Source organism: Elephantulus edwardii, unplaced genomic scaffold (genome assembly GCF_000299155.1).
Source record: "Elephantulus edwardii isolate Elephantulus edwardi_28Jun2011 unplaced genomic scaffold, EleEdw1.0 scaffold00045, whole genome shotgun sequence".
Classification (NCBI taxonomy): domain Eukaryota; kingdom Metazoa; phylum Chordata; class Mammalia; order Macroscelidea; family Macroscelididae; genus Elephantulus; species Elephantulus edwardii.
This window is the reverse complement of record NW_006399795.1, coordinates 18553986-18623000: the sequence shown is the minus strand read 5'-3', so window position 1 is coordinate 18623000 and position 69015 is coordinate 18553986. Positions and strand designations below refer to the sequence as shown.

The following is a 69015-nucleotide window of genomic DNA, read 5'->3' as shown; positions in this document are numbered from 1 at the left end:
TGGGCTTCGAGACAGAGAACACGAGGCGAGATAGACTTGTAAAATCCTAGAATCTCTGATTACCTGTAAGGTACCTCTTGCTGTGTTGGCAGGGTCTTAGGAAGGAGGAGCCTGAAGGGCCAGTCAACCAGGAGGGATTGGTATCTTCCTGTCCAAGTTCAGCACCAGATGAAAGATTTCAGATCGAAGCCAAGAACCACGCGGAGGTAGAAACATTTCTCAGAGTTTATTGCACGCCGGGCTACTCAGCAAGGGGAGTAGCACTGGGGGTTGGGCTCAGGGGGTTTATATGAGGTCGTTGCGGTGGTTCATTGGGGCATAAAGTTTCTGGTCTTGGAAACCTGGTTCTGGGGAATGTCCTGACATAGGATTTCTGAGTTCTGGTTTCAGAAAAATGTCCTGACATAGGGTTTTCTAAGTTCTAGTTTTAGGTAATGTCCTGACAAAGGATTTTCTGATTTCAGAAAACGTCCTGACATAGGATTTTTTGAGTTGAGCTTCAACCACCATTTTTATTTTTAGCTTAACAGAAACTCTGAACTTTAATAAATGATAACACTTATAGAAAGGCTTCAGGCCTTTTGTTCATAGGTGGCTATGATCAACAACAACGTGTTTGAGCTGAACAATCAATAAGGATAACAGAAAAAAAACTTGGTACCATTGAATTGGGATGTTTGAGAAGAACGCGAAATATCCCATGGACTGCCGAAAGGATAAACATATGTCTTGGAGAAAGCGCAGCCAGAGTGCTCCGTGGAAGCAAGGGTTGTGAAGCTCCATCTCATATACTCTGGCCATTTTGCTAGAAGGAGGTATTTCTAGGGAAAAGACATCACGCCAGGAAAGGTGGAAGGTCAGTGAAAGAGAGGAAGACCCTCAACGGGGTGGATTGACATAGTGACTATAGCAATGAGTTCAAGTCTGTCAGAGATGATGAGGATGGCACAGGATAGGACAGGGTTCAGATCTGCTATTTGTAGGGTTGCTGTGAGTCGTACTCAACTGCATATAACAACAGCTGTGTTGTGCGGCATCAGGATCAGAGGAAGACACATCAACAACCTGCATCATGCAGATGACACAGCCTTGCTTGTCTAAAGTAAGAAGGACTTGAAGCGCTTGCTGCAGAAGATCAAGGACACATCTTTCAATATGGATTGCAGCTCAATACCAAGAAAACAAAAATCCTCACCATTGCGCCCATAGACAGTAATCATGACAGATGAAGAAAGGATTGAAGTTGTTAACTAATTCATCTTACTTGGATTAACAATTAACATCCGTGGCACCCACAGTCAGGAAATCAAAAGACAAGTTGCATTAGGTACTGTTGTCATGACAGGAGTCAGAATGATGGCTGCACAGTGCAGTGGACATGGGGGGAGGGATTGCATAGCAATGAAAGAGTTTTTATTTTACTTTTCAAGGAGAAAAGTGAATGGGGGGGAGGGAGTGGGCAGGGAGAAAAGTGCAACAATGAATGACTGGAAACCCTAAGTCTCTGTAAACTTTCATTAAAATTAATAAATATAAAAAAGACAAGTTGCCTTGGTAAAATCTGCTGTCGAGGATGTCTTTAGAGTGAAAAAGAGCAAAGATAAGTGCACCTGACCCAGGCCATGGTCTTCTCAATTGCTTTGCATTGGAAAAGGGGACAATGACTAAGGATGACAGATGAAGAACTGCTATCTTCGAGTTGCAGTGCTGGAGAAGAGTATTGAAGATTCTGGGGGCTGCCAAGAGAACAAACAGGTCTGTCCTGGAGAGGGTGAAATCATGATGCTCCTTGGAGGCAAGGATGGTGAAACTCCATCTCATATATGTGGACATCATGGTGTCAGGAGAGGCCAGTCCTTGAGGGTCAGCGCAAGAGGGAAAGACTCCTTGACAGGATGATTGACATAATGACCCCATGTGGCAATGGGGTCAGGTGTGTTGGAAATGGGAAAGATGGCTCAGGTTAAGTCAAGGTTCAGAACCATTGCTCACAGAGTCTCTATGAATTGAGTCAACTCAATAGGACATAACAACAACATTAAGAACTTTGTGCCCTGCAGAGTTCTAAGAGGTGACACCCAGAACTAACAGTTGGCTGGGGACATGGCAATTGACATGCAAAAATAAACAGTAAATATCTTGGAAAGTTCCACAAAGCAAATGAACCATGGACGGGAGGACTTTGGGGAAGGGATGCTGAGAATGGAAACCAAAAGTGAGAAAGGATGAGGAAAGATTATCCCAGGCAAGTGGATCAGTCCATAACAAAGCCTTGAAGTGTGAAGGACCTGGATGTTGTCAAAGTGACCACAAGCAAAAAAAAAAAAAAAATGAGAGAGGAGGGCTTTAAAGATCTATTGGGGCTGACTTGTGTCCCCTGCAAAAATGTCCAGCCAGGCGTATGCCCTTTCCTTCAAAGCCTGTAAATATGACCTGATTTTCCTCAACTCTGATTTGGGGAAAGGGTCATTGTTCAAAACTCAAGAAGGTCATTACCATCAACTGGGAACGAACTCACAGCTGACCCCTCTGTTGGGTTTCTGAGGTGGTAAATCTTACTGGAGGAGCACAGCCCTTAGCTTAGTTGCAGGACTCCATACAGAGCTCCCTAGGATTGCTGCAGACTAAGTGAAGGATCTTGAGAGGAAGATAACATTCTGGATGATTGTTGTTGCTGCTGTTAGGTGCCATCAAGTTGAGCACGACTCATTGTGACCCTATGAAGAACAGATCTGAACCCTGCTCTATCCTGTGCCATCCTCACTCTTCCTGACACACAAGAGCCCATTGCAGCAGTCACCATGTCAGTTCACCTCGTTGAGGGCTTCCTCTCCTTTGCTGACCCTCCACCCTTCCCAGCATTATTTCCTTCTCCAAGGAATAGCCCCTCCTAGCAACATGCCCAACGTATGTGAGTCAAAACCTCATCATTCTTACCTCCAAAGAACACTCTGACTGCACCCTCTCAAAGACACATCTGTTTGTTCTCTTGGCCATCCATGGGATGTTCAGTGCTCTTCTCTAACACCACAGCTCAAAGGCATCAGTTCTTCTTGTGTCATTCTTATTCATTGTCCAGCTATCAGATGCATAGCAAGTAATTGAAAGACCATGGCCTGAATCAGAGGTACCTTAATCCTCAAACTGACATCATCACTCCTCAATAATTCGGAAAGGTCCTTAACTGCAGACTTTCCCAGTGCAATGCATCTCCTTATTTCCTGACTGCTGGTACCAAGGGTGTTAATTATGGATCCAAGCAAGATGAAGCTGTTGACAGTTTTAATCTCCTCTCCATCCATCATGATGCTGCATATTGGTCCAGTGGTAAGAATTATAAGAATCTTTGTTTTCTTGACATTGAGATGCAATCCTTACTGAAGGCTGCATTCCTTGATCTTCTGCAACAAGTACTTCAAGTCCTCCTCACTTTTAGCAAGCAAGGTTGAGTCATTAGCATAATACAGGTTATTGATGAGTCTCCCTCCAATCCTGATGCCACACTGCTCTTCACCGAGTTCAGCTTCTCGGATATTGCTCAGTATACTGATTGAATAGGTATGGAGAGATAATGCAGCCCTGACACACTCCCTTCCCAATTCCAAACCATGCAGTGCTCCGCTGCTTTGTTTGCACAACAGCCTCCTAGTCCAGGTATAGGTTCCACATGAGCACAATTAAGTTCTCTGGGATTCTCATTCTTCTCAATGTCAGCCACAACTTGTTACGATCCACACAGTCAAATGCCTCTACATAGTCAGTAAAGCAGAAATATACATTCTTCTGGTATTCTTTACTTTCAGCCAGGACCCATCTGACATCAGCAATGATCTCCCTCATGCTACGGCCTCTTTTAAGTCCTGCTTGACTGGTAAGAGAGAGAGCTAGATAGAGACACATAGAAAGGAAAAGGCCATGTGACAACGCAGGCAGGGATTGGAGTGATGGGGCTACAAGCCAAGGAGTGTCACTGACCGCCATCAGCCACCAGAAGCTGGAAGCAAGGCATGGAATGGACTAGTCCTTGGAGCCAGAAAGAACTAGTTCTTGACACCTTGAATTTGAACTTCTGGTCTCAGAACTTAGAGAACAAAGTCCTCTTCTTTCCAACCCCCTGGTTTATGGAACTTTGTTACAGCAGCTGGAGAACACCGGGAGTCCAGAAATGCTTTCCTCTGCCAGCAAGGTAGAGCCACCTAAGCTTTGGAGAGAAGAGACGAGGGGAAGGCATTGCCGAGACCTGGAGCCTTCACTGTCTGCTGAGTGTCCTTGGACAAGTCGCTTTGCTGCTCTGAGCTTCAGCTTTTGCCCATGCACAGTGAGGCTGTACCAGCACTGCTGAGAGGATTACACTAGGGCCATGGGGACTGAGGGTGCCCTGGGCATAGTTAGACTTGCCCCCTAGAAGTTGATTCTAAATGGAGAATTCTGGGGCACTTGGGGTATCCAAGAGGTGTAGACTCGAGACAGAAGCCAGACGTCTTGCAGGGATGCCAAAGGGGGGACACTGTGGGAAATCACAATGGGTCTGACTAGGGACCTCAGAGACTGCACCATCAGATGATCCCCCTCTTAGGAATGGCATCCATCGGGGCCTAGGGCTGTTCCCTGCATATTTTTGTCCTGCTTCAGTCAGAACGTGGGCTCCCTCAGCCAGAGGAGGTAGAAACTGGATGTAGGAAGTCCAGCTGGAGTGAAATTCACGGGGCTGGCCTGGAGAGATACCCCTTATCTCCCTGTTGCTTTCTCCAGGCCTTGGATTTCTGGAAAATGCTTCCAATTTCCAAGAATGAGGGTCTGAAGTCAAGGCAGGGCTGTCGGTGTCAGGTTCCCCAGCTGTACCATGGGGAGATGCCTGCCAGCGCCCTCAGGGAGGAACTGGGAGGATTCCTGGGTGAAAGCTGGTCGCAACAGGACCCCTCATGATGACGAGGGCTCCTACTCCGGGGGGCCTCCAGTGGTGGTTTTGTGGGTTTGCGTGGAAGCGGGGAAGTGGGTTGAAATCCATGGTAGATGGAGATGGTGTGAAAGGCAGGCCGGCACTTGGGTTGAGGGTCTTGAGCCAAGGGCTGTTGTGTCTCTTTTCTGCCCAGAAGCCCCTAGGAGCTTGTCGGCTGGGACTATAACGCGTGACTCAGAAGGATGCAGAGGTTCCTAACAGAACTGAGCTCTGGTTGCCCACAGTCACCTGCTCTTTGGTGCCCCCTGCAGGGCTGTGTCCCTCTCGGTCTCGATTTCCTAAACCCTACGGGGCTTCCTGGGGTAAATTCCCAGATACCACACGTGCCCTGAAATCTGCATCCTGAGTCTATTTCCCAACAGAAACTCAAATGATGCTGGGCATGGATGGAAACCCTTGCTCTCACACAAGGCCACGCAGCGGGACCAGGTATCCTGTAGCCAGAATTCAAATCCAAATCATCAGACCTCCGTCCTTCATCGTCATGACTCGTCCTGGCGTTTCAAGAATAGAAAAACGGAATCTCCAAGAGGTTAATGGCTGCTGAAGGACTCGGGCTGTCTGAAGGACCCTCCGCCCATGCCTCTCGCCCCTGGCTCCCTGGATGGGAGCCAGAGAGGGAGAGATTTGCTCTTCCCCCAGGCCTACTCTGGAATCCCCCCTTGCGCCCGCCCCCTGCCAGCTGCTGCTCCCTTCTCGGTGTTGTTTGGGTTTTAACTTTTGTGTTGCATTTAGAAAATTACCCTTAATGACAACGTCTGAAAGGAAAGGCCTGGGAGCACAGACCCCGCTCCCAGCTGCGACCTGCCCCCTCGCCGGCTGCCCCCCCACCTCGCACCCCTGTCTCTCCAAGCGCTTGACTTGAAGGAGGAATGGGGGGCTGCTGCCACCTACCTCGGGAAGGAAAACCACCCTCCCTGCCCCCATCTCCTCCCGCACCCAGTGGTCTCAGGGAATAAATATGCAAGGGACCCCCACCCCTGTGCTGGGAGAGAGGGCGGATCCGCTGACTGATGATGACTCGTTTTATGATTGCAGCTAGAAATCCACCAAAGACTAGTGGGAGCCAGTAATGGGGGAGGGAGGAAGAAGAGTCCAGCGTGGACCCACCGGGGGAAGAGGAAGATCTGTTGTTATTGTTGTTGTGAGGTGCCCTGGAATAGACTTGGATTCTTCGTGCCCCGCAGCTTGGTCGAAGGAAACCCTGCCCAATCCTGCACCATCCTCACAGTTTCTGCTGTGCCCACACCCACTGTGGAAGACACTGTGTCATTCCTTCTCAGCAGAGGTATTATCGAGGAGCAAGAGCAGGCCAGACAAGGAGCCCGGGACAGAGCACTCCAGGCTGGAGGCCAGCACATGCCAAAAAGACAGGTCCCCAGGATGAGCTTGGGAGATGAACAGGAGGGGCTTAAAGGAGGGCTTTCAGCTCAGCCCATCTTCCAAAATGACTTCCTGCTCCAGAAGCACAGTCAGCTTACTCCTCAGCCTCCTCCTCATGGCCCCCCATCCCTGGGGGCTAGGGATTTGGAGGATGACTGTGGTGTGTGACTCGCCATTACTGGTCTGAGACCACCTCCTCACCTGGCCCACTGCTGCAGCTTCCAAAGGGCCATACTAGGCAGCAGGAGGCAGGGAGGGAGGTGGTAGATCTGGGATCCCAGCTTGATTCCTTTGTTCTCACTACCCTCTCCCTGGATCCTTTGCTTAAATTCTGACCCCTGCCCTGGCACAAGACCCAGGGCTTCTTCTCTACTGACGGTCCCAACTCTCGCTGCTCCCCATGGGTCCTCCTGGGAAAGCTTCTTAAAATCATGACACAGACCTTGCCTCTCTACTTAATCAAATTCAAACACCTACTTGCTTTGCTCCTCAATCAACACTCTTGGCACCAGCAGTCAAGAAATCAAAAGACAAATTACATTGGGGAAGTCTTCTGTCAGGGACTTCTCCAGAGAGAGGGCTGTGGAGCAATGATGTCAGTCAATGATGTCAGACGAAGGTGCACCTGATCCAGGCCATCAATTACATTCTAGGCATTAGAGAGCTGAACAATGACTTAAGATGACAGAAGAACTGATGCCTTTAATTTGTGGTGCTGGAGAAGAGTAGTGAACTGCCAAAACAACAAATAGGTCTGTCTTAGAGAGGGTAAAACCAAGTTTCCCCTTGGAGGCAAGGATTCTGAAGCTCTGTCTCACATGACCAGGAAGAACCAGGAGGATGTCATGCTTGGAAGGGTGGAGGGATAGAGCATGAAAGGAAGACCCCAGATGAAGTGGATTGACACAATAACTGGGCAGTGGGATTAGGTGTATAAGAAAGAGTCAGTGAGACTGGCTCAGGATAGGGCCGAGTTCAGAGCTGTTGTATATAGGGTCACTATGAGTCACAGGCAACTCAATGGCACATAACAACAACAGCGATGTACTACTACTTCCATGTTCTGGCCCTTCCAAGTTCCCCCATGCCAACATCTCCCTCCACAACCCTCTGCTCTGATCGCACCAGTCTCTCTCTTTTTCCTACCTCAGGGCCTTTGGACCTCTCTCGGCTTTTGGTTAAACATTCTGCAACTTCATTTTCAGACCCACATCCTAGTTATATATTTGAAAGAAGCTCTATTTATTGAGATATAACCCACATACCATACAATTTTCCCATTTAGAGTATGTAATTATTTATTAGGCCTTCACAGTAATGTGCAAATGATCACTACAGCTCAAGAATATGTTCATCTCAAAAAACACAAAACAAAACAAACCCTGTGCCCTTCAGCGAGCAACTCCATCCTCCACCGCTTTATCCCCAGTCACGGGCAACCACTAAATCCACTTCCTATTTCTGTGGATTTGCCAGTTCTGGATATTTTATGTCAATAGAATCATGCAATCTGTGGTCTTTTGTGTCTGACTTCCACTCAGCATGATGGTTTCCAAGTTCATCCATGGAGCAGCCGATATCCTGCCACATTCCTTTTTTTTACTTTTCTCTCATCCCTTTTTATAGTTGAACATTGCAATACTCCATTGTGTGGACGGACCATACTGTGTTTTCCCATGTCCCCTGATGGACAAGTGTGTTCTTTTGACCCTTAGGTTACTGTAAATACCTCTGCAGGAGTGGAGTTGCTGGGTCTTGTGGCAAAGGAATTGCCAGGTTATTTTCTACATTGCACCCTTTTGCATCCCCACCAGTGACCGGTCAGGATTCGGATTTCTCCACATCCTCTAGCACTTGCTGTTATCTGCCTTTTTTGATTCTAGCCATCCTCGTAGGCGTGAAGTGGTATCTCATTGTGGTTTTGATTTGCATTTTCCTGATGACTAATGAGCCTCCTTATTTTTCACATTTTCCCTTTTCTCCCCATCCTCCCCGTGGGGGGTGGTGCAGCACGACTCTTTTTCTGGGGCCTGATATCGCAAACCGAGCGCCCGAGCCTGGTGTGCGCGCGGCTCGGCTCCCCGCCGCCCCGTGGGGCCGGGCTCGCTCTTGCCGACTTTTCCGCTGGCGCCGGCGGTGTTTGGAGACCCGGCCCCGTTGCCATGGGAACGGCGCCTCTCGCTCCCGCCCGCCCGCCGCGCCTCCCCCACGTGCCCGCCGCCTTCGCTGCGCAGCCGTCCTCCACCCTCCCGGAGCCGGTAGGCCCCAACGTACGCGATCTGCTCACCTGGGACTACCGCCGCCTCCACCCCCGCCCCGTCTAGCAGAAACGACAACCTTGACGGGCTTTGATCTGTCCTCCACGAGAGTTAGCCACGTGCCCTGGTTGCACACAGCAGACACTCAATAGATGTTTGTGGGCTAGTCCCAGACTCGGAGGAAGGCCAAGGGCTTATCCAAGACACATAGCCAGGATGAGAGGAAGGGGGACCTACAAAGCTTTAAGGAGATAAATGGGGGTTTTAGGGAGGGTCCAGGGGGCATCTGTCACCCAAGTGCTGTGGCTCGCATTTTGCCACACCTTTTGTGCCCTGCTGGAGAAGCGAGAGTGGAAGCAGTCGTCACTAAGAGTAGGCAGCACTGCCCACTCGCGCTTCCCGGTGGCCAGGAGCCCGGGGTAGCCCCTCTCCCATCTGCATCTGCACCCTGTGCGGCGCCCCCTCCTCGCCCGCCTGGTTTAGCGCCCGAAGTAGAGGAAGCGGAGGAGGGGGCGGTGGCTGGACGGGAAGTGGGAAGGCCGCCCGGCGTCCGCCCCCAGCTGGGCCCCGCCAGCGGGGAGGAGGCGGGCTTGCACCGCCCGCCCTTCCCTTCCTCTGCAGCTCTCCAGAAGGCCGGGGTGGGGGGCGGCCTCTGCGGGGGATCCCTACTGGGAAACTGGCTGGGAGTGGGGAGGAGGCCCTCCTATCGAGACAAAAACCCACACGCGACCTGGGACACAGCATAGGTCTCCGCAAGCCACACCCTGTCCACGCGCGCACCCGCAGGCAGGCACGCACAGAGTCTGGGAAACTTGACCGTGAACTCGACCCTCATGACTGCGGAAGATAACACAACGTGGAGATTTCTGCGCGCGCGCGCGCGCGCCCATGCACAAGAAAACTTCAATGGCCACGTTCAGACAGAAACATGCCCACAAGTGACAACCAAGTCACCTCCTCCCGTTCTGCGCGCGACCACAGGTGTCCAGGCACCTCCTTTCCTGGAGGGTCCACCTTTTCAATGTATCCCACTTCTTTGAGCACCACCTGGAAGCTGACGCCCATCTGCACCCATGCAGGGCGCAATTAAAGGTGGGATGCCCCCACTTTACAGGTAGCAAAATTGAAACTGGGTGGTGTAGTCAGCAGAGTGACCCGGCCGCCTAGTGAGCAGCCTTCAAAGCACCCGCTTTTGTCAATAGGCGTGACCGGGCATGTGTGGATCTGTGTGCAGGGGTCTGGGTGTGCTGGAGGCAGGAACCTGTGGGCTTGGGGTGATAATCATGCATGTCCCGAGGCTTTGCGTGGGGGCCATGTGTCCCCAGTGAGCTATGTGCGTGGTCCCTATCCGTGTCAGGTAGGTCTGTGCACCTCACAGTGGTTGAGCAGTGGTTCGTGTGGCCATCCGGACTTCTGTGATGTATGTGACACTACTGTGTGTGTTTCTGAGTGTACAGTAATTGGGTGGCTGATCCTACTTGTAACTATTTGAAATGGGGGGAGTGGGGTTTAACTGCAATCACCTCCGTGTGATTGTGTTGCTAGGTGGTTGGCCCCACTAGTGTCCCTTATTGATGACTAAATGTGTGTCTCTAGTTGGCCGGTTTCACTCTTGCTCTGAGAGAGGGGGAGGGGGTGGCCTGGTGTGTTTCTTGGTGACAGTCCCTACTCATGCCTTTGCTGCTGTGATGTGTCCCTTTGTATGTTTGGCCCTGGGTGGCCAACCTGCTTATGTCCCCAGTGTGGTCTATGTCTGTGTGTAACTACGTCTTGGGGTAGCTGTCTCCACTCGTGTTTATTCGTGTAGCTGTGATTAAGCGTGGGTGTCTCTCTGATCCAGGGTGGTGTCGTCCCCACTCGTGCCCGTGCTGTTATGTAGTCGCTCACCTCTTCCCGCCTACCCTACCGAGGGCACCGCGCGTGCGCGCCCAGGCCGAGTCCTCGGCAGGCCCGCTCATTGCCATCGCCCCTTTAAGAGCGGCGCCCGCGGGCGGCGGGGGAGGTGGTGGCGGGCGGGGGCGCGCGCAAGCGGGCGGAGGGGGGGCGCGCGCTTCCCGGAACAGCCGGCGCTGAGGGAAGCTAGAGGAAAAAAAAAAAAAATAAAACCCGCGCACGGGCCGAAGCTGGCGCCGCCGCCGCTGCGAGCTCCCCCGCGCGGGAGATGCCCGCGTCGGGTGCGCGAGTCTGGGCTCTGTGAGACTCGGGGCGCGGGGTAGCCATGGCGACGGCGAGCGCGGTCCGCGGCGCCGCTTGACAGGTGTGGGCCCGGCGGGACGGCGCGGAGCAGAATGTACGCCAAGGGGGGCAAGGGCTCGGCCGTGCCCTCCGACAGCCAAGCCCGCGAGAAGTGAGTGGGTCACGGTGTACGGGACTTCCGTGGGCCCGGACGTCGGCGGCGGCGGGAGGGCGGGCGCGCGAGGCACGTGGGCGCGGGGCGGTGGGCGCGCGCAGAACGCGCGGGGCTGCGAGACGGGCGGACGCGCGCGAGACCCGAGGGGCGAGGAGTCGCAAGAGTTTAGTGGTCGAGAGGGACCCAAAGGGCGTAATATTTAGGGTGGCTTGAGAAATAAGGGGGCGCAAGGCTTGAGGGTACAGAAGACCTGAGGAGCGCAGATGGGGGAACACAGATCTCGGGTTGCGAGGAGGCTGGAGACTTGAGGGGGCGCGAAAGATGAGGTGCTTGAAAGACTCAAAGTGTTGCAACAATTAAAGGGACACCCAAGACCCGAGGGACTTGAGAGGTCACACGACTTCTAGGGGTGCCAGTCCCGAGGGACGCGAGATTTAAGGCGGCAGAAACGGTCTGAAGGGTATGAGAGTTGAGAGGGCCCGCAGTTTAGGGGGGTGCATGAGCCCCTTAGCTGGGGGTTGCAGAATGTGCGGGACCAGGTGGGCACCACCTCTTGCATCCTGATGGAGGGGTTTTCCCAGTGGGTGGGACTGGCGGATCTGGAAGCTCTGCGCCAGGAGAGGCCGGAGGAACACTGGCCACCTGTCCACCCTGCCCTCCTAGGGCAGCTGCGGGGGCAGGCTCAGTGGACCCCCAAGGCCTTGCAGAGTTTGGCGGCCTCTGCATCCAGGGGCTCGTTGTTGTCTGAGCCCTTTCGGGATGCGCAGGTTGCCGCAGTCTGGGTGCTTCCAGAGTCGGGGGAGGGGCGACGACCCTTCCCTGACCTGCTGTGGGGCTTTGGCTCCTCTGCCTGGCTCACTATCAGTCCCTGAAAACTGCAGGCATGATCACAGTGCCTCTCTTAAGATTTGGGGGTCATGTGACAAATTGACACTTGGGAAAGTGATTCTTACAGTGGCTTTCCCAGTTCAAGGGCCCCCACTGGTTTGTCACTTTATTAACGAATCATGTTAAGGCTTTCAGGAGGAAAAGATCCTGTAAGTTAGGTGGGTGTGGGGCATCTTGAGGAGTTCCAAAGCATAGGTGAAGAACAGCCCTGGATGCCTTTGTGACATCTGTCCCTGAGACCTTCCTGGTCCTCCTGGAGCTGACCCCAAAGAATGTGTGTTCCTCCTGCTGCCTAACCACAGGGTCATCCAAAAACAAGGCTAAGAGATGTTGGACGGTCACTGTCCTGTCAGGCTCCCTTGCTCAAGGGCACAGTTCTAGGATGCTGCTCCTCCATTCTCAGGCCTAGGCTGACTTTCCCCAAGGAGTCTTGGTGTTGACAGCCTCAACCCTGCATCCCCACCCAACCTTGGGCTCTGGCTGCTTCCCCCTACTTTGTGGAGGTGGTCACTTACTCTGGTGTGGTTGTCGTCGGGAAGCAGATCCCCAGCTCTAAGAAGATCGCATCCTAGGAGAAACAAAGTACCTAGAAAATCATTATGACAATGCCAGATTTGGAGATGTGCTGTGAGGAAAGCAGAGTGGGGATGTGGAGACAGGCGTGTGAAATAGGAGCTATCAGCAGTGCAGACTGCTGGCAGGGAGCAAGCTTGTGCAAAGGCCCTGGGGTAGGACTTAGCTAGGGGAGGAGCCACCCAGGAGGGCACCTTGTGGTCACATGAGTCTGCTATGGAGGGCGTGGGTAAGTAAAGGTGTCTGGGTACTAGATGGACTGAGGTGGTATCCATGGAGATGAGAGAAGCAGGGAATAGTAGACTTCAGCTGAGGTCTTGGGTTTCTGAGTTGCATTTTGACCCTGATGGACATCCCAAGAGAGGTGGCAGTCCAGCTAGAGAAGAATCTCACTCCACCAGCCCTACAGAGGCGCCTGAAGGATGCTGGATCCCAGGCACTGTCTCAGCTCTGGGTGGGGAAGCTGAAGGTCTCTTCTGCAGAGCTATCCTGTGCCCCCCACCAACTCACCCACCTTGTTTCATGCATAGGGGCCTCCCTCTGTGAACCCTAGGTTTAAGACAGACTCTGCTGCTAATGGAAATTTGGAAAATGATGGTTGAGTTCCCTCATTTCACTGACAAGGTTGAGGGGCTCAGCGGCCCTGAGGCGTGGGGCTCCCTGCTAGCGAGAGGCTTTCTCTGAGCTTTAGTATCCTGACCTGAGACATGGGCCCCTGGCCCTGAGAACTCTCAGAGGGACTCAGTGACAGGCTGAGGATGGAAACTGGGTACAGTCAGCCCTCAGGAAGTGTCAGCCCCTGGCCCAGCCACTTCCTGTCTGGGCCTTGGTTTCCTCCTCAGAGAAGTGGGGTAAAGTGGACTAGCTTGGGTCCCCAACTATCTAAAATGGTGTTTCCTTACCTGCTCTCACCTTCTAGTCTCCTTAAGTGAGGCCTCCCTTCCATTCAGAGTTTCTGGCTGGGGCAAATGCTTTGTGTTCAACCAACTGCGAGGTTGATGATTTGAACTCACCAGAGGTGCCTTAGAAGAAAGTGTTGGTGATCAGCTTCAGAAAGGTCACCTCCTTGATAACTCTTTGGAAAAGTTAGTTCTCCTCTGCACATATAAGGTCACCATAGGTCAGAATGAACTTGAAGGCAGCTAACACCAGCCTTCGCCTTCCTCCCTCCCTCTGGCCCCAGGCCCCAACCCCCTTTGACACCTATAGAGACCCATGGGGTGGAGCTGTGGTGGGGATGTCCCTCCTCATCCTAGCCTGACCCAGAAAGGTCCTGGGTACTGACCAGAGGCCTGCCTTCCAGGGCTCTCAGCTGGACAAGTGGTGACATCAGGCAGGGAGTGTGGTTAGGTGAGGGTGGGGCACAAAGAGAAGGCTGTAGGGAGGTGGGGGTAGGGGGAACTGTGAACATCTCCAGCCTGCAGATCACCCCAAGGGTGCCGCTACCCAGAGCTAATCAGCACATCTGTCTTAACCGTTGGCCTTGGCTGGTTGGTGGTAACATAAGGTGACTGCATAGGCGAAACGTCTTTGTCGCTTCCTTGTGGCCCCTGGGACTCTGCTCTTAGGAGTGGGGTGTGCTGAGGGTGATGTTCTTTTGCTCCCACATTTGCGTGTGTTTGAGACAGTTACAGGAATGGTGTGGGCCAGGCAACTCACATCCTGCTCCCACTGTTGGCTTGCAGCTGCCCAGTTCCTCCAGGCAGTTTGTTCACAAATCCAGCGAGCCAGGGATCACTGTTTCCTGTCCCCTGTCTTGCTGGGCTCCCACACTCAGCCAGGACATCCTTTGGGGGCTGTGTGGGTACATGGATCATTGGATTTATGGGGCTTATGGGGGTCTGCAGACCCTAGGGCAGGAGGCAGTTTCAGAAGGGTGAGGGAATCGGGAGCCACAGAGGGTTGTGAGGCAGGGAGGATGTGACAGGACTTAAGACTTGAGGTCCCTTAGACTGCTGGAGTGGGCAGAGGACAGGACAGGTGTGGCTTGGACTGAGAGTAAAGGTGTCAGGGTGAGGCTTTGGGGAGTGCCATTAGAGGGACTAACAAGATGGGTAAGACAAGGTGACAGCAGATAAGGAAGTGTGATGAGGTGATGGGATAAGGGGTCCCCAGACCACCAGTGCATGTGTGTATCCAGAAATGAAGGGCAGAGAACCCCATTATAATGTACTTGGCTGCTGTTGAGTTGGTTGCAACTCGTAACAACCCCACATGCAATGGAACGGCCCATCTTATCTTCACTGTTGTCCATATGCACTAAGTCTGTGCTTGTGGCCAATGTATATTTTCAGTGTCTTCCAGCCTAGGGGGCTCGTCATCCAGAATTGTATCAGACACTAACGCGCTGTGATCCATAGGGTTTTCAGTGACTGATCTTCCCCGTAGGTAGCCAGGTCTTTCTTCCTAGTCTGTCATGTCTAAAAGCTTCAATGAAACTGGATGACTCTGCTGGGATTTGGAATACTGGTGCCATAGCTTTTAGCATCACAGCAACACATAAGTGAGTGGGTGTAATAGTTGTCAGTAATTGGATAGGGGTACATTTCATTCCTTACTGCTCCTTACAGAACTCTTGGTACAGATACCCCGTGTCCTCCAGGTCATACATGCTGCTGGTGCAGGGTTTTAGGGTAAAGACCACATGATAGGAGGGGCCCATGTGGGATGGGGATCCACTTGTCTTGATGCTGAGCTGGAGAGTTGGAGCAGTGACCTTCGCCCATTAACCTGGCATCCCCTAAGAGGAAGCTCTCACTGAAGGGACAGCCGTAGAGGTCCCCAAATTCTGTATCCTCTAATGCAGTCTTCTAAAAGCAAGCCACCTGCAGTTCTTTTTTTTTTAAAAAAATTATTTTTTTGTGTGTGTACAGTCAAATCGGATCTGACTGGTACAGGAGGAGATTGTCCCTCCTTCTCCAGCAGAGCATCTGGTGGATTCACACCGCTCACCTTTGGGATTGCAGTGTATCTTCTTGCCACTAGACCACCAGAGCCCACCCCCCTGTAGTTCTTGAGTTGTAGCTCCTGGTACAGAAATAAAAGTACTAGTGTGCAAGGGCAGATCTGCAAAAAAACCAAGAACTTTTCTGAGCTGTCATCCTCGGAATAAAATATTTCATTGACACAGTCTCTGTGAAGATGGTGTTCAAGATACCCCAGCTTTGAGGGGAGGGAGAACAAGACAGTGCCCTCAACCTCATGGCCCAGGGGGAGAGGGCGACAGGCAGGCAGTGCAGGCTGTGGCAGGTACAGGGCGGAAGGGGCAAGGAGGTCGCTGCTTGGGAACATTGAAGGCCCCCCACGGGTGGACAGCAGGTGTAAAGGTCCTGGAGCAGATACATGTCCACACCTCGACTAAGCATCCCCCTCAGGCCAAGCAGGCGGCATCTTTGACCCATCAGATGTGGGGAGGTGGGTGGGTGTCATAAGACAGAAGACTCCACGCATGGTGGCTGCTCCAGGTATTATCAGGATGGGAGGGGAGGCCACCACTGGGAGCTAAGGACTGAGAGACGTGGTGGCAGCCAGGGACCAGGAGGGGAGCCTAGGGAAATGAGGTCTGGGGTTTGTTCGAAGCCTCATGAGGGGTGCTCTTGAACAGTGGAGCAGGGGGCATGTGGAGAAGGCACCACCCCTTCTCTTGTCCCCTCATCCCCCGCCCTTCCATCCTGGACCTCTTAATTGTGTCTCTGGCTGTCTCACCCGTGGCCTTTTGTGCCGCCCACTCCGATCCCTAAAGCATTAGGTTCGCCAGGATGGCCTGCCCCTCAGCATACCCCAAAGCTGGCGTCTCTGGGAATGAAGACATCCTCGCCAGAGGCCGAGGGAGGAAGGGGGCCTGGAATCTGAGGATTCCTGAGCTGGAAGGTGCTCTTGAGGGCTCTGTAGCCCTGGACTCCCTGATCCCGTCCCCCTCAAACCTGCAGAGGCTGACACTGGTCACCAGTTATTCTCAGCCTGGGAAGTTGTCCTGTCCATCCCCATCCTGCCCCACTAGCCGTGCTGCCCTGACCTAGACCACGCCCCCATCACTGACCCACCCGCCATAGTTCTCTTCACTGGGTAATTCACTGCGGCCCAGCTGGTTGCGCCGCCATAGGTTAGAGGCCATAAACTGCATCAGGAGGAGACTTCCCATCCTCCCTCGGAGTCACTGGTGGATTCAGATCACCGGAGGCCCCCAACCTTTGGCTTAGCAGCGCTGCTCCATCCCACCAGGACTCCCCCTTCACTGTAACCCCCATCCAGGCTCCACCATTTCTGTTCCTCCCCCTCCTCATAAGAGCATGACTTCCTGGAGGGCAGGAGACCAGGATCCCACCACTGCCTAAGGAGGTGCTCAGCCAGTGTTCCAGAAAGGATGAGTGGCCAGATGGATGAACTAATAGAGGGGTGGGAGAGGTTGAAAGGCAGAGATCAATGTTGGGGGGGGGGCAGGCGGGCAGGAAGAGCTGCCTTAAGGTGACTTGGAGCTCTGGGGGACTGAGAACTAAGAGGGTGCTGGGAAGGGAGGCACTAATGAAGGAGTCTGGCTGGGAGGGGCCGGGAGAGCAGGACTGAGTCAGGAGAAGGTTATTTTCAGATGGGGCCCTGCCAGCTGGGAGGGTTTGGGAGGGCGGCCTGGGGCGAGGTGAGGGAGGCAGCCCTGAGTGAGAAGAGGCCCCAAGGGCCCCATGCTGCCTGCTGCCTTCAGCACCCAATCTCAGGCCAACCCTGGGGAGGCCCAGCCTTGGGTTACAGGGCTGAGTCCGAGGCCACAGCTGTGGGGCCTGGTTAGGCAGCGGGAGGGACTTGGAGGTGGAGGCTGAGGATGGACAGCGGACTAGGGAGGGTTGTTCTGGTGCTGGTGCCATCCAGTCCCTCAGGTGGAGTTGGTTTGGAGTGGGTAGCAGCCAAGGAGGCATGTCTTGGGGAGCTCTCTTGAGAAGTGGCTTGTGGGTCTCTTGTACCCTGAATAGGGCCATGACCTTGACCCTGAGAAGCTGTTGAACTGAACAGAATTCTGTCTTCAAGCGAAGGTTGAGGTGGAGGTTTCTTAGAGGGCTGCAGTGGGGGGAAGCCTGCAGGCTGGTGGTGGTCGGCTGCCCTCTCCTGTGAAGGGAGTATTGGCGTCCCAGACCAGATGATGGGACATGGCAATAAAAGGCTTGAAGGTAGGCACAGTGAGGGGCTGGGAGTGGGGACCCTGTTGAGTCTGATCCCCAGTTTCCCCTCCACCCCAGGCTGGCTTTGTACGTCTATGAGTATTTGCTGCACGTAGGAGCCCAGAAGTCGGCCCAGACCTTTCTGTCAGAGGTAGGGGCGCCCATCCCAGCTGGCCCCTTTGCTGTTAGCTCTGACTGGTGGGATGGGGTTGCCCCAGAACCCCGGAATTGAGTATAACAAAGGTGGCCCCTCCCTCTCTGCCCAGATTCCTGCTCCCTGGGGGGCCCACAGGTGGGGACACAGAAAGCTCCCTTCACCTGCCTGCCTTCTCTCTCCTGGCAGATCCGATGGGAGAAGAACATCACGCTGGGGGAGCCCCCTGGGTTCCTGCATTCCTGGTGGTGGTGCGTGCAGGGGTGGGGAGGCGCGAGGGCGGGGGGGGGGGGAACGCCGGAGCCGGCCCGGAGGGACCACCGCCCATCCTGCCCACAGTGTGTTCTGGGACCTGTACTGCGCCGCCCCCGACCGCAGAGAGGCCTGCGAACACTCCAGCGAGGCCAAGGCTTTCCAGGACTACGTGAGTGTAGAGGGACAGAGCCTGGTGGGCGGACACAGGGGGTGTGGCCCGGGGCCCTGGTCACTCCCAGTGGGTGGCTCCGTGTGTCCTCTCCTTCCCGCCTACCCCTGCTGTCCTCCCTTCTGAGTTCCTCGGGCGGCTGGGTAGCTGACTGGGCTGAATGCCAGCCTGAAGACAGGGACCTCCAAGAACACTGGGGACACCTGCGGTCATACTCGTCCACGAGACTTCTCTGTCTTCAATTTCCCACAGGGCTGAGGGGGTCGGGGCTGTAAAAGACCCTCCTGGAGAGGAGGCTGGTGGGGGCAGGAGCAGATGGCAGCCCCTTGGCCTCCTCACTGTGGTCACCCCTTGCTGGCGCCTTTGCATCCCTAGCTAAGTCTGCAATGCTGTTCCCCTAAGGATTCCCCAGGGGCGTGGATTTTTGAGGGCCACCCCACACAGGCTGGTGAAATCGCAAAGGTTAGGGGACCTGTGTTCCTGCAGATGCCCCCTCCTCAGTGTGCTGGGGCCTTCCTACTGTTCTTCCCCATTGGGTGCACTGCTTCCCCTCGGCCCTGAGTGGAGGGTGTCTGGAATTCTTTGGTCAGTGGGTACTTCTGTATGGGCCTTGGTTGAGCCCCAGCCCCCTCTATGCCTCTCTTAGGGGTCTCCTGGCCCTGCACACCCCCTTTCTGCCAGACTTTGGAACAAGGTGCTTCACCCGGGTGTGTGCAGATTGCCACAGCAGTGCAGGGGCATCTGAGAGAAGGGGGGTGGACAAGGATACAGGGTCCCCACGCACAGGCGGAAGCTGGGAGCTCATCCTGCCTGGCTTTGCTGCCTGGGAGGGGCCCCTGCAGGTCCGGCTTCCCGTCTCCTGCGCTCGCAGACTCTGGCCTGACCTTGGCGTCTCCAGGAAATGCTAGCACGCCCAGCCCGTCGTCATGGCAACGGGAGCCCTGGGCCGGGGCGCCTCTGAGGATTATTAACGTGGGGGGTCTGGCCTGTACCACTTGGTGGTGCAGAAGGAGTGGGAGCAGGATAGGCCAGAATGAATCCACAGGGCCTAAAGTTGGGGTGCCTTGGGGACTGGGGGCCTACACAACTTACACTCTCCTGAACAACTCTTTGTTGGCCCAGGAAATGCCCTTGAGCCCACTTGAACTTGAAGGGGGATTTCTCACCCCACTAGCTCATGGGGTACCTCGTGGGAGCTGACTTGGGGCTCTGAGGTGCTCCAGCCTTTGAGGTGGGCATCTCTAGTCAGGCCACGGTGTTGGGGGGCATTCAGGGGACCTGGGGGGCATGTTCAGCCATGCTCCACTCCCATAGGGATGCTTTTCACAGGATTTTTGCTGGACCGTAGGATCATGTGGACCTGTGGGGGCTGCCCCCTGTCCTACCCCCAGTTTAGTGCTCCAAGGTAGAGCGCTTACTAGGTAGCTTTGGGCAAGGGTCAGAGGGAACTGGGCTACAATTGAGGAGGGGGAGAGAGGATGTTTTCAGGGACACTGTACAGCAGAGGTTCTGTTCTGATCAGAGCACTGTTCATACACACACTCTCACACACTCACTCTGTATGTGGATCCAGGGCTTCTGTACTGTTGGGCACGGGTGCGACAGTGGTGACAGAACAGATCCTCAGCCTGGTGGAAGACAACAGTGTTGCAGACCGAGGGTCCCAAAGAATGAAATAATTTTATAATTATTAATAATGAGACAGACTACCAAGAATGATATAGAACAGAGAGTGTGAAAAACAGGGGGCCAACAGTTCCCATGACTGAAGGCCCCAAGCCATGCTTCTCTGAGTATTTCTTTAGAATCATAAGGAAGGTAAATAAAGTAAAATCATAAGGAAGTACAAAACAAAAACAAAGGATAATGGTGAAGTCGTTTACAGATAAGGCCAAGTTCCTCTTTATGCTAATCTCAGGTTGGAGGGATTCAGTTGACACAAACTAAGAACAATGTTGACTCTTAGGGAACACCTTAGTGCCACAAGGTGACCTTCAGCTTGTATTAAGCATCCCTCATTTCCTGATATAGTATTTGGTCTACTATTAGTAAATTTGATATTCGGCTTCCCTCACAACAGAGGGCTCAGAGACCCTTGGGAATATGCCCCCCAGACTCAGTGTCTACCACTCTCCTAACCTAAGATACCTCCGGATTGGAGGTCTGACCCAACGAACCAACCAAAAGTTGCTGAGTTGCTACTGACTTGTGTTTCTGTTGGATGGTTTTAGCTGGGGTAGCGCTAAGGAGCCCCAGTGGCGCAGTAGTCCAGTGTTCGGGTGCATAGAGCGAGCTGTGCTTCAAGGCACCACTTGTGCCTACGTGCTGTGGTGGTCTACGTCCCTACAGAGGACAGCCTTAGATACCCGCTGGGTAGTTCTGCTGTGTCCTGAAGGGTCTCTGGGAGTCAGAATTTACTCAGTGGCAACAGGGTTGGGTTTGAGGACCCCACTCATCAGGCTGTCATGCCAGCTAGGAAGAGGCCAACCTGCATAGTTAAGAGGGTGAAGAGTCCCTGAGTGGTGCAAAAAATGAAGCAGTCAGCTCTTAAACCAAAAGATTTGAGGGTCACATCAACTCAGAGGAACCTTGGAAGAAAATTGGGCTATCTGCTTCCAGCAAGCCAACCACTGAGAACCCAGTGGAGGACAGTCTACCCTGCAGCACGGGGCCACTGTGAGCCCACAAAGGGTACAGATGCTTCAATGTAAAGAATAAATGCTTGTTTACTAGACCAGGGTCTTTAGGCAGCTCTGACCTAGCCTTCTGCCCAGAGGCCCTCCCCGCCTAGTGTCTGGTGGGGACCACTCTAGACCCACAGGCTCCTCAAGCTTGAGAATTTTGAGGTTCAGCCCCAGACCTCTGGTCTCCCTATGGGACTTTGGCAACCCCATGTCATGAGTCCAGTCCATTGTTGCTAAACAGGGCTTCTTCCTGTAAGGCCTGCTGCCCCCACGAACTCGCCCATGCGTGTGTCAGGACAGGAGGCCCTGAATGTGGCACATCAGCAGAGCCACCTGGTCCCTGCCCTGAGAGAAGAAAGGGCATGCTGGGAACCAAGCCTCATTTGCCCTTCACTGTCTCCCTTACTCTGCAGAGCACTGCAGCAGCCCCCAGTCCTGTGATGGGGAGCCTGGCCCCCAGTGATGCCATGGCACCTGGCTTCTTCCAGGTATGTCTGAAAAGTTGGGGCCCCAAGGCCCCTGATCCCTAGTGGACCACTGCAGGAGGAAGTCAAGTACAGAGAGTTCTCAGGCTAAAGTATAACCAAAATGTACTTGGGGTCATGGCGAGAGGGGTTACTGGAGCCCTGGGGCTGCAGAGCCTCCTCCACTTGGGGACCCTCCTCTAAGGGAGCAAGGTGCAGGGCTGCCCACCTGCCCTGCCCACCCGCCCCACTTCCACAGTGGTCTTTCCTTGGCTGTTCTGGCATGGCTGCAGGGCATAGTAGGACTCTGGAGTGATCATGTTCCCCCTGCCCTCCTGGTTCTGTCATCCTAGGGCCCCCCCAGCTCCCAGCCGCCCCCCCACAACCCCAACATCCCTATGATGGGGCCTCATGGCCAGGTAAGAGCGTGTAGCCCCTGTCACACACACAGCCTCCCTTGCCCACTCTGCCTCTTACGTCAAGTGTCCCACGGGTTGTAGAGGGGCTGCCAGGCCTGGGGAACCCTGCAAGGATGAACAGGGTAGCTTCGGGGAAGTTTGGGGGTAGGTGTTGACCCCCCAATCACCTCTTCCAGCCCTTCATGTCACCGCGGTTCCCAGGGGGCCCCCGGCCCACCCTGCGGATGCCAAGTCAGGTGAGAGAGGGATGGGGGGTGGGAGCCCACGGCTGGATGGGCAGGAACACCCCAGACTCATCACTGTCCCACCCCTTCACAGCCTCCAGTTGGGCTCCCTGGCTCCCAGCCCCTCCTCCCTGGTACCATGGACCCCTCCCCACGTGCACAAGGTGAGTAGGTACATAACAGGTGCTGTGCTCAACCCCACCAATCAGAACCTCAGCTCCTGACACACTTCCCAGTACAGAGACAGTGGTCCCAGTCTGAACCCCTTTCTCTCTGACCCCACCCCAGGGCATCCAGGCATTGGAGGCTCAATGCAACGAGTAACACCTCCCAGGGGCATGGCTGGTGTTGGTCCCCAGGTAAGGCTGTCCAAGGTGGAGGACTTACCGAGGGGCCACCTCCCACCTGCCATCCCCCTACTTATGGCCCCTTCACCTTGACAGAGCTACGGAGGCAGCATTCGGCCCCTGCCCAACCCCCTTGCTGGCCCAGGACTGCCCACCCTGAACATGTAAGGCCCCAGGAGCATGTGTGTTCACGTGAGCCACTGCCCAGATTCATGACAGTTGTGCTGGGGTGGGCCTGAGGCCTGGAGATGGCTTTGTCTGTGTGTCGGGTAGGGAAACTGAGGCCCAGAGCTGTAGTCAGCACCCATGGCTGTGAATGGTGAGAGGGGAGTGCTGTGCACCCCCGCCTGGCCCCAGAGTGTACCCACCATTTCTTCTAGGGGCCCAGGAGTTCGGGGACCATGGACCAGCCCCAGTGGCAACTCGGTGAGTCCAAGACTTGGTGGGTGGGCATCTGGGTGCCCCCTAACTGTCAGTGTTCACAGCTCACAGCTGCTCTCTCTCACAGATCCCCTATTCTTCCTCCTCCCCTGGCAGCTACACGGTGAGTGGAGCAACCCTTGATGGGGTGATGGGGCAGAAGGGGGTGCCTTACTTACCTCCCCATCTGTCTTATGTGCAGGGACCGCCTGGAGGAGGTGGGCCCCCTGGAACACCCATCATGGCCAGCCCTGGAGGTAGGGCTGGGCGAGGGGAGGACAGGGCTGGAGGGGCGACCCTTGGGCCTGCATCTCCTCACTGTGCCCACCTCTTCTCCAGACTCCAACTCCAGCGAGAACATGTATACCATCATGAACCCCATGGGGCCAGGCACCGGCAGGGCTAATGTGAGTGGAGGGGCTTGAGCGGGCTACAAGAGTTGGGGTCTGCACTCTTGGGCGCTGCCTGACCCCCACCCTGCCCCCTTGCCCATAGTTCCCGCTTGGCCCTGGCCCCGAGGGTCCTATGGCCGCCATGAGCGCGATGGAGCCGCACCACGTGAACGGATCCCTGGGTGAGCGGGCGATGCGGGACCCCATCATGGCTCGCGTCCCCTGACCATCTGCCCCAGTTCCTAGGCGCTTGCTCTGGGGCCCACGTGGGACTGTGGCAGAGGGCTGTGCACAGTGACACACGCACCCTGCCAAGCTGTGTCCCCTGCCTGGGTCGGATCCCCTCCCAGGCTCTTAGGCCTAGCCCCCTGTCCCTGCGCCCCTGCCCACGTGACCCACCCCAGTCTCCTTGCGTCCGCTCCTGGGCCCGACAGCTGGGGGCGGAGCTTGGGGAAGGATCCGGAGGCTCGGCTTGCGGACGGACATCTGAGCTATGTCCATCTTTCCGTCCTTCTACAGGCTCGGGCGAGATGGACGGGTTGCCGAAGGTGAGGCTGCACCCCTTGTGATGGGCCAGGCGTGCGTGCAAAAGGGGGACTGGGGAGAAGCCTGGTGTGGGCAGGGCATCGCCGAGGGGGCCGGCCTCCGAGGGCGGAGCCGTGCGGGGGCGTCACAGGGCGGGGCCGGGGGCGTGGTGCCGGCTGACCGCAGCCGCCCCCAGAGCTCCCCCGGCGCCGTGGCCGGCCTGAGTAACGCCCCGGGCACCCCGCGGGACGACGGCGAGATGGCGGCCGCCGGGACCTTCCTGCACCCGTTCCCGAGCGAAAGCGTAAGCGACTGCGTCGACTCCCCCCCCGCGGCGGCGTCGGGCCGGAGGGGCCTGGCTGGCAGACCCCGGCGGGGCGGCCGGGGGGCCAGAGCAAGACCGTGACCGCGGCGGGCCAGGTGGGGGGGCGGCCGCGGCACCCCTAATCTCCCCCACCCCTTCCCGCCCAGCCCATCTTCCCATCCCGGGACCCCAGGGTGGCCTCCCCTGCATCTCTGCCTCTTCCCCCTCCCTTCCCCCCGTCCGCCCCATTGTCCCGGGAGGGGGGCGGGTCCCAGCTGAGGCCAGAGCTGAGCCTGCCCGCGCGGGCCCCCTCTCTCCGCAGTATTCACCCGGGATGGCTATGAGCGTGTGATGGGGGCCCTGGCCTCTGCCCAGCCTGACCCTCAAGCCAGGGTCTGGTGCAGAGGTCACAGCTCTGGAGCCTGGTCCCCAGGCAGAGGCCTGATAGGCTCTACAGCCCACACAAAGGACTTCTAATTTTCTAAAATAATCCTCAAGGACCTCAGAGACAAGCTCTCCTGTACTGCCCTTCTGCCGCCGTTTGTATTTTGTGCAGTGGGGGCTTCTTGGAGCCCAGCCTTCCCCCGGATGGCAGGGCGCAGGGTGGGGAATCAATAAATGGAACTTGGTTTTGTGTTTTGGTAGCCGGGTCGCCTGTTTTTTCACTGATATGTGCACAACACCCCTTTCCCCATCTGGAGGACTAGGGGCAGGAGAGGCGCTGTGGGTACTGGGAGCTTCCAGGAAATAGGGCCATAGCTGGGTTTTGGAACATGGAAAACTTCTAAGGATAAGGCCCAAGACAGGAATAGCAAGAGGTTGAGGATGCGGACACCAAAGACCTGTAGGGAGACTTGGTTCTAACAGTGGGGCAGCTTTATTGTCTAAGGTGGGGCTTGGCAGAATGGGGTCCTGCGGCAGCAGGAACAGGAATGGAGAGACGTCAGTAGACTGGAGTCTCAGGTGGTGGTCATCTGAGGGGCCTCAGCCTGCTGATGGCCATTGGCATCACCAGTGCAGCCGTTGGAGGCAGCTGGTGCCGGTCCTTTCTTGCGCAGCCCAGGGCAAGCCCCAGGTCCTGTGCGCTTGAGCACGGAGTCCGGGCGCTCCATTTTGTGCTCCAGCAGCATGTGGGTCTGAGGCGGCAGCCCCAGACACGCCCTGGGGACAGGAGGGGGGTTTCAGTAGGGCCTGAACTTGGACTAGTGGTGTCCTCAGCCTCCAGCCCTGTGTGGATGGAGGAAAGAGGACACAGCGCGTGCACACACCTGAGGATGTTCTCGATGCAACTGCGCTGGCGGAAGAGCGCATTGACTACAGGGCTACCCGGGGGCACGAGCGGAGCCTTGAAGAGGAAAGCGAGCAATGCCAGGACCGAGTGGAAGCCCTGCGGCTCGGGGTCTGCGTCAGTGCTGAAGCTCACGCGCTGGCACAGTTCAGTCAGCAGCACCAGGTCCAGCATGATGGGCGCGGCCAGAAGGGAATCCTAGGGGATGGGCCAGTGAGTGGGCGGGGACACAGGAAGGAGCCCCTCCCCTCCCACTGGGCCCCACTCCAGCACCTCGCAAGTGTTGTGCAACACCAGTGTGTTGGTGCCACCTAACATCAGCTCCGATGTGTACTCATCCAGCGCGCGCTTGCTGTCACCCACGTACGGCACATACTTGATCACCACCTGGGGGGCACAGGAAGTCTCTCTAAGGGGCTCTCTGCAAGCCAGCAAAACCCCTGCTTCCCAGTCCCCAAGTCCCCACGCACACAGTGATCAGGCTCCTCGCCAGGTGCGTAGAGCACTGGATTGCTGAGCACCATGTCGTCCACCACGTTGCTCTTGGAGACCTCCTTGGAGCGGAACTGGGATGGTGCCGACAGGTTCTGCCCATCGTTGTTGCCCAAGTGGTTGTAGCTCACAATGGACATGGTCTGCAGTTGGCAAAGCACCCCATGGTGTTCTCTGGGCCCCATCAGCACTGGGTACCAGCCTTCCCCCTCCCCTCTTAGCCTCGTCCCCACTGCTGCCCCTCAAACCTTGAGGCCGGAGCCGATCAGGAAGTCCACAAGCACCGACTTCACCTTTGTCTGGCCAGTCTTGAAGTCATCCCCACCCACAAAGACACGGTGCTGCGCCGCGAGCTCCAGAGCCCCCGGCACCAATGTGTTCTGTGGGGACCCATTGAGGAAGGCACAGCCCTCCAAGATGCTAGCCACAGCGAAGAGCGTGGACGGGGACACCTCCTCACCCACCTGTGGAGGTGGGCACAGTGGTGGTCAGCAGGGGGAGCTGCAGGCTCCAGTCCCGCTCCTCCCTGCCCCAGCAGGCGACTGGCGACCTCAATGGTTCGAAGTAAGTTCTCAGCTGTATCATTTCGGCCGGGGACCACATCGCAGAAACGCTCAGTGTTCGCCGTCCACAGCACAATGACCTTGTCCAACTCCTTGTTGGACCGGAAGTCTCGGATGTCCTTGCGGATCTGCTCCAGCTGAGGGGAAGGTGGGGGGAAGGTGGGAGGAGAGGCACCCACCCCTTTGGTCTCCCGATACATACATGCAGAGTGGGGGGCATAAAGGATTAGGTGACGATAGGGAATAAAAGGTGATGATGAAGGTAGGGCGCGCAAAAAACCAGGAAGAGTAAAAAGGGGAGGGCGGAAGACAAAGGACAAAGGCCGAACAGAGAGGGGGCAGCACCTGCTGTGCACGCGTGCCCGGGATAAGATTGTCCGCACGCGTGCCTTGGTTGGCTGCGATGAACTCCGGGATGTAGACAGAGGGGCGCGGGCGCAGCGCCTCCATGTGCGGCCACAGCTGCTCCTGCAACCCCCAGTCCAGCACTTGCGCGCGCCGCATCGCCTGGGCCAGGTTCAGCGACGAGATGTCCCAGCCTGAGGATGATCCTCAAGCTCGTCTCCACTAGCTTGGTCCTTTGGGACCAGGCCAGCCGCGCTGCCCTGCCCCCGGCCCCCCGCCCCACGCACCGTCAAACACCAGATCGTCGGGAGACACCATGGGTAACAGCGCGCGGAAGGGCACGTGCACCTCCTGGCCCTCGGCGTCCAGGCCCAGGCTCACAGTGCCCACCTGGGTCAGCGAGCCGTAGTAGTTGGCTTCCTGCGGACAGCAGGCAGGGAGGGCGGTGGGCGTGGGGCGGGACTGAGTGGGCGATAGCCCCGCCCCCGAGCCGGCGCCGACGGCTGAGTGGAGGCCCCGCCCCGCGGAGACCCGCCTCTCATAGACCACTCCCCTCGCGGAGGCCCCTTCCCCTGCGGAGACGCCCCCTCCCCCTCGGTGGAATCTGCTCCCCCCGCGAAGGCCGCGTCCCCGGACGGACCCCCATGGAGCTCCGGCTCTCCTTCCCTGGAATCCACTCCTGCTTTGCGGAGACACCTCCAAACCCCCTCTTATCCCCTATAAAACTCCTTTCCCCCTGTGGATACGTCTTCACCCTGCAGAAACTCCTAAACTCAGTGGGATGATCACCCTTTCCCTGAGAAGTAACTCCTGTGGAATCAGCTCCCTTCCACAAAGGAGTCCCTTTCCCCACGGAGACCTCTCCCTTTGTGGAATCCCCTCCTTGCAGGGCCCCCCACCTTGCGGCCGGTGCGCGTGGGCCAGGAGAGGTGCAGCCGGTTGGCCAGCACGGCGGCGGTCAGCGTGGAGCCGTTGTTGCCGCCCCAGCCGACGAGCATGACCCCCAGGCGGGGCACCTGCCGGGCGGTCCGGAAGATGAAGTGCGTGGATGTGGGGTGTACCTAGGGGGAAAGCACCGTGAGTTTGGGGCGCTTTCGTCCGGCCCTGCCCCCCGTGCCTAGCTGCCGGACCGTTGGGCGGCCCCCCAGGCCACCCACCTTAAGGACACCACCCTCGCGACTGATGCGCGTCGTCCGGTACTCATACTGAGCCTCGATGGCCTCTGGGCTGTAGACCACGTCCGGGCTCTCAACCACAAACTCCATCGCGGCAGGCTGGGGGAGAGGCGGGAAGTCAGCCGAGGACGCGGGCGAGCGGCCTCGGTCCCCGGGCAGGAGGGACGGCGAGATCCGCGGGGTGTACTCACCGGCTCCTAGCAGCGCGGGCAGCGGGCAGAGCGCGGATGCGAGGCGCGCAGGCTCCGGGGGGGAAAAGCACCGCGGCCCCGCCCCCGCCCCCGCCCCGCCCCGCCCCCGGAGGAGGGGGCGTCGCTGTCGCCGGGGGTTCGAGGCGCGTGCGCTACTCGCAGAGAGAACCAAGAAAACGCACTGGGGAGGGGGTGTAGCCAGACCCGGAAATCGGGCCTGTGGTGAAGAGTGGGAGCTCCAGGTCCTGGATCTGAAGAGGGAAACTGAGGCAGCAAGCGGGATGAAAGAGCAGAGGGACAAACCGTAACTGGGATCCCGTGTCAGCTCTTTCCAGGCCCCGGCTGCCTCATCCCTCTTACTCACACGCCGCAGAGCCCACCGCACGCTCTCCCCCTTGCCTTCCTCAAGGCTTCCCATGGCTTCGCCAAAAGAAAATATTTGGATGGGCCTGAAAGGGGACAAAGGGAACAAGACGATCACTCTAGCAGGGGTGAGGGGAGTCCATCCTGGAGAGCGCAAAGGCCCAGTATCTGCGGGAAAATTCGAGGCTCAGGGAGGCCGTTTTCTCTTGACACCTAAAAGGGACTGGAGAATGGAGATGTGGAAGGTTTTCCAATGCAGGCTCCAGAGGGAAGGCCTGAGGAGGGAGGTCGTTGGGCAGAGATGGTGGCCTGATCACCTTGATTCAGACAGACAGCTCTTTGCTGAGGTCGGCCATCCTGACAGGGGTTCGCCTGAAGGAGGGATAGATAGTCTTAAAGAATAAAGTTTAGGGGTTGGAGAAGGAGAATTAGGAGATGTGTCTGCCAGATTGGGAGGGGGGAGGCGGGGGAAGAACCAGCCCTTTGGTTACTGCTGAGGTCAAGAAAGGGGATTTGTAGGGCCTGGGTCTGGCCTGATCTTGGGTAAACAAGGGGGCATCTGCGAGGCTTATCTCAGTCACGTGAGGCATCTGGTTCTCTGCAGTAAGCCCGTTTCCAGGACACAAAGGGTGGGAAGTTTCTCAGGGATCAGATAAAAATTCAGCATTGTCAACCTCAGGGTTTGCAGGACTGTTAAGTCATCTGCCTTGACAAGGTTTAGATGGTAGTGTGGTGATGCTTATGTGGCCTCTATTTCCCCACTTGCAGCAAGACTGGCAGAAGGTGGACTAAGATGGGGGTTAAGGGACAGGCGGGCAGCAGAGGCCAGCAGGCGGTAGGGAGGAGCAAGGCCAGCCCAGCTGCGCCCCCCTCATGCCGGGCAGGCGATAAGGGAGCGTGGGAACCCAGCGGGAAGCCTTGGGGCAGGCGGCTCCCCCAGGAACTTTCCAAAACAAGCGGCCGGAGGAGGCCGGAAAGTTTCCACGACTGGAGCTGACCCAAAAGGTGGATAGTTGGGAATGTTTGCAGGAAACGAGTGTGGTTGAGGTTTGGCCTTGGGGGAAGAGGGTTCCAAGGCCCTGAGTCCAGGCCTAGACCCTAAAAAGAGTCCCTTCTGGGAGTAGGAAAGGCCAGAAGGAGATTCAGTCACTCCAATCCAAAGACAGGGACCAGAGGTAGGGTCAGAGCACCTGGGGAGGGCTGGGAAGGCTTCCCTTCCTCTCGGAGGGGGTACTCAAAAGCGTTTTGAAGTACGAAGAGGAGTTTACACACAATCTAAGTAGAACTGTACGGGCCTTAGGACGTGGGACAGGAAGGAGAACTTGAGGCCACATGTGATGTCAAAGGAGCACGTACAAAAAAAGATACAGGCCCAGGATCCAGTCCAGAGGACTCTTCCATAAGAGATGGGACTAGCCAGGCTGCTCCCTTGTAAGAGTCTTAAAACTTTGGGTGAGGGATAGCATCACAAGATTATGTCTGTTCCTTCCAGTCACTTGACACTGTAAGGTGACCCACAAGGTCGGACACAGACCTGGAGTCCAGGAGACTTGCCTCTGGAAAGGTCAGGGCCTCTCTAGGAAAGCAGGCTTGGTGGATAGTACACAGCTAGGCCCTTCTTTGTTCTCATGGCATATGGGGTCATCAGGCTCATTTCAGTACCATTGAGGGCAGGTGGGGCTGTCCAGTCCCTGCTGTGCCCCAAAGCCAGGCAGAATAATAGCACAATGTTGTACAGCAAGGGGTAGAGCTGGGCCCAGAAAGCCCCTTGAGGCCCAGAGAGTTGGAGGACATATGTGGCTGCAGTGTGTGTGTGGTGGTGGTGGTGGTGGTGGTGGGGAGTTAGCACTGACTGCTGAGAAGGGCAATGGGAGCCTGGGGGAGGTGGTGGGAGGGCAGGGGCAACGAGGTCTAGGATGAGACATGGGGCCTGAGGACAAAGACGTTATCAGCAGGATTTGTACACGCTGCCCCACAGCCTCTGGCTGCAACCCCCGCGCCTCTGACTCCAGGCAGCCTCAGAACTGGAGCCAAGGCCATGGTAAGCAGGCTGCCCACTGATTCCCAGAGCCACGTGACTGAAAAGTGCTGGGGCCTTTATCCTAGCTGATTCGTGTTTTTCCTTCATAAAGTCAACTCCAATATCCCCATGATCCTGAGCAGGCAGGGCTGGCCTTCATGTCTTCAAACTCCCCTGGGGCACCTCACCTGGAATGGGAAGTGGGGGCACACACCCTTCTTTGACGCTCAATAATGCCTGGGCTTGGGAGGCTCTCTGGGCCTCAGGGCCCTCATCAGAGGTATGGGGCCACCCCCACCCCAAAAGGTAGGAAAGAATAATGTCAGCAGCCAGGCCACTTTTATCAGAGAACGACTGTGCCCCAGTCCTATTCTCTATGGCTCCTTTTTGCCACAAGGACGGACTCCAAGCCACCATTCGTGTGGCCCACTGCCACCACTGCCTTCCAAGTGTCACCGAAACCTGCCCCAACTGCCCAGACACCACACAGGCTGGAGGCCCAGGCCACAGTTTAGTTCAGTGAAATTTATTGTAGGTTGAAAAATTCAGCATTCACCTGTTTAGTGTACAAAAAGGACACTAGCTCTTTTAAGAAAATATTAGGAAAACTGAAGACACGGGTGCCTCTCAATGGTAACATTTTGGCAAAAGTGAAAAGTTCTTGTAAACACCAACTCCATGGCTCAAAGTGGCTTTTCTCCGCAGTAGGAAGTGGGGGAGAGAACAGTATCAATAAGTTAGACCCTATTTAATCGGCCAGGACTGTTGTCCGCCAACCCCTGAAGCACAAAACTTCTCTGAGCTTCATCATTCCTTGAAAGGAGGGGAAAAAAACAACAAACCAAAAAACCAACAAAAGGTAAATTCAACTGAGATTTCTAGGAGCTGGTTCCCAGGAGCGCCCAAGGGGCAGCAAAACTCTCCAATCGCCCAGCCATCTCTCCAAAGAGAAAGCACACGGGGGTCTGCATTTCCGCAGGGGCCAGGGATCCCGCAGGAAGGGGCTTTGGAGGGGCGGGAACACCCCGCCGGCGCCTCCCTCGCCACCAGCGTGGCCACATTCCAGCGCCCTAGCCCCGCCCCGGCAGGCCCCGCCCCCGGCAGTGGCGAGGACGGCCCACACAGGACAGGACCAGACCCCACCGCGTGGCTCAGCGGGGTCCCCATGGAACGCCATCGCACGGCCCCCGCGGGGTTAGGGGCACTAGGCACAGCAACAAAGCAGCAATTGTGGGGCCCGCGAAGCCGCGCTCCCAGCCCCTCCCTGAGTGCGGACCCCCCGGGGCCCCTCGGAGGGTTTCAGCCCCTAGAGGACAAACAGAAGCAGCAGCAGCAGCAAAAAAAGGGGGGGGGGAAGCATGGAGAAGTCAACACAGCCACCTGGTGCGGCACTCTGCACCGTCCTCTTGCCGGCAGCTGGGCACCCGGAATAGGCCAGCTTGGGGACACTGGCGTGGCACCTCCAGGGCCAACTGGGCCCCACCGGCCCTAAGCCCTGCAGCTGCTCCGTGTCAGCTGGGCCTCCTGAAATAGCTGCCCCGCCCACCCCCAAAGACGCTGCGCAGGTGGGGTGAGGCAGTCTCTGCTGGCCAGAGATGATCTCGCAGTGGGTCTGGTGGGGTGTCCTTGTGTACGGTGGCCCTGGGCCAAGCTCCTCAGAAACGTGCACCCCAACACCTACTCGGAGCCCTCAGAGCAGCACTTGTCGGGGAGGTGGTAACACTGCAGAAGGGACCCCAGGCCCCGGGCCGTGGCGGTGGGAGGCACAGGTGTAGAAAAAGGGCTTTTCGTATAAAAATAGATGAGTCTCCTCGCAGTAGCTAAAAGTGGCTGTCCATATAAAACTAGAAAAGGTACACAGCTCATCTCCGGCCACAGGCAGCATGGAGGGGCCCATTTCTTCAGGACCCCAGTGTCCCATCGTGGCTTCAGAAATGCATGTGTCCTTGTATTTATTATTTAAATAAATCCTCTTCCCCACTTTTTGTCCCCCAGGTCCCACTGTCCACAGGGTCCGTACAGTGGGGAGGTGGGTGCATGAGGCTGGTAATGAGGCCACTGGTCCCTGGACGGCACCCGCCGCCCAGCACCTTGGGCTAGTGCCAGGCGGGCAACTGCCGCTGGTCATACTCAGCGATGAGCCGCTTGATGTGGGCCAGCTTGCTGTGGAGGTACTCACACCGCTGCTTCTCTTGGCTATAGTTGGTGTTGGTCTGCAGGAGACAGGAGTAGAGGGTTTGTGATCTCAGAGACCAGAGCCAACACCGTCTGATGATGGGGTGACAGAAGCATCTCAGAGGAGGGAGCTGGGCCTTGACCCTAGGTAACCCCACCAGGTCTGAAGGTATAGAGTAGGCCAAGGGACAGGACAGGCCCTCAGCGAAAAACCCTTTGCCATGTGGACATGATCTAGATGCAATAAGGACCATCAGGGCACAAGAGGGGAAACCCAGAACTCAGTTCTTTCCCTCAGCAGGCATACCTTTTTGATTTTTCGATACTCCTGCAAAATTTGTCCACGTGTGGTCTGGAGGGAGGAGAGAGAGAATGAGTCACCTGCCTGACAGACCCTCCCTATGTGCCCAGCAGAGTGTGGCGGGCCAGGAGCTCCCACAGCAGGCTGTGGTTGGGGAAGAGGCCAGGGCAGGAGGCTATGGGCAGTGAGGGGGGACAGCAGCATTGGGGAGGTGCCTGACCTCGTATTCCGCAGAGCCCTGGGAGAGCTGCCGGAGCTGGGCGTCAAGCTGCGTGAAGCGCCGGGTGATTCGTTCGATGCGGGCGTGCAGGTCTCGGTACTCGCTGTACTCAGCATTGAAGTCATTCTTGTAGCTCTGCCGCTGCTCTGAGGAGGAGATGGCTGCGTACTTCCTGGGGGAAGAGAGTGAGAGCTCAGTCCAGGGGTCTGGATCTCACCTCCAGTGTATGTTGGAGGGTGATTCTCTGGGAGGTGCAGGGGCCTGGTCAGGAGCCAGCATGAACACATTCTGTTGTCAGTGTGTCTCTGGCACTCACTCACAGGCCAGCCTGTCCACCAAAGCACCCTGGCAGCAGATGTGAAAAGGGACAGCCTCATCATACTCACAGAAAGTAGTCAGGTGTGTCCGAGGTTGAGGTGGGGACACTGGTACTGTGACAAGTACCGTTCAACCCTGTGAGGAAAAGATGTGCTGTCATGAGGCCTCATGGGCTGAGGATCCCACAGTGAAAAGCTAGTTTCAGGAGAAGCCCCACGAAGAGGAGGAGGAAGGGAAAGCAGACCACAGCCTGAGGCACGGGTGCAGCTGCAAAGCCACAAGGGACAGGCAGTGGGGCCAAGTGGGAAGGTGGGCCTCGCTGCACTACTGAGCATGCTGGGAGGGGAGTGGGCGGAGAGCAGATGGCCTGCACCACACCAGTGCAGGGGCATCTGGCCTCTGACAGGACCCACACAGCCCAGGAAGAGTGGCTCCAACAACAGCACCACTCCCTCTCGGGTTCCTAGCAAGCCCAATGCTGCTATGGTCACCTGACACTTGAGCAGAGCTCAGGCCAAGAGGAGGTTACATCACATGTCACTTTTTTAACCCTTTGTGGTCTCTAGGTACGTTCAGCAAATGAGGAAACTGAGGCATAGGCTCTAGAGTGATGCTGGTCCCCAGCCCTGCCTGAGTGGTCTGACCCATGGCTCATCTGAAGCCACCACGCCCCAGCAGTCTGTTCTCCACTACCTCTTATCTCCAAGGCCAGGGGTCTCTAGGACATCAGGAACATATGTGCATGTTCTCCCCCAGCCCACTATCCCTATGGACCCTTGATCCCCACCCTCCCTGCAGCCCTGCCATTTCCTGACTCCTCCTCGGGCCCCTGCCTGGCATGCCTAGCATGTACAGGTGACCATGAGCTGTCACCACCCAGCAGGCCAAGGGACCCATAGCCAGGCTGGGCTCTTCCCTCCGCTCTGCTCCCTGTGGCCACCACCCCCTCCCAGTCCCACTGGCCTCCTCAAGGCCTCAGCCACATGTAGCACGGTAGGGCCTTAAGTCTCCTCCTCTAGTTTGTGTCATTCGCCCACACGCCCTGTTCTAGGCACCCCAAACCTCCAGCAGGAAGCATTCGGGCCCTGCATGTGGCTGGGGCTTAAGGGAGAGCTGGATACAGACATGGGGTGGAGCGTGGTGGGCCGGCCTGAAACTCCCATATCACCCCCATTTCTACCTGGGGCTTCCGGTGAGGCTCCGAGGGTGCTTCCTGAGCTCTCTGCAGGTTCCCCATCAGGCTGTGAACCCTGCTGCTGGTCCTGGGGGCCCCGCTCCTTATCCCGATGCTTCTTGGACTTCTTCTTGGCTTTGCTGTGGGGCCTGCTGGGCCGGGTGCAGTCCGGGGATGAGGGTGGGTGTAGGCGCTCGGTGGGACCTGGGCCACTTGTCTCAGGGGGTTCTGGATCTCGGCCACTATGGCCTAAGTCGTTACTGACATCGGCCAGTGGATCGTGGGGCCGTGGGGGCTCGGGCAGTGGGAGAAGCGGGGTGTGGCGGTCATGAGGGGTGCTCAATTTCCCATTGACGGTAGGCTGACTGCGTTGGGCAAAGTGTGAGATCCGGGGCTTCTTGTTTGAGAGGGGGTCGATGAAATCAGGGAGCTGTGGCCGCTTCTGTGGAGGAAGGGGGTGAGGGTGTCATGGGGCAACCTGGGTCTCAGCAGTGTGTGGGGTGGGAACAAGCCTTGTTCCAGTTCCCAGACCCTGGGAAAGCCAGTGCATGCTGCAGGGCTCACTACAGCCACACGGTGGCGCCCAAACACCGGCCCAATAGACGCCTGCAGCCAGAAGAGAGCGGTAACGGGCTTCAGGGAGAGCTGCGCCCCCTGGGGGCCTGCTGTGTACTTTGCTGCTGTGCTCAGCATCTTTCCTGCAGAAGGTGGACAGCTGACCTCACAGGGTCAAGGAGCTGAGGGACACATGCTACTTAGAACCTTCTGGACCTCCACGTTCACTACTCAGACTACTAGATCAATACCAGGACAAGCTCGAGGTCATCAAGGGCTTTAATAGAATTAGTGACCAGTGTCCCTGGCCTGGGCCTAGACACAGGTCTACCATGAGGAACCTGTGACAGCGGCTGAGAAGGCACTGAGCACCTGTTGACACCCTTCCTGTGTCCTGCCATGCTACTCTGCCAATAACTTACTGTTGGCAAGCCAGAACCAACTCACAGCTGACTCTCCAGCGGTTTTCGGGGCTATAAATCAATCCCACTGGAGAAGAGTACACATCTTTCTCCCCTGTAGAAGTTTCTAGACTTGAACCACTTGCCTTTCGGTTTGCAGCCAACTCCTTACCCACAAGGCCACCAGAGTGCCCTGCTATTCTAGCAGGTGGCTCTCAAGTGCTGGAAAGTTCGTCAGTGAAAACACATTGGGCTTGTAAGAGGAGGCCAAGATAGCAAAAGTCAGAAGCTAGAGGCAATGTGGGGGCTCAGAGGCCCCCTCTCCTGTCCCCCACCTGCTCCAGGCCCACTGGCTCCCATGTGAGACCCTTCAAGGAACAGTCATGAGTTCCTCTTCAGTTCAGTTCTACCTGTGGCAATGAGGTGGCATTCCCATGCTCCCCTGGAGGGCTGGCGGCAGGATCCCCGGGAAAGGTACTGGTGCCCTGTGGTTGGCACAGCTTCCTGGGGAAGAAGAAATGGTTTGGGGGTAGCAGGTGCAGGGGACCATCCCCTGAGCCCACCTCTCCCCACAGCAAACTGCACAGCACAGATGGTAAGGCCCAGAGTGACATTACCCTGGAGTTGGCCTCGCTGGGCAGGTCCTCAGACACTGACCCTAACTCCCAGAAATTTCTTCTGTCCTGACACTAATGCTGGTTGGACAACTGCCAGAACACTGCTGCAAGGCACAGTTCGTCCTGCAGTCTGCACTGGAGACAGCCGGTTAGCCTAGAACCTCAAGGGCAGTAATGCCACCCGAAGAGAAGGGCAGAGTCGTATCTGTCACAGAAGACAGGTAATAAGGTTGAGGACCACACCTGGGGGAGGACACACAGGAGCTGGGGCTTAGCAGAGTCCTCTAAAGGGGAAGCACCAGGGAAATCCTGGGGCAGCCTCTGTCACCAAGGACAGAGACCTGGAAGAAAAGACAGCATGCAAGCAGAACGGCATCCTTCAAGGGGAGAGAGAACTTGGCTAAGCAAACAAAAGCACCACCCTTAGTGTGAGCAAAAGGCAAAAGACTGGGAAAAACCTTTCTCCAAAGATGATGTGCAAATATCCATCAAGCACACAGCAAGATTCTCCTCAATCATTAAAACCAAAAACTGGATGACTACTAGATTGTGGTCTCCCGCTACCACCACTGAATATTCTGACTAGAAACACAACACAGACGTTCTTATTAAAAAACGGCAGAAATGTGGACTAGAACTTGATGTTTTCAATGAATCCAGACTCACCTGCTGAGTCTGGAAGAGTCCCCGAAACCATGCATGGCTTTGAGTTACTCTTCAAACCCTGAAATAAAGCTATTCTCTGAAGTTACCTTATCCCAAACAGTAAAGATTACTATTAATCTATTAATGATTTTCATTTGAAGTAGCACAGTACTTAACCACGACAATCTTTACTTACTATTGTGCTACTTAAAAGAACTATAGAACTAAAGGGTCAACAGTTAGTTTAAAATATCAAAAAGAAGGTGGCGGCCCAGGGAGATGAAGTGAATGGAACAGAAGCAGTGTCACTGATCATTATGCCTAGAAACTAAGGTAAAAATGGGTTTTATATATTTTCACAACAAAAAAATAAAAGCAGTTGTCAGTCAACTTGACTCATGGGGACTCGACCTGGGTCAGTGTAACTGCTCCACAGACTTTTCAACGGCGGATTTCCCAAAATTAGATGATTGGGCCTTTTTTCCAAGCACTCAGGTGGATTCAAACATCTAACTTTTTGGTTAGAGGCTGAGCCGAGCACATTTAATAATGGGCTCATTAGTGCTGCATGAATCATCTAGGAAATGCAAATAAAACCACAGTGAGCTAATAGCTGACCTCCAAGGGGTGGACCACAGCCAGGAAAACAATCACAGGTGGTGACGAGGACGTGGAGAAAGTGAAACCCTGGTGCCCACGGCTGGTGGGAAGGAACCACGGTGCAGCCTCTGTGAAAAGTAGCCTGGCAATTCCTCAAACTATTACACACAAAGTTATCACGTAACCTAGGCAGAGCCCCAAGAGGAATGAAAATGTAAGTCCACAAAGATGTCCATGAGCATTCACTGCAGCAAATTCACAGACTTCAAAAGAGGGCAACAATCCGTGTCCAAGTCTCCAATGGACACGACGTGCCCATCCACTCCACGGAACAGTATTCAACTCTCATGTGTGAACCTTGAAAAGATCAAGCTGAGTGAGAAAAGCCAGAAACAAAGCCATGCAGCATCTAAACCACTTCTATGAAAAACCAGGACAAACCCCTAGAGACACAAAGCAGATTAGGAATTCCCAGGGGCTGGAGAGAAGAAATAGAGTGACTGCTGGTAAGGGATCTCCTTTTGGGGCGATGAGAACGCTCTGGAACTAAACAGAGGTGGCAGCTGGACAACACTGTGAATGAACTCAATACCACTTCAGATGAGTGAACTGTGTGGTTTGTGAATTACGTCAATAAAGTTTACTGTTTTTCACAATGTCCTTAAAATGAGGTGAACAATGTCACTGAATTGGTCTGTAGTGCAGTAATTCTCAACAACAAAATAAAACTGGAACGAGAAGAAAGCAAACGAAAAGCAATATCCCTTTGTGAGATGAGAACCCCACCACTGCCGTGCACACAACAGCAGGAGGGGCTTCCACCCTCAGAGGGATGCTGAAGAGCCATGTCTCCCCAAGACAGAGGGCAAGTCAGGGTCCTGTCTTTAATTCTGCACATAATCAATCATGCAGCTATGAAGACCTTGTACCTCTGAGCTCTCCTCTGGGGTCCGCTCTCCCCTCAACCTTCCCTGGGACCCGCACTGGACTGTGCTCAGGATGCAAGTGCCGATTCAGTAGTTGAATCTGAGAAACCCTAACACAGCTCCCAACACTGAGAAATCACTTAAGGCCTAATGAGTACGTCTGCTTCTCCTAGTGGCTCCTCCAACCCAGGCTGGCTCAAAAGAAAGATGCTAATTGCTTGGGCCCCCTTCCAACTTCTCCGAAGAGCCATGGACGCCCCACTTCACGTCCCAGAGCACCAGGTACATGGTCAGTTAGCGTGGCGCAGTGCTGCCTTGGAGTGCTGTTCTCCCTCACCTCCACGTATCCCTGGAGCACGCAGGCAGGAGCACCAGAAAGGGCCCGAGTCTCAGGTACAGGTTCAGAGAGGAGGGTTGAAGGGGGGTGACAGTGAAGGGAGGCCCAAGAGACCTGTGGACGCTGCCTTAGCCGCTGCTGCCTCCCCAGCCCATGCTCACACTTGACAACAGATCCAAGCCTGGATCAGGAGGGGCCTTGGGAGGCCACTCAGACACCATGGGAGAGCCTCCCTAGTGCCCCAAGGGTCATCTCTGGGGTACCCTCAGAATAAGGGAGAACTCTTGGGGTTAGTGGTAAGGAGGTCCTGGGGCCAGGGTGGTCAGGGTCAGTACCTGACGAGCATGCGCTGGAGCAGTTGCCGGTCACCCTCCGAGTAGCCGGGCCAGTCCCGCTGCACGTCCTTGTACATGGCGTCCTTGAGTGTGCACGTGCCATCCTTGGTGTTCGTGTTGGCTACCTATAACAGGCCAGGATGCCACTTTCAACCAGGGACGGGGCGAGAGGAGGTGGAGGCCGAAACGGAAGAGGAGAGGTTGCACCCTGCCTTGAGGCTGGTCCCCTCGCATGTGTCAGCCCTATCCTCAGGTCTTACACACTGGTTGTCAGGAGCCCAGGCCAGTGGCCAGGAGGGATCACCATCTCCATGTGAAACTGTCATCTCATCTGCTCTTCCTCCCATTCTGGTCCTGAGGCAGAACTAGCAATGGGCACGTTGGAGGCCGGTCTGAACCCATAGTCACACTGTCACCCCAACCGGGTCCATGCTCACCTAGAGCAGGGCAGTAAGCAGGCGCCATGGCCAGTGTAGAGGATGTGACTGCCTGCACTGAAAGGCTGCAGTGAGCCAGGAGTCCACGGGGTGGCCACGAGGCCCCAGGTGCCCACTGTGCACCTTGCAGCAGCATTTTCCACAATCATTCCATTCTGAGGACAGCACCCCCAACCAGCTGCTTCCCCCAGGAATGTCTTCAAAGGCCAAGCACGACCCACCGCATGCTTGCTGCCCTCCTCCTGGGGGTGCACTGCGGTCCCAGCATCCCTGTACTGGGGAGGTGCTGTGCAGCAGGACGGTGCCCGAGGGAAGCACAGGGGGCCAAGACGTAACAGCCGGCAACCGTGGTGTGCTCTGCCAGCGCTCCCGGCAGAGCCGCACACTCAGCACGCTCAGGCAAGCACGCCTCCTGGCCTGTGTGCGTTTCATGCTCAGCCGGACGCTCTGGAAGAGGAGCCTGGTCTATACAGGGCCAGAAACCTGGGCAGGCTACCCGCTCTGCCCTGCATGATGGAGTCCTGTCACCCCACCAGGGCCAGCAGGAACAGAGGGGACAGGCAGGGAGCCTAGCAGCGTGAGCAGGTGCTGCTACCTCCCAGAAAGCTGTGCCCATTCAGCTATCACCAATGCCCGGTGTCCAGGACATTACGAAGCCAGCTCCAGTAAGTCAGAGGGCTGGTCTCTACCGCACACGGCTGCTAGGGACATACACATGGGTGCACAGGCGCCTCTCCTCTTCAGGAACAAAGGGGAAGAGCACAGCTGGAGAGCGCAGGTGGCCTGTTTGTGCTGGAACATCAGTGCGAGCCCTTCGGCATCTCTGGGTACCAGTCCCCCCTCTGCCTCACAGTGGTCCCTGGAGCTCCTAGGATGGACCAGCACGGCCCCCACAGGACACAGCCATGATGTCTCGATGGGCCTGCCACTTTCAAGATGCTCTGCATGGCCTCTGAGAGCACCATGTGTCATGGAGCCACATGAGTATCTTATCACCCACCCTCACCTCCAGGAGAAATAGCCGCTCTGGGTCAGATACTGGGGCCCTGCCCCTTGTTCTCCACCTGGAGGACACTGGGCTCAGCCCAAACACCACACACAGGTAGAGGAGGCTCAGCCACAGCTGCAAGGCCGCTGTTTTCAATGCCCGAAGCCCCAACAGAGGTGGGTGTCCTCAGCCTGGGCCAGTACCTAAGGGGTATCCCATACCACGTCCTAACAGCGCCTTTGTAACAGCATTCGTGTAACAGTGTGTCATCTTGCTGACATACTGGCGTATAAGTTCATTCGCACAGTGGTGTCCGTGTAACAGGCTGTGCCTGTGTGCCAGTGTGGGCTTTCTGCTACAGGAAGCATCACCGTGCACCCAGACTCTGGGAGGTCAGGTCCTGGGCAGCACTGTGTCTGAATATTTGCCTGTACTACAGAGATCACTGAATCTGTCCCAAATGGAAACCTGAGGGTGTTAAGACGTGGCACATCCCCCAACTCCTGCATCCACATCAGAGTCTGGCTTGGAGGTTTAGCACGCACCCTGTCAAGCACTGCCAAGCTCCTGCTAGGTGGCCGGCCAATGCAGTGGTGGCTGTGATGCAGGCACCGCATCCCAGCAGACAGGCCCCAGGAAGGACCCCACACGCTACCCGCAGTCTTCCTCAATAGCCCTTTATCCTGTCCCGTGAGCCTTCATGCACAGGCTTGAGAGGGCCACCCAGTGAGTGTCTGTCCCATGTCCCCCACACCTGCTGGAGGAGGCCATCCAGGGAGTCCTTGTCCGGCTGCGCCAGGCCATCCCTCTGCAGCCGCAGCAGCAGCTCGGCCTTCCTGTAGGGCCTGAGTGCCAGGAGGTGCAGCACCCGGTCACGGAAGGGCCGCTGGGACACCCCTCCGCCAGCGCTCCCAGCATTGCTCTTTTTGAGGGCGCTGGCTGGATTGATGGGGGTGGCCCGCTTCCGGGAGGGCACAGCATCTGTGGCCCCTGGGGCAGGCTTCCGGAAATGAACCTTTTTGCCTGAAATGAGAGTCAGCGTTAGGTCAGGGGCAGGAGGCAGGCATCATCCGGGCCCAGGGCCTGGCAGCGGGAGCACTGAGTGGGAAGCCTGGGGTGAGGGTGCTGTCTTCTGACGGAAAGTGCACACTCAGCAAGTAGTAGCTGCCATAAAAGTGCCTGAAGTGAAGTCATGTAAGTGACACAAGACATGTATGATGTATGTGTGACTTGACAGGCTTAGGGGCCCAAATGGCTCTGCCATGGTGGTCTAAGTCCCAGCCCTCAAACACCCAGCTCTAAGGGGTGATGGGGGAAGGGGTCTTTGCCTTGGTGCCTTTCTACTCTCTGAATCCATAAGCAGATGACAAATTTCTGGACTTTATATGACCTTTAAAAAAGAAAAAAAGGTGTCTTTGACCTACAAGAAAAACAGGCTCCACAGCAATGAAAGAATGGAAATCCAAAATCTCTGTAAATGCTGATTAAAATTATAAAAAAAAAAAGCTTAAAAAAAAAGAAAAACAGGCTCCAAAGCAAGGGTACTGCCCCACCCCACCCACCCTTTTCAGTGTCACAGAACATCAAGGGGGCTCAGAGTTGCTCTCAGGATCCTGGGGTACAGCCTGCCTTCCCCAGCAGCCCAGTACAGATGTCTGCAGACGTGGGAACCTGGAGCATGTGGCTCCAACATGGATATAACGAGAGTTAACAGTCTGCTCAGGAAACCCCCGAGATCTCTCTCACCACCCCAGTCCTTCCGGAACAGCATCCTACACCCCTCAGAGGCCCTTCCTCTTTGCCAAAGCCCAGCCAGCTCCCCACTCAGGTCCACCTGGTGGTGAGAGATGGCTCCTCACACCTCCATACCCCCCCACACACACATATACACACTGTGCCACACCTGGACGCTGTATTTCTTAGCTTCATGGAAATTATTTCCAAATAATGGAGTCCCAAAGCCTCTCCAAGGGGCAGGGGACTGACACCCCGCCCAGCCCACCCACCCCCAGGAAGAATGGGGGTCATCAGGGAGGGCTGAGTGAAAAGCCCAAGACCAGCTCCCCACCGCTGTCCATCCAGCACTGTTCCCTGAATGTACAGGCGCCCAAGGCATGGGAGGAGGGGCTCCTGTGCAGCCACTAGCAGAGATCTTGGGACCAGTATCCCAGGGTCCAGGGGCACCTGAATGTCGTGCAGGGCGACACTCTAGGCATTCCACTCCTCCTCGGAGATCTGGCCCCGCCCTGCCTGCTCTCCTCACCCAGGTATCGGCCCCCAGGCTTGATGACGATGGCACTGCGGCTCCGAGTCTCCTCCTCGGCCTGTGCCAGGCTTTGCCGTGCCTTCTGGTAGGAGTCATCGGTGGCACACACTGTAATCTTGTCCTGGATGCTGCCCAGGCAGTCTAGGTGGACATTCCCGTGGCTGCAGGACACAGCAGAGGACAGGGAGGGAAGGTCAGGGATGCAGAGGGATTGGCCCAGCAGGGCATAGTCTCCCCTAGGAAGCAGGGAACCTGGGGGTCTGGGTCAGGGCTCTGTGCTGCCCCCTCCACCAGCTCTGATAAGGCCTACGGAGGGTCCACCCTGGAGAGGTAGGGTCAGGGCGGAGTGAGGCAAGCTAGTGCACGGTCCGGTACTGCTGCCCTCAAGGTGGGATGGGGCACGGCAGGGCACAGCGGGCAGTCTCACCTGGACTGGTATTGCTGCACACAGTCGAAGCTGCCCTGCGGGCTGTCGCGGCCAATGTTGGAGAGGTAAAAGGAGAAGGTTCGGGCCTCAGACGGGCAGTCGGGCTGAGGGACGCAGATGTGCTGCAGGTAGGGGTGGCAGAGGGAGCTGTCACCTGAGGTTTGTTATGAACTGCCCTTCCTTCACAGGAAGCACGAGGCTATCTCCCTTCAGAACACACCTCCTGTCACTGAGTGACCCTTGACACCAGGATCCTGGCTGGATTTGGAGCCTGACCTTGTCCCAGCAGGGCAGACCAATGGGGTCACACACACTGGAGCCAGGCTGCCCTCCACAAACCACAGCATTGACCATGTAAGTTAAGCCAGTCTTTCCACGATGGGACCAAGCCCACAGTCTGCCCCATGAAAAGGGTCCCTGTCATGGTCAGGTCAGTCTCATCTAAACACACACACACACACAGGTCAGTCTAATCTAAACACACACACACACACACACACACACACACACACACACACACACTCACTCACTCTCTCTCTCCCGCCACTCCCCTGCGCCCTTCTCTCTCTCATACAATCTTCAGACTCCACTCCGAGCTCCCTCTTGGCAGGCACACTGGCAGCCCTGTCGCAGGGAGCCCTATAGGTGTGATTTTGTTTCAGCAATCAGAAAGTGGACATGAATCACCCAAATGTTAAGAGTTCAGGTCTCTAACTGTTGCAGGAGAGTCCGTGTCTACACCTGCAGCTGCCTCAGGGTTCCACCTGACTCCTACATGGAATGACCATGCAGGGAGCACGAGGCCCAGAGATCCCACAGGGGCCGAAGTGAACTAGTGGCTTTCTGCACTCCTTGACCCTCTCGCTTCATCCCTGCACTTAAGGTCCAGTTCACCTGTGGCACCTTCACCCTTCCATCAGTCCAAGGACTGTGGTACCTGGGGGGTGTGGGTGGCAGAAAAGAGTAGGGGTGAGGTGTCACTGTGACCTTTTTATTATCCTGTGAGCACTTTCATCAGTCTGTGTGTGACAGCCCTCTGAGTATCAGTTGCTGGTCTCCCCTAGGTTATGGGGGATGAGGTTAAGAGTCACAACAGCAGTAAGTACACTCATTGTGGATGTACATCTGGCTGGTTCTGGATACCTGGCCTAGCAAGTGTGACCTGGGAGTCCATGATGTCACAATGGAGCCCTGGCCCACCAGTCACCAGCATCCAACTCCAGTCAGGGCTTTCAAGCTCCTTTAAAACTAGCTTCAAGCAGTCCGACCACCCTCCTTGGGGGCTCATGACACAGGTGGGGGAGTGAATGAGACGGGATGAAAGTGTAGGGGGAGCAGGGGTCATGGGTCCAGCTGAAAACATCACAGGAGGCACCTATTCACTTGTGACAGGGTGATTTTCACGTAGTTTGTTTATTTCTATTTCCCAATAATCTTCCAGAAAATTTAAACATACCCTTCCTAAGGAACACCGTTAGGATATTCGTAAATGTCATCTCCAAAAGCGAAACTCTGTCCTCCTCCTGCTCCTCCTCCTTCAGTACCCAAACGTGGACCGGGTCAGCATTCCTAGGCCTAAAACTTGGCTGCCCTCCTTCTCCACCCCAGGCTCCAAGTCCCCGCCCTGGAGGCTCTTTCTGGTCATCTCCAATGTCTCTGCTCCAAACAGCACAGGTACAAGGGGATGTGCACTTCTCTGGGCTCGAAATGCACCTAGCCAGCAGAGGGTCTATGGTTAAGGTTACCCAAGAGGCAGCAGAAGTGAGCCCAACATGCCCTCTGAATCACTGTTGCCAAGGCTGGAGACACTGTGGAGGACTTGGCACCTCTGCCTGCTCTGACCTCGGCCTCAGTCTGACCCTCACCGGCTCAGACCCGTCATCCTGGCTCCTCCCTGTCATTCACTGACTGTGTCCATCCCTGATCTCTCCATTTGCTGGGGTGCGCTCTGCTCGTGGGCCATGCAGCCTGATCCCTACCACAGCTGAATGTGGGTAGAGCTTGTTTGGCATCGCGTCAGGTTCAGTCCCGACTTCCTAAGAGCCCCGGTCCTGTACCAGGAGCATCTGCAGTCACCACAGGCAGACAGGGCTGTGCCTTCACCCTCTGCAAGCCCAGTGGGACCTATGACCAAGCACAGGCTCCTCCCCGCTAGCCTCCCGGTGGCTGCTTACATCAGTCTCCAGCCAGCACTGTGGCCCTAGGTCTGGCCAGCAGCAGCTACAGGTCAAACAGGGCTTCAAGGGCCCACAGCCCCCATGGGACCCTAAGAGTGGCCCTTACTGCCCCACCAGGCCCAGGCCCCCTCTCAGAACTGCTGACCCGAAAGGCAGGGGAGTGACTCTGTATGTATATGGAGCTGAAAGCCCACCCCTGCCCCACTCCTCTCCCTGGCAGGACTACCCTGCAGCCTGGCCTAGTGGTGCCAAGTGCACCCATTTGTTCCCAGGCACCCACAGAGCAGTGGGCAGTGCTGAGACTCTCCTTGACCCCCGGCCCCGGGACAGTGCTGGCATTGTACAACCCACTCGTGTGCCCAGAACAGAGAGTGTGACCATGCCCAGGTACAATCATGGAGGACTCACCCCCTGGTTTCCCTGGAAGCGGATCGATGGCCTCAGTGAGATGGAGTCCTAGAAAAAAAGTAAAGGAGCGTCAATGTGGACTCAGGGACCATGGGGTCAGGGTGAGAGGCGTATCTCTCCAGGGCATACAGAAGGGAGGCTGCCCTGGGGTCCAACAGCCCCTTGGGGCTGCAGCCAAGGAGTGGGTGCCAGAGGCAGAGATTCTGACACTGTGGGCAACACAGTCATGGATGCCATCAGATACCGTCAGGAGGATGGCAGGCAACACAGATGTGCACTTGATTTTTTCCTGCCCTCAGCATCACGTTTCAGAGGTCTGTCTGAGAAGTAACAGGTGTTGGAACTCTGTTTCTCTTGGTGGTCAAGTCAGAGCCTGTGCATACAGGCGGCCCATACTGTGTTATGCCTCACTTGTGGGCAGACATCGGGCCATTCCCCCCACAGACATGTACGGGGGCCTGCGCAGGGCTCACATCTGCACAGCCCCATTTAAGCACACGAGCTGCCGCAAGTGACACTGCTCATTATTTTTAATGCAACAGCAGAATGTAAATGAGAGGGGACCGCAGACACACAGCACAGAAATGAAAAGACAAGGCTGTCCTTGAGGGCTTGGCTGTGACATGGGTAGCCCCCCTATACAAAGCCAGACCACAGCACAGCCAGCTCTATGTCACTCTAGCCCCGAGTGTCATCTATATTTGGCCAAGGGCAATGACAGGACTGAAGTTCAACGAAGTCCCCCCAGGGGGCCCTGTAAGCACAGGTTCTAGTAACAAAGATGTCACCTGACCCTCTAGGTGCCAAGAAGCCAGGATAGGGCAGCTGTGGTATTGGGGAGAAGCAGAGTTCTGGAAGGACCTCATCAGTGAGACTAAATTCCTGCCACACGGGGCACCCAAATCCCTACACCCCTTCATACTTTCACATTCCCCCAGGAGAGCCCAAGAACTCAGTTCCTAGAAGAACATCAGACAGCTGGGAGCACTCTGGGGCCAAGTGGGCATGAGGGAAGAAGTCCCGGCCCCACTGGGAAGCCCTGGCCGCCAGTTGCCTGGCAGGTCTCCCACCCTTTCCAGTAAAGCCCACGCAATTGAGAAACGCCTTTCTGGAACCCTCCCCGGACTCCCTGGAATGCTTCCCACAGGGCGTGAGGCTGTGAAGAGTTCAGACAAGCCATCCACGAACGGCAGGGAGGAGGAGACCTAGGATCGACATGTGAAAACTTTGCCTGGGACAAAGGTGCAGACCCCCAAGGTCCCACCCAAGAGGGTGGCACACACTCAAAGAAAGGTCTGGGCCATGCCAGAAGAAGGGACACCAGGTCCTGTCTGAGACAAGGTGAAGGACAAGAGGATAGGGTCCTTTCAGTAGGCATAGAAAACACGACTGGGTCACTGTCATAGCAGCGTGTCCCCCAATTCTGGTCAGGAACAGGTAAGGAGGCTACTGTGAGCTGAAGGATGATGCCGTGATGCAAGCCAAGGGTCACAAAAACACAAAACAGCTGAGACTTCCGCCCGGGTGCCCACACAAGTCCCGTCCGTTCAGTTGGCTAGCAAAAGACCCTCAGCAGTGTGAACCCACCTATCAGCATTCCTTCCTCAAGCACTCTGGACTATGTTCTGTCCCTGTGGTTTGTCTTTTCCAGGAAGTCATTTCAGAAGAATTATGTTACATCCATTTCCTGTAGCTGCTATGAAAAATCACCATACACCGGGTGCCTCTAGCCAGTAGACTGTAGCCCCTCACGGTCTGAATTCAGGAGGTCTGCTGGACCACACTTCCCCACGGCTCCAGGGAGGATCCGTTCCTCATTTCTCTCAGCTTCTGGTGGCTCCAGGCAGTTCTGAGCTTTGGTCACACCTCTGCCTCTGTCACTACATGGCCATCTTCCTCTGGGTCTCTGAGACCTCCCTCCCGTGAGAACACTGTAATGACACCAAGTCCATCCAGAGAGCCCAAGACCCTCTCCCCTTCTCAACACCCTTCGTTATATCCCATCCACATCAGGTTACCCACTCATGGGGTCTAAGGTCCAGGACCAGCCATTTTTGAGATGTGGATTCAGCCAAACACACATTCTGCGTATACTTGAGGGTCCTGCATGTTGCTGGTTAGAGGACCAGCGCTCATTCCTCTTTAGTGTTCATCACCCTAGAAAACCAAAGCAAGCCTACTGCCACTGAACCAATCCAGATTCCTGGCGACCTTGCATGTTACAGAGCAGAACTGTCACTCAGGAGATTTCTGGGCAATAATCTTTATGCAGGCAGACTGCCAGCTCTTTCTCCTGTGAGCCTATTGGGTGAGTTCAAATCTTCAACTTTTCCATTCACAGTTCATTACAAACTGCTCGCAAAACATGACCTCCTATCCATCATTTGCCAACGGGAGAAAGATGGACTGCTTCCCCCTTAGGGCACCAGTGAACAGAGCTCCTGGAAACAAACACTTCCAGGCTGTCGTATGGACATGTGTTGCCATGCCATTTGGGTTAACACTCGGGAGTAGACTGCGGGGTCATGGACACTCAGGTGTTTGATGTAAGATTATAATTAGGCACAGGGCCAGGTCGCACTGAAGGGCTGAGTCAGAGGCGACTCAAGAGCAACCAACAAGAACATGTGGGGAAGAAACTACAGAATCAAAGATCCAACTGCGATGAGGTTGAATGAGGGCTCTGGCCACCCACCTCCACACCAGCGAGAGGTGGCATCTCACAATGGTCCCTGAGACTGAGTGTGAGAGCATCTTCTCAGTGCAAATTGTCTTTGTGTGCCTCTGGCAAGGCTGTGTGTTCAAATGTCATAGCCATTTGCAAAAGCGAAACTGCTGGGCATCTCACTGTTGCATCTTCCATGTTGGGGTTTTTTAAAATTTCTTTTTATTACTGTGTGTGTGTGTACTGTCAAATCGGATCTAACTGATTCAGGAGGAGATTGTCCCTTCTTCCGCAGCAGAGCACCTGCTGGTTCCATGTTCTTTCTATACATGACCCAGTGAGCTGTTCAAAGGCCATGGCTCTCTCCCAGGCTGTGGCCGGTCTTTCCGCTCACTCCTCTGAAGAGCAGAAATTCTTAACTATGATGACATGGATTTTCTCCATTTGTTCCTATGGAGCTTGCTCTGTGTCACAGAGCTAAGCCTTCTTTTTTTAGTAAGTCTATTTTATGGAACTCTCCTGAATCGTCATTCTTCCTCACCCTCCTCCCCCAAACAGAAGTTCCAGGACTGCAGCTGAGGCAGGACTGCGGGCCTGCACGTGCCTGGAATGCCAGCCCGGATCAGCCTGCCCTCCCAAGCCCACCACACACCTGACCCTCAGCCTGCCATCTCCTCTGAGGACACTTGTGGACCATTATATAGAGACACTGAACAGGCGGGAAGTTCAAAAGCACGTGTTTGTGGAGCAGTGACAATCTGGCCTGAACTCTGGGGGGGGGGGGAGTGTGGCTGGGGGGCGGGGGGTGTCCACCTAGCCAGAGAGAACTGTACCTCTAGCCAAAAGGAGGGGAAGAAGCATCTTTAGGAGCTTCCAGCATGCTCTCTATGAACAACAGTCCATCCTGATGTCGGCTGGGAGAGGTCACCTCCATTACTGGAGCCAACTTAGGGACCTGCACCCCTGGATACCATGTAACCTCATGGGAGTCACAGGTACCAGGCAGATGTGTAGGTCTGCCCTGAACCCCAGACCTTGTCCCCCCACCCCCATGACAGAAACAGGAGGCCCACACCCTTCTGGGTCCTGGGAAGACTCAAAGGCATCAAGTAAATTAGGGCCTCTGATGGGGCCTGTGGTGGGTACACAGTCTGTGAGGGAGACAGATGCCACAGAGGGACTGGTCACAGCACAGGTTGGGGGTGAGAACAGAGGTCTTCTGAGGCTATCTCAGGGACCACACAGACTATGCACGGCTCCACGTGCCAGGCCTTGAGGCTCAAAGTAGTGGGAAAACACAGCCTCAGATGCAGGACAAATGCCACTGCCCTTATGGGAAGACAGGTCCCTACAAGGCACATCAGTTTTCATTTTCACAGGGGCCTATCCAGGAAGACCACTGCTACCCACTCTCCCAGGGTAGGGGAGCTGTTTGGCGGGAATGTGAGCTACATTCCCTGCTGTCCATACATCTCAACTGTGGGTGTTGTGGCAAACACAGAGAAAAGCTCTGGGGCTGGAGATGCCACACACGAGGCAAGAGAGGTGGCAAGGAGCTGTGGGATCATGGTGCCACCCAGTGGCGGTGGAGTGGTGTGCAAAGGATAACGTCAGGACGCCTTATGCTTCACAGGACCACAGCCACGGTGTCACTGGCAAGCCCATGCAATGTCAGTGGACGTGTTTTTCCAAAGCTCCAGTTCTGTCTGGAAGCATGACCCTTATATAGGCAACAAATCCTGCCCACAGTTTCCTGGAAGTGACAGGCTCCACTGCTTTTGTTTCTAAGAAACTGTCTGGAGGTCCAGAGTCTTAGCACATGGTTCCCTGGCAGCTGGTAGAGCTGGCACCCCGACAAACAGAAGTCCACAAATACATAGGCCCCAAGCCCACACGCCCACACACCCAATGCTTGCACACGAGCCCTCCTCAGGGGACAGGGTTGGACACAATGCACGGATGCTCCTTGACACAGAACATGGGGCTGGACTCCGGGTCTGCCTGTCCACTGGGCTTCACAAAGTCCAGAGGCTCCCAGCTCCCAAACAGGATGGTTTTCTAATATACAGTGGTACAACCCCAAAACCCCCCAAAGCAGCAAACATTGCTTCCATGCTCTGGAACATCACACAGCTCGGGGTGTGGATCATGTTCAAGAAAGTCACCAGACAACCGGGCCCGGCCTGTCTGACCTACAGAGTGGAGCCAACAGCCAGCTCTGTGGGGCTGCAGCCTGTCTCAGCCCCTTATCAGGTCACATAGCATAGAGGGACCTGTCACGGCAGAGCAGGGGTTTTACACTCTCCGGATGCCAGGTATTCCTGTGCCTGCCAGCCAGGTTCCTGGACATCACTAGAGCCTAGTGGAGAGTGGCACCCTGAGTGAGCAGGCTCCAGCGACACCTGGCACAGAGCACAGTGGGAGCCAGACTGCAGCTGTGGACAGAAAAGACTAACAAAAGAGTCCTGGTACCTGAATAGTTAACCTCAGCCCAAACAATGAAACTGCTTTGCCTGTCAGCGCATTATAGTCAGAACACCCCAAACACCCAGCACGTTTGAAGGTGAAGGGGGAATTTCTAGGTAGGCAGGTCCTGTCCACCCACCACTCCTTCTTCCTCTCATTGACTGGGGACAGGGTCAGCCAGCATTTGGGACTGGTCACTCCCCACAGCACCACAGATAAGAAATCCCACCAGGAGCCAAACCAAGAGTAAAAACTGAGAGGCCTCTCGGATGCAGGTTGCCAAGCACAGGGGTCACGGGAAGGAGTCACTGCAGCAGGTGTGCAGGCCCACTGCACAGTGCTGACTGACTCATGTCCTGGGTGAGGGAGCCACCACTGGCTGCGTTCTGGGCCTGTTCACAGTGACATGCAGCAGCTGCAGGATCGTCAATGCCCACACACTTGCTCACACGCCATGCATGTGTCACCCCCTCAGGGAGCGCTCTCCACCTGTGTGGGATCTCTCCCTCTTTCAGATCCTGGGCAAATGCCCATTCTCCAGAGCACAGGCTTCTAGGAGGGGCAACTCCAGTCAGGCCTGAGAAAGGCCAGGAGTGGTTCTGAGGGTTGAGCGGCCAATCCTCACCAGACACTGGGAGGCGAGACTGAGCTGGGCCTGCACAGACAGAGCTCACGGGGCCCCTGCGAGCAGGAGAGGTGGCACGGCCACTGCTCCGTTTGCTCTGGACTCCTGGGTCACAGATTTCTCGCACATGCTGAGTGACAGCAATGACATGGCGCACTTTTCTCCATTTCTTGCAGACTGTGGCTCTCTCCTGATAGCACGTGCAGAGCTGAAGGTGTCATGTTCACCCTCTTATCAAAAGGGGAAGCAACTACACCCCCACATCCAGCAAGGCCCTCACATGCTCAGGTTGGGGCTGTTCCAGAGCAGGGACACTAACTAGCTGTGGATCAGCACACAGATCTCAGTGCAGGGCTTCCCGGCTTGTCGGCCAGGAGCCACGGCACAGCGCCATCCTATAAGCAGAGCAGAGACATCACTGTCCACAGGCCAGCCGGCAAGGCACATAGGGATGGACAGGAGACAGAGGTGGCCTGAGTTGGGGATGACCCTCCTGTCACATAGTCATGAGCAGGAATCACGTACAATGATCAAAAGTAAACAAAAAGCCCTTTCAGAGTCAGGAACAGGGTTCCCAAAGGTGAGCTTCAGGAGTTGTGGGATTTCCCAAGGATGCCCTGGGTTGGACCACGTTCCATGCATGTATGCATGTTTTATCCCACTGATGCCATCAAATTCCACAAGTGGGACTTCTGATCACTGTGAAGACAGAGATACACTGCTCCCCTCCCTGGGTACCCCATTTATACATGTCAGACAAATATAAGATAGCCCCCTTGGGGACCAGAAGCAGCAAAAGTGCCCACTCTAAGCTCAGACATGGGCACAGGGTCAGAGTCCTCACAAAGGTGCATCCTTTAGCTATTTCACCAGATCCTGGGCCAGTGGAGAGCCAAGGGCTCTGTGACATCAAGGTATGCCCCAAACCCCTGTGGGGTAGGGTGGGCCATCCCAGCTGCTAGGGAGTCCCAGGGGACACACCCTCGTCTTATCTTATAGCCTCAGGCTGTAGTTGTTATTAGTTGGCATCTAGTTTCTAGTTGTAGTTGTTGGCAGAACACGATGAACACTGCCAGCCCTCCTGTATCCTTACAAATGCCAGGAGGTTCAAGCCCAATGTTGTGGCTCTTGGGCCAATCCATCTCACTTAAGGGTCACCCTTGCCCTTCATGGACCCCTACACCAAACAGGACGTCCTCCTTCAATGATAGCATACAGGAGTTGATGGCCCATCTGTCTCTGATGGAGCGGCTGGTGGATTCAAACCACAAGCCTCTGCAATGGGAGGGCAGCTCCTCCACTAGGCCACCAGAGCTCCCTCTTCAATGATTGAGTTCAACAACATGCCCAAAGCGAGTAACAGTGGATAAAGTTTCTTATTGACCCAAAGGATTTTCACTGGTTAGTTTTTTTGTTTTTTAAAAAAATTTATTAATTTTTGTGTGTGTGTACCATCAGATCAGATCTGACTGGTACAAGAGGAGACTGTCCCTCCTTCTCCAGCAGAGCATCTGGTGGATTCAAACCACGCACCTCTGGGATTGCAGTGCAGCTTCTTGAAACTAGGCCACCAGAACTCACCCACTGGTTAGTTTTTAAAGTGAATCTCCAGGCCTTTCTTCCTTCTACCCACCTGCCAAGTGGACAAGCAGCTGTGAATACCCGAACATTCGAGCCTCCAGACCACCCTTTATAAAAAGGAACTCAAGGTCACACCTGAGGTCCCCAGGTATCAGAGATTCCCACACCCCAGGCGCAGGTCCCCTAAGAGTAGAGACCAAGGATCCAGACATACACAGGAGTTGGTTAGTCACAGGTTGTGTCCCCAGCAGCACACAGGCAGCCCAAACCTGTCCCAGGGAAAGAGGCACCCTGAAAATGCAGGTCTGCTCAAGGCAGAAGGAAGGTCCAACGCCTACATTTCTCACCATAGTCAGGAAGCCACCAGGGAGGCTGCACCATGACTATGCCCATCACAGATGGAGATCTCCACAGAGCATTCCAGAACACCAGGTGCACAAGAAGCTCAGCAGCCAAGTGCTTGGCCAGAACCTGAGACGAGGCTGTCACTTGCTGAATAAATACGCAAACGGTAGCTGATGTGGAGGAAACCATCTCCAGACACTCTGCCCCTTCCTACCCTGGCCTGGCCTGGGCCAGTATGTGCTCAGATCATCACCGCTCTGTGACACGGTTCCTGCCTTCTTGGTGGTTTCTATTTTGTCCCACTGCAACAGGAGGTGCTACTAACATCATCAGTTTTAGAAACTTTCCAGGAGAGCAGCGTCTTGTCCTCACTGGACAGGGGCTGTTTCCTCTGGTCAATGCAGGCCACAGTCTATGCACGGTGGCCTGCCCATGCCCTCAGCACCCTGGACACTTGCAGGAGATGCTCCTTTAGCAGGGCTCACGCTACAAAGACCTTACCCTAACCAGGAGGCCCACTGGGCCTTGTTCTCTCTGTCCACCACAGGCAACCTGTCAAAAACATAGCCCACAGTTCACCACTGGTCTCTCTGTCCCTTGAACTATGTCCCACGTCTTTAGAGTCTTCTTGTGTCAGTTACTGCACAGGGTGCAGCCTTGAGCCAGTGAGTGGAGTGCCCAAAGGTCAGCCTAACCCCAAAGTGCCATCCATGTAGGTCATGTCTCTTCCAGCACAGTGATGATGGAGGTGTGCACTCACTGGTAGAGTTCCTGGACTTCTTGTGCTTTGATGGGTCCCTAACCTTGATCCCCACCCGCTCAGTAATCACACTGATGATGGAAAGAGAGAACATCACCAATAAGATGGCAGTCCAACTCTGCAGACACAGTGATCGCAGCTTGGAAGTGGGGGCCTGTTCAGACACCCACAGGCCTCTTGAGACATAGCTCTCTTGAGGTTCTGGCCAAGGGATGTATCAGCACCCGCTGTGGTCCCTCAACCAGGCCAGCACACTTTACAGAGGACACAGGAGATGTAAGCAGCCCCATCTCTGTCCAACACACCTGATGAGGTCAAACATATTCTTGAGATCACATGGGGCCCAGAGCACAGAGCCACCTGCTCTACCAGCTCCATGGAGGGTTTCTGCTTTCTAGCACATCTGGGCTCGATTTTCCATTCCAGAAGGTTCCCACAGGTGCCTGTAGTAAAGTGACCCTGGGGAAACAGTGCTCACTCAGGGCAGGAGTGACAGGAATCTGCAGGGGACACAGATACTCTGGGCAGCCCTGAGGGCCAGTCCAAGGTGGGACCCCAGCTCAGATTTGATTTAACCTCCACCAATCCTGAAGGGGACTCCAAGGAGCTGGACTAAAAGGACCCCTGAATGTCTGGGCCCAGTCTTGATTCAACTGCCATGACAGTGAAAGCAGCTGTCAACAGGTGAAAGCTTTATTCCATTCAAACTTTACTAACAGTGACTGGTTGCAGGCCAGATCTCTTGCCAGCCTGTTTCCAACCCTAAAGCTGACAGGTAGAGGACTGCATGGGATTCTGTCTGTTGACCGTAGGTAGAGTCTGTAGTTCACAAGGCGGCCTCACAGCAACAAAGGGTAGAGTGTAGGGCTTCAGCTTCCCCTGTGCAAACACAGCCACCTGGTGACTCTGACACTCACCTGCAAAGAGGAGACACAGCATGGACCGTGTAGTGCTGCCACAGATGGGGCAACTCCCAACCCAGCCTCCCTATCCTGGGGCTCAGCAGAGAGCACCTTCATATTAGAGGCCTCTTCCGGGACCATCCAAGGAGTACATGTGATGGGGAGAGTGTCACAAGGTCACAGCAGGAAGTGGAACTTCCCCTAAAAACTTATCTTAAAAAAGGGGAACCACTTCCCCGGCCCCTAGGATAGCTAATATCAGGGAAACAAAAAATGTCAAATGTTGGTATAGACATGGAGAAATGAGAACTGGAACCTCGGCTACGGTGCAGCCACTGGGGAAAACAGTGGGGCAGTTCCGCAAAAAGTTAAACACAGAAATACCATATGACCCAGCAGTTCCAGGCGTAGGTAAATACCAGAAGAATTGAAAGGAAGAATGCAAACATAACCTGTACATCTGTGACCACTGCTGCACAATAATCAAGAGGCAGAAAAAAACCAAACCAGATCGTTGTTGTTATGTGCCCTCAAGTCACCTGCAACCCTATGTACAACAGCCCCAAACCCTGCTCTATCCTGTGTCAATCTTATTGTCTCTGACACAACTACCCTCATTACCCCAGTCACTGAATCAATCTATCTCATCTTCCTCTCTTGCACTGTCCCTCCATTCTCCCAAGCATGATGTCTCTCTCCAAAGACTGGTCCCACCTGGCAACATGTCCACAGTATGTCAGACGAAGCTTCAGAATCCTTGCCTCCAAGGAGCAGCCTGGTTTCACCCTCTCTAGGACGAACATGTTTGTTCTCCTAGTTGTCCATGGTACCCTCAACACTCTTCTCCAGCACCACAGCTTGAAGGTATTAATTCTCCTTTTATCCTCCCTAGTCATTGTCCAACTCTCTGACGCATGCCAAGTAATTACATGGGGGGGTGTGTATAGATATATAAACACACACATATATAAGGGAGTATTATTCAACCACAAAAGAAGAATGGATGGGAACATGAAATGGTGTGACCACTACAGAAAGCAGTTTGGCACTCCCTTAGAAAGTTGAAAACAGAAACACCAATCGATCCAGCAGTCCCATGATTATATATCCAAAAAAAGTTAAAAGATGTGACACAAACAAATATGCTTACATCTGTTTATTACAGCATTATTTATGATAGCTAAGAGTTGGAAACAACCCAAGTGCCCATCAACAGAGGAATGACTAAGAAAACTATGGAGAAAGTCATATTAATAAATATCACTAAAAGCGAGCGTTCAAGAATTTGTGAAATAGTGTGCAACATGATGAATCTAGAATAAATTATGCTAGTGCCTAAGCCGGTCACAAAAGGCCAATTATGGTATAAGACCACCATTATGAAAAGCTAAGGAAAGGTTTACATACAGATAGAAATCAGTCTTGGAGGGAGGGCTAACACGACGAGAAAGGAGACAGTAAAAAAGTGTAAAATTAATAAATAGGTTAGTTGGGTAGAAGGAAAGGCAATATACAACAAGGGGTTGAGTGTGTGTTGTTATGAGCTACTGAGTCGGAATCAACCCATAGCCGACCCTCCAGCGAGTTTTCAGAGGAAGCAAATCACACAGGAGAAGACTGCTTATCTTTCTCCAGTGGAGCAGCGGGTGGATTCGAACCACATGTCTTTGGGTTGGCAGCACGGGTCCTTACCACTAAGCTACCAGAGCTCCAAGGTTTGATCAGACATTGTATTTCATTAATTACCCTAATCAATGACAACTATAAAACAAAAAGACTATGGCAGAATAGGAAAAAAACTTTAATTTAAAAAAATAAATAATAACAAGAAGAATAAACTCCTGATACACACTACAACATGGATGAACCTCAAAAACACTGCGTGAAGTATGCCAGTGACAGTGGTTACAAGCTATATGACTTCACTGATAAAAAGTGGAACAGACAAATACACAGAAACCGCAGTTCCTTAGAGGTGCCTAGAGAGACCCTGGTGACACTGTGGTTACAGATCAGCTACAAATCAAAAGGGCAGAGGGTCGAACCCCGCAGCCTCTCTATGCGAGAAGAGATGAGGCAATCCACTTCCAAAGATTTACAGCCTCAGAAAGGCACAGGGCAGCTCCCCTCTGCCTTACAGAGCCAGTGAGCATGCTAGGAGATTTGAAGGCAGTTACTCTGGTTTTGGTTTGAGGGACAGAGGGAGGGGGAAATGGGGAGTTACTGCTTAGGGGGACAGCGCAGGTCTCTCCAGGAGGAGAACAGCCTTGGAAATGGATAACGGTGATGGCTGCCCAACAGGGTGAATGCTGCTGAAGTATAAAATGATGAAAAGTGACAAATTTTATTTCTATTTTATCACACAATTACATTATCCAATTTTCCTTCCTCAGGCAAGTGGGAGAGGAAGCCACTCCCAGCCCTCTGAATCCCCCAGTCATTTACCCCATCTGCCTGACCCTGTCTCACCGAAGACTCTACTCTGGCCTGCAGTCAACCCCCAAATGAATCGACCCTGAACTCAGGGACCCGAAGGAGGCGCAGGGTCCATGCACTTCATTCACCAACACAGGACCTGCATGGCTGTGACACAGAAATACACACATACACACACTCTCTCATTCACTCACTCACAGTTAAACACACATCCACCACTCATCCTCTCCTCATCATCTGGTATGGCCTCCTACCCAGGCTGTACAACAGAAAGGCTGCACAACAGAGGGACTATGTACCCATGGAGACTCTCAGACTGCCCTTGCTCCACAGTTCTCGCGAAACAGACCCCCAGTAGGGAGAGCAAGCTCGCTGAGCCCCCTGCCCTTTGTAGCTTCAGAGCAGCTCCTTAACCCAGAGCCTACAGGTCCAGGGATTCAATCCAGCCCCTCAAATCATGACTAAGACTTTTTCAGTGTGCTGGCCTTCCTGCATGAAACCCTCAAGAAACTAAGGAAACTGTTTTTTATTTAAAAAAAAAAAACAACCAACAAAAACCAACTAAGTAAACAGACCCAACTGAGAACCAGGGAAGGGAATTTCAACTGTTGAAGATAGATGCATTTCCTAAGGTGGGCTGTCAAACTGAAGGTGGCTATGGGTGGGTTCAAACTGAAACTTCAAAGTGGAATTGCAGCAAGAGGAGCTGGAGCCACTGTTAGGTGAGACACACGTGCCAAAGTTCACACATGGGAGCTTTTCCAAGGAAATTAAAGCTCCACAGAGCATTCCTGGTGAGGACACCTCCACAGAGCAGGAAGAGGGGCTTAAGGAGGACCGTCCTGGTCCAAGGACATGGTGCTCAAAGGTAATGGTCACTGTTCGGTGACAGCTATTAATGACTACAAGGTCATGATATTTCCTTTGGGTAACAACACCACACCTCTGATCTGACCAAAGAGCTCAGGGTAAACGTATAACCAGGCCTCAGCTTCCTCCCTGCCCAGGGATTTGTGCTGGAGCGCTCGCTGCCCAGGACATACCACCAGCAGAAAGAGGAATCCCGGAGCACGGCCACCCCAGCAAGGAGTAAATGTGGGAGTCGGGAGGGAAGGGCTTCTGGCGTCTGAGGTGGCCAGGTCTGTGCAGACCTGCCCTCAGACTGTGTACTTCCCAACAGCTCGCCACAGGGCCCGGCCACAATCCAGCCACACAACCTCCTCCTTGCGCTCCACCACCTTGACTACGAAGACAAGAATACAGCCCTCCTAGGGTCCACAGGTGGGTCTCTGGTCAGCACTGGCCGGTACTCTCCTTCTGGCCAAGCCATTCCACAGCACAATCACTACCAATTCTGTACACGGCACAGCTCCACACTCTCAGACATGCATAATGTGTGCCCACAATAAGATGAAGCTGGACACACCATGTATTCAACAGCATGACCAAACACTGCCCCAATAACTGTCCCACTGTACCTGGACAGGCTGGAGCTGCGCTTGCCCAGGCCCTCCTTCACTCCTAGAGCCTTGCCCACCACCTCCTGATGAGCTTGCAGCCTGGGCACCTGCCATGTTACACGTTAACACCAATAGCCTACTGTCTACCTGGGCGGCCTCTCATATTTCCCCACCTTACCTGCTTCAGTCCCACCTTGACCCTTGCTCAAGCAGCACCACAATGGTCCCAAGAGAGCAACAAGCTGGCCTGCAGTAGGTTCAGCTTTGCCACACCCAGAAACAGGACAAGTCCCAGCGCCTGCAGCACAGGGACAACACGGACAATTAGCATGAGCTTTATTTGTTTGTTTTTTATCCCCCCCACCCCCCAGCATGAGCTTTGTAAGGAAGATAGGTGCATGCTGTCACTGAAAAACAAAGACAATGACCAGGAAATAAAAGTAACAAAGGCAGACACCACACAGCATGAAAACCAACCAACCAGTCTGCTCAGTGGCTGCAGTGACAGCGATGGGCCAGAGTGAGCTCCGGCTTCCCTCTCCGCATGTCCAGTCCCGTCCCACCTTCACACAGGCATCTGTTCCCGTGTGACCGAGGAGCGGTGCGTGTCCCTGTGGCTGGCGTGACCCAGGAGAGCTGTGTGCTGTGTGTCCCCATGGCTGGCAAGGCCAGTGGAAGATATAATTAGCCCAGGCTCCAGAGCAGTCGCTCCACTGAGGAGGTCCCATAGACACCTGATTTGGTGAAACAGGCTTCTTAACCAAACTGAAGAGGGAGGCTGTCTGGGGGCTGTTCTCAAAGTGCATCCCTCTGGGGTCTATAAGTGACTTGGAGACATTACAGACAACCTCAATCCTTTGAGTCACAGACTGTGGAAGAAGTCATAAAGCAGGACAGATTCATGAACAGGGAAACACAGAAGCTAAACATGGACTGTCCCCACCCCCAGGCTCCTCTGGACATGTCCACCTCTGCTTTCCAGCTGGCTGGCTCCTGCAGGTCCCCTGGCGATGTCACAATCTGACATGATGTCAAGTAAGCTCCAGGGTGAACTCTGGCCTTCCTGATGAGTCAGGGGGAGGGCTTTTGTAAGTGCGTGGTGTTTATGCACAATTATGGCTGGCAAATGCAGCAATTCCGGAAGCCGAGTCAGAGGTCACAGTGGCCAGTACAGCACCCCTTCATTCACACCACCACGCCCCCACCTCCATTTATTAAATCCCAGTCTCAGGGACGCTGGCTTCACCCTACACCAGGGAACTACAGCTAGGAGGAAGCCACACCCAGAACCCCCAGGGCCCACCTAGGAAACACAGGCAAACCTGTGCTTCACCCCACCTTCACCTATCCTAGGTTCACAGCCCCAGCTCTGGTCAGGCCACCTGGGAGGGGGTGCTGGCATCTGCACTGTGGGAGAAGCATAAGCTAAATTAAGGATTCTCCCGTCGGTGCCCGGGTGACATCCCCGCGCCACCTACCCATCAGCTGGCGAGCAGCCTTTGCTGCCCACGCAGTCACAGGGACACTTGTGGGGCCTCCTGCCTGCACCTTGCCTGCTCTGACCACTGTGCCCTGGGATGCCACAGCCTGCCCCCTTCTCAGCTCTACCACTGGTTTCTCACAGGAAGGGGTCTTACGGTCTGGTCTTCACACAGAGCTTTATTTCAACTCTCTGCTGATAAAGCATTGCAGGCTCTTGCCCACAGAGTCAGCCCATACCGTGGGCCAGTCTGGTCATCTGCAGAGCCCTGGCTCTCTGTGCCCCCAGAGGTTTCATGCAAACCTCCACACAGATGAGGGCACTACCTCTGCTGGGCTACTGCGTGAACAGTCTCTGGACGCTTGACATCCAGGAGCTGAGCTCAGAGGGGCCAGGAGGCACACATTCCAACAGGGTCCCACAGCCCCGAGAGGAAGAATAACGTGGAACTCAGGGATGTACAGTCACCTGGGACTCTCACAACCCTGAGAAAAAGGATCCAGCCTCTGAGGCCCTTACAGTTCTGAGGAAAAGGAGCTGGAACTCAAGTAGGGTCGGATACTGGGGCCCTTAACCCTGAGGGGAAGGATCCAGAATTAAATGGGTCAGGCATTCACCCAAGGCCTCAAGTAGAGCCAAAACCCAAATCCAAGGGACACCCAACACCCAGGGACTCCACCAGTTCCAGCAAGACACTCAATGTTTCCCTGACCAGCAATATACTTACTACATGCACTGAGTCAATTCCGATTCATACTGACTCCAGTGAGGAGAAAGGCCCGCCAACTGAGCCCTGACTGAGCCCCAGTGAAGACATCTCACCCAGCCAGGAGGAGCTGAGGAGATGCCCTGGGCTGGGCTACTTCCTGCAGCGGGCACTGTGAAGAGGCAGTGTGACGTTGTCCTGTAAGCACAGGTGACATCAAACTTCCTCTCTTCTCACCCGGAAGCCACCCCTCCAAACAAGGGAGATTCACCAACGTGGGAGTAGCTGTCTCGGCACTTACTAAGTGTTTATATCAAACAGAAGTCACCCAGAGTCAAAGACAGCAGTCAGCAACTGGATGTGTAAGCACATCCCGTCCTTCCAGCACATTCCGGTTGATTACTATGTCTACAGAGTTGCAGCCCCAGCTCCAGACACCTCTAAAGGAGAGAGACAGTGGGGGTCTGTTCCCAGGGTGCACAGAAGCTTCCTGAACCACTGAGAATGTTCTACACAAGTCGCCTTCCCCAGGCCCTGACACACCTGAGTATAAAAGCCTCAGCCCAGTTAAAAAACACAAAGGTCTTCCCCACGAGCTCTGATTGGCAAAGCACGTAACCACAGGGCTGGACAGGAGACTGGACAGACGGCTAGTGACAGACTGCACACGTGAGGCTCTATCAGCAGCCAATGGGGAGTCTGTTTACACAAACAAGTTCTCCAACTCTTCCAATCCCACCACCTAAAACCCCTAGAAGTTCAAGCCACCTTGTTCCACACTCCACCTACTAAACTGCCAACTGCAAAGAGGAAAACCCCAAAACTGCTGAGTATATTAAATTCCCCGGCAGCGGTGGCGGCAGTGACTTCAGAGAAAAATAGAAGTGTAGATCACCCCGAAACGCAAGCCCTTGGCCAAGTTGCTGCAAAGAGTCCTGGAGCACTGGCTGGTGAGCACTCCCAAGCCTACTCGTCTGCAATTACCTTCACAGAAGACCCGGCTGGGCATGGGAGTTCACCCAGACCCAAAATTAAAAATAGCACCGTGAAGCCAGAGATGGATGCCAGGCTGGGTCTCTGACAATTGGGGCGGCCAAGGGCTTCGACTCGGGGTGACCGTGTCCCACATCTGCCTCATTCCTAAGACTTGGGGGGCTCCCTCAGCTAATTAGCTAGCACAGTCGCCTTCCTATCCAAAGGCCACCCTTACTGGGATTGCCCAGGAAGACTCCTCTTGGCCCGAATTCACCAGGAAGAGTGGCTCAACCTGCCTCCTACCCAGTGGGGGCACCTCGGCCTCATCTTGGGGAACCCTTTGGACAAGGTGAGAAGTAGCTCTTCTAAATCAAGTGGTGATCACTCCTCAACAGAAGGGGAAATCAAGGCAGTGAGCTGGGACAGAAACTGCCCAAGGAAGAAGGAAGAAACGCCTGGAAGCTCTGGCGCCGGGAACCAAAAGGGGAAGAAATTCCTGGCTTGGCTCATGGTGCCAAGCGAGTCCAGGGCAGGAAGAACGCCACATTCCTTCCTAGTTAGTCTCTCCTCTCGAGCTCGCCGCCCCCCCACCCCAAAGACACAAACACTGGCAGGGAGATGGGCCTCCCAAGATTGGAGGCACCCCACCCCAACACCTTAGCACTCTGACAACACCCACCACCACCACTTTCCAAATACTGAGGCAAAGCACTGAAAAAAACCACTTCCTCCCGGGGACCTGTCCGGCCCCGGACACCTGCAACTCAGGTCCCTGCGGGGAGGGAGGGCGCCATGACACACAGAGAAATGGGAGCGGCGGGCTCTGACTGTGGCCCCAGATGTGCCCCAAGATGGGCTTTGAGAATAGGGCCCGGTGGTCATCTCCCTCTGCCCCACAGATGGCAGAACTGAAACGTCTCAAGCTTCCCCAGATGGGCCAAATCGGCGCCTGAGAAGTTCAAGAGTGCAAGGCTGCCAGGTGTGGTGGCCGGGATTTCCGCCCAGGTGCCCACACAGCAAGGGCCCCCTACCTGCGAGAAGCAGACCCCCACATACCCACAGAGAAGCAGCACCGTTTCCCCCCCACACTCACCCTCCCCACAATGTGTCAAGTCAGGCAGGGTCACCTGGAGGGGGTGGGAGTTGGAGATGAGCTGTCAGTTTCTCCCCAAGCTCGCCTTTCCTGAGAATGAAGAGCCGAGGCCTCACTGACAGGCTCCAAAGCCGCACGCAGGGGCAGACTCAGTCTCCTCCCATACCTGCTCACCCACCAGCTCGGGGATTCGGGAGGGGAAGCCCCAATGAGGCCCCTACAGGTGCCCCGACGACAGCGACCTCCTACCGATATGGTCAATGACCCAGACGGAAAGTGCCCTCAATAAGGCAAACACAGCCACCCCATCACGCTTCCATGGACACAGATGGAAAATCCCAGGGACCACTGGCCAGGTACATAGACCCGCCCTGCCCAGGTGCTTTACAGACAAGGAGAGAGTTCCCGGAAGCCTCCTGGATGCTACTAGTGGGGCGCGCGAGTCTGGGCCCCTCGCCGGGGCCGCCCCCCTGGTGCCCGGGAAGGCCGCGCCGGCCCCGCGCCCCCAGGGCCCGGTCCCGCACCCTGCTTGCCCCGCGTGCCCCGCTGCCGCGCCGCTGCTCACCTGGCTGGCCTGATAGCTCTCGAAAGCCCTCAGAGCGCTGTCGGTGAGCTTCACGTGAAACACCGACACGCGGCTGCCGTCGCCCAGCCGCCCGCACGACAGCCCGTAGTTCCGAGCCTCCTTCAGCGCCGCCATCTTGCGACCATCGATTCCCCCGCCCCCCGTCCCGGCTCCAGTGCGGACGCGCGGTCTCGCCCCGCCCACCGCCTGCTGACGTGCTTTATTATTCATAAGACGTGGAGGGTCACGCCCCCTGCTCGGCTACCGTTCTTCCCGAACGTGCTGCATATTCATAAAGTCACGGCTTGCCCCGCCTCCCGAGGCACTCCACACACCATCTAAACTCCGCCCCGACGCCCGCATCTCCTCCGAGCCACGCCTTTTATTACATATTCATGAAGCTGACTCAGCCGGACATGCCGAGGCCCTGCCCACCTGCTGCTGACGTGATGTATTATTTATAAGGTTCCTTCCGTCCTCCGGCTTGACTTCGGTTAGCGTCGCCGGGACGGAACGGGGGGCGTGGGCTGCGCGCCGCACGTGGAGGGCGGAGGCAGTGGGCCTAGCGGATAGGCGTGGTTATGCAAAGCAGGTGCGCATAGGACGCTGGGTTGGATTGCCTGTACTTCCCTTTAAGGTGGGCAGGGGGCATTTCCCGGTTAGTGCTGAAGTGGGGAACGCGATCAACGTTGTTCACGTTAAGAATTCATTTTCCTTAACATAAACACCAGTAGCCCCGTGGACTCTAAGCGAAGATGGAGTAAAATTTCCCCGTATTTACCACACACCTCCCGATTTCTTTAAATAAAACTGAGTTATGTTTAAAAAAAAAAATTGAGCCATGTTTTCATATATCTTAAAATTTACTTTTCCGAGAACAGGATTAGATTACTTTTGTAACCTCAATTTTACCATAATAACTTTTAAAACATATTCCTCCTTGTAAGAAGACTTTTCATTCCACTTGGTTAACTGTAACTCCTAACAACCAGTAATATGCTTTCTATCTCAATAAATGTAACTTTTCTGGACATTTCCTATGAATGTAATAAAACAATTAAATCTGCAAACTGGATATGATGCTTCTATGTAAAACCATAAAATATATATAAGGGAATTAAAACCTAAACATATGGAGAAAAATTGAATTGTGCAGTATTTGTCCTTTCAAGACTGGCTTCCTTCATTTAACGTAATGGTTTTTATTTCTTTGCTTGTTTGTTTTTAATATTGTTACTGATGACAAGGAACCCTGATGACATGGGACTTAATGGGCTCAGATGCTAACCGAAAGGTTGCTGGTTCCAAATTACCAGCTGCTCTTGGGGGGAGGGAAATACGGCAATCTGCTTTTATAAAGATATATACAGCATTGGAAATCCAATGAGCAAGTTTTTCTCTTGTCATGTAGTGTCACTGGGAGCTCCGGTGGCCTAATGTATACGGAGTTGCACTGTCAACTCACAGGAATGTGGTTCAAATACACCAGCTGTTCTGTGGGAGAAAGATGAGTAATCTCCTCCCGTGAGGTTTATTGTCTTTGAAAACTGGCTGGAGGGTCAGCTATGAGTCAGTTCTAAGTTCACAGCACATAACAACACCAACACAGGGTCACTGTGAGTTAGAACTAATTTGTCTCTAAGCTAAAAGCTGTCAGTTCAAATTTATCCAGCAGAACTATGGAAGAAAGTCCTAATCTCTTTCCATAGCCAGAAACCCTCCACAGAATAGTTCTACTCAGTAACAAACCAGGTGACTATAAGTCGGAATCGGTTCATGAAGGGCAGTGAGTACAAGAGAAAAGACAGGAAAGAATGGACAGTCATTCTTAAATGGTGCAGGGCTTCCCTTTGTGGAGATAAAGATGATCTAGGATTGTGATGGTTGTTCAGTCTTGTAAGTGTAATAATGACCATTGAATTAGAAATGGAAAAGGATGGATTTTGTGGTACATGCATTATTGTTCAATAATTTTAAAAAAACGAACTCATTGCCACTAAGTCGATTCTGACTCACAGCTGTCTTTCTCATAGAACAAAATAGACTCGCTCACAGGGTATGCAAGGCTGTCAGTCTTAAGTGAGTTTAGTGAGTTTAGTGGCTGGTGGGTTTTAACTGCTGACAATTTGGTTAGCAGTCACATGTGTTGACTGAATGCATGATTTTGTTTCATTCTCACCCATCAATTCATTTCACGGAAGAGGAGAGGCTCAGGAAATCAACCTATTGCTGTTAATGCTTCTGTAAAACCTCCAACTCCAACCTCTCTGAGCTGAAGACTCTGGGATCTTCCAACCCTCTGCCTGGATCAGCCAGTTCTATGGGTGGATGCCAGCACATGCCCAGACACAGTGACCATTTCCTCACAGCCCGTGACCATTTCCCCAAATGCCCTGTTTATCTAGGCGGCTGAGCCAGTTCAGTATTGTAGCAGGTGGGGCTGTGCTGCCCGGGAGGGTTACAGGAGGGCAGGAGCAGAAGCAGGTGGGACACAGGAGGAGGTAAGGAAAGGGAAGGAGGGGATACAGCAGCCTGGTTGCTGAGTGAAGAAGGTGCAAAGAGCAGCCTTTGTGGCTCTTTCCGTGACTTTAGGAGCCCTGCTGGCATAGTGGTTAAGTAGTGAGCTGCTAACCAAAAGGTTGGTGGTTCTAGCCCACCAGCCAACCCATAGCAAAGAGATGTGACCATCTGTGTCCATTGCCATTTAATTGATCCTGACTCATGGGAACGCTGCATCAGATTTCCAACCTTGTCTTTCTCTCAAGGAGTAGACAGCGAATTCAAACCACTAACCTTTCAGTTAGCAGATCAACACATAAGGCAGTCCACCAGGCCCTTGAAAACACTATGAGGCACCTCTGTATTTTTTTGTTGTTATATGTCATCAAGTCACCTGCGAATCATAGTGATCCTACGTACAGACTATATACAGGCTCTGAAGCCTGAACTATCCTGGGCCAGTCTCACTGACTCCAACACACCTACCCCCTTGCTCGGTTACTGTATCAATTGATCTGATCCGGGGTCTTCCTCTCCTGCTCTGTCCCTCCACCCTTCTGAACATGATGTCCTTCTCCAAGGAACAGTCCCTCCTGACCACACACCCAAATTATGGGAGATGAAGCTTCAAAATCCTAGCCTCCAAGGAGAAACTTGGTTTCACCCTCTCCAAGACAGACTTATTTGTTTTCTTGGCAGTCCATGGTATGTTCAAAACTCTTCTCCAGCACCACAACTCAAAGGCATCAATTCTTCTTCTGTCATTCTTAGTAATTGTCCAGGTCTCTGATGCATTGCAAATAATTGCAAAGACTATGTCCAGGATCAGGCACACCTTACTCTCTAGACTGACATTGTTGCTTCTCAGTACTCTGGAAAGGTTCTTGACAGCAGATTTACCTAATGCAATTCACCTTTTGATTTCCTGTTGATGCCAAAAGTGTTGGTTGTGGAGCCGAACAAGCAAGCTATTAAGCAACCTCAATCTCTTCTCCATCTATCATGGTGCTGCCAATTGGCCCAGTGGTGAAAATCTTTGTCTTGTTAATGTTGACATTCAATCCATATGAATTAGAACTGACTCCCAGATAGTGTTGTGGTTGTGGATGATCCCCAACTCATCTGGTCTCCAGTCATTAATGTCCAGTGCCTCACACCTACTCCTTTTTTTGTAATTTGCTGTACCATCAAATTGGATCAGACTGGCACAGGAGAAGTTTGCCCCTCCTTCTCCAGCAGAGCATCTGGTGGATTTGAACTGCTCACCTTCAGGATTGCAGTGCAACTTCTCGCCACTAGACCACCAGAGCTCCCTACACCTATTCTTTTTTTAAATAAAATTTTCTTTTATACTGGTTTGCTTACATAGTTCTGTACATTGTTTTTCACATCAGCTCTAACCCATTTCCTTTATCCACCTCTCCCTCTACCCATCATATTGTGCAACACTATGATTATCCTCCTACCCATCCTCACCTCTCTGCTCCTTCCCTCCCCACCTTGAATCCTCATAGTTTTACTAGTTAGCTTTCTATTTCTACTGTATTTCTCCTTACGGGACTGAGTTAGTTCACTTAACATAATGCTCTCTTGACTCTCCCAAGTTAGGTAGGAATTTTCAAAATCATTGTTCCTGTATGCTACATAGTATTCCATGGTGTGAATGTACCATAATTTCTCAATTCACTCAATTGTGGTTAGACATTTGGGTAGTTTCCATGTTCTTGCTACGCTGCTGTGAACATTGGTGTACAAAGCTCTGTTTGTGCCTCAGTTCTAATTTTCTAGGGATATGTTCCAAGCAGTAGAATAGCTGGATCATATGGAATTTCTATGTTCAGCTTCCCCACCCCCCCACTTTTGTTGTGTACGGTGGTTGGAATCGGATCTGACTGCCACAGGAGGAGATTGCCCCTCCTTCTTGAGCACAGATACAGCACGTCTTTGGGATTGCAAGGTAGCTTCTTGCCACTAGGCCCCCAGAGCTCCCTCTATGTTCAGCTTTTTGAGGAAAGGACAAACTGCCTTCCAGAGTCGCATTTATTCTAGATATGGTCTTTAAATTCAGGTACTATAGACTCAAGATCGTATGTTGGTTCTTGTGGATTTTTCATTTTTTTTTTTAGCTTCAGTTTAGACTTGCAGATGAGTAATTGATGGTGTGTTCGTTCCACAGGCAGCACCTGGCCTGTTTTTTCCTGATGATATTGAGCTTCTCCAACAATTCTTTCCACAGACATAGGCAATCTGATTCTTATATAGTCCATCAGGCAAAGTCCATGTGTATTTTTTTCCACAATGTGCTTTTTTTAAGTATTTGCAATGAATAACTCATTGTGCAATAACTGATTGTGCAAAATGCAATCATTTAATCTCCATTCTCATTTTCGTTACCAAATCTGCAGTTTCCGACTGCAAGTCCTTCTTTGTTTCCAGTTTTTGTATTCCAGTCACCAATTATTATAGAATATCACTTGCATGTTCGATCAATGTCAAACAGTATAAAAATTAGTTGTTGCTATGTGTTGTCAAGTCACCTGTGACTCCTAGCAAACTTATGTTAAGAGCCCTAAACGCCACTCTATCCTGTGCCAACCTCTCCGTCTCTGACACACTCATTCCCACAACCCCAGTCACAGAATGGATCCATCTCATCGAGGGTCTTCCTCTCCTGTGCCGTCCCTCCACTCTCCCAAACATGATGTCCCTCTCCAAGGACCAGTCCCTCCTTGAAACATGCCCAAAGTATGTCAGATGAAGCTTCAGAGTCCTTGACTCTAAGGAGCATTCCGCCTTC

General features: G+C 54.3%; 3 protein-coding genes across 4 annotated transcripts; 1 reads left to right on the top strand and 2 right to left on the bottom strand.

Annotated features, from left to right (window-relative positions):
* The first annotated feature begins 10889 nt into the window (after positions 1–10889).
* SSBP4 (single stranded DNA binding protein 4) lies at positions 10890–24268 on the top strand. Of its 2 annotated transcripts, XM_006885879.1 has the most exons (18): positions 10890–10948; positions 17638–17710; positions 17903–17964; positions 18053–18137; positions 21235–21309; positions 21639–21704; positions 21881–21940; positions 22023–22092; positions 22217–22287; positions 22372–22439; positions 22656–22701; positions 22784–22819; positions 22898–22952; positions 23035–23102; positions 23191–23269; positions 23607–23635; positions 23809–23916; positions 24239–24268. In XM_006885879.1, exons 1-18 carry the CDS (start codon positions 10890–10892, stop codon positions 24266–24268), a joined length of 1140 nt encoding a protein of 379 aa, XP_006885941.1. The 2 variants fall into 2 exon arrangements, with proteins under 2 accessions (XP_006885941.1, XP_006885942.1); XM_006885880.1 differs by lacking the exon at positions 21639–21704.
* A 601-nt stretch (positions 24269–24869) lies between these two features.
* ISYNA1 (inositol-3-phosphate synthase 1) lies at positions 24870–28388 on the bottom strand. The gene is made up of 11 exons (XM_006885977.1): positions 28335–28388; positions 27762–28187; positions 27504–27665; positions 26892–27024; positions 26605–26798; positions 26247–26396; positions 25945–26160; positions 25675–25839; positions 25478–25591; positions 25185–25402; positions 24870–25077 (listed from the first exon to the last, which is right to left on the bottom strand). Exons 1-11 carry the CDS (start codon positions 28386–28388, stop codon positions 24876–24878), a joined length of 2034 nt encoding a protein of 677 aa, XP_006886039.1. The 3' UTR covers positions 24870–24875.
* Positions 28389–32449: 4061 nt separating this feature from the next.
* Positions 32450–63854, bottom strand: ELL (elongation factor RNA polymerase II). The gene is made up of 12 exons (XM_006885878.1): positions 63720–63854; positions 45661–45708; positions 43076–43197; positions 42646–42809; positions 41137–41405; positions 38958–39082; positions 35908–36001; positions 34548–34983; positions 33436–33502; positions 33050–33221; positions 32836–32880; positions 32450–32566 (listed from the first exon to the last, which is right to left on the bottom strand). The coding sequence occupies exons 1-12, from the start codon at positions 63852–63854 to the stop codon at positions 32450–32452; spliced, it is 1794 nt and encodes a 597-aa protein (XP_006885940.1).
* Positions 63855–69015: the final 5161 nt, after the last annotated feature.

Coding starts and splice junctions, on each gene's coding strand:
- SSBP4 (XM_006885879.1), top strand. CDS start 10,890: ATGTACGCCAAGGGGGGCAAGGGCTCGGCCGTGCCCTCCGACAGCCAA. Junction 18,138..21,234: donor CCAAGGCTTTCCAGGACTAC/GTGAGTGTAGAG, acceptor CTTACTCTGCAG/AGCACTGCAGCAGCCCCCAG. Junction 22,093..22,216: donor CCCCTCCCCACGTGCACAAG/GTGAGTAGGTAC, acceptor ACCCCACCCCAG/GGCATCCAGGCATTGGAGGC.
- ISYNA1 (XM_006885977.1), bottom strand. CDS start 28,388: ATGGGAAGCCTTGAGGAAGGCAAGGGGGAGAGCGTGCGGTGGGCTCTG. Junction 26,397..26,604: donor CGGGCACGCGTGCACAGCAG/GTGCTGCCCCCT, acceptor CCTTCCCCTCAG/CTGGAGCAGATCCGCAAGGA. Junction 25,403..25,477: donor TGTTGCACAACACTTGCGAG/GTGCTGGAGTGG, acceptor CCCATCCCCTAG/GATTCCCTTCTGGCCGCGCC.
- ELL (XM_006885878.1), bottom strand. CDS start 63,854: ATGGCGGCGCTGAAGGAGGCTCGGAACTACGGGCTGTCGTGCGGGCGG. Junction 39,083..41,136: donor TGGATGGCCTCCTCCAGCAG/GTGTGGGGGACA, acceptor GGCCTGTTATAG/GTAGCCAACACGAACACCAA. Junction 33,222..33,435: donor GACACACCTGACTACTTTCT/GTGAGTATGATG, acceptor CTCTTCCCCCAG/GAAGTACGCAGCCATCTCCT.